Source organism: Achroia grisella, unplaced genomic scaffold (assembly GCF_030625045.1).
Source record: "Achroia grisella isolate CSIRO2021 unplaced genomic scaffold, CSIRO_AGI_Agris_v1 utg642, whole genome shotgun sequence".
Classification (NCBI taxonomy): Eukaryota; Metazoa; Arthropoda; class Insecta; order Lepidoptera; family Pyralidae; genus Achroia; species Achroia grisella.
The window spans coordinates 5,695,636-5,760,193 of NW_026712979.1; the positions used below are offsets into that span (position 1 = coordinate 5,695,636).

Here is a 64,558-nt window from a genome sequence, read left to right on the forward strand (position 1 = left end):
GTGGAATTAATATGTTGACGAATACATTGATTTAGTTTAATTACTTATAATATAAAATTTAACGAGCATGGTTTATTTGTGTCTTTCTTATATTACGATAATAGTCTCAATTTGTACATAAATCTGAGTTATATTGATTTATTTTCTTTAGTTAGGTTGAAAGGTTAGGAGTTTAATATTAAATGTGTATATTTCCTCGTTAGATGCTAATTAATTTAATTGTGTTCTTTAACAGTTAACTCTAATATTTTATATGAGAATTATATTAATAATAAATTTACTACGACTAAACTAAAAGTAAATTAAGGAAGTTATAGTAAAACCCTATTGTACTTATAATGATGGTTAATAATAGTTCAGTTACTTTTCAAAAATAAATATTTCATTCACTTATTTCAACTATTTATTACTTATTTCAAATATTTCATTACTCACACTAAATGTCTTGCTGTGTGGTGTTCCTTGTTTGGGATAGTAAATTACGTTTACTATTTCGAATATGTAGATATTGCATGGTTAATATTTAGTACATGTCTATATTACATTACACGGAAGATGTAGTGAGAGGAAGATCTTTGAGTCTTTTATATATATTTTTGCTGAAGGCTTTATTAGAAGGAGGCAAATGTTTGTATCGATGAATAAACTATTGAAGTAACATTTTCCAATAATTTATGATGATCAAATGTGAACCGTAAATCTCTATGGAGACTTTAGCAAGTAAGTGAAGTTATAATAAATAGGTTGTGGAAGTTTTTATCAGGAGGAGAGAGAGGCTCAGATCGATGAATCTATGATGAAGTCACATGTTCCATCATTTGAGGAGAGATGAGTCAAAGCTCGCAATGAAGGTTTTAGACCACGATCCCTGTGGAGATTTCTACAACCAGTAGGGACTTAACTTAGTTGATAACACTGTGGTTATCTAGGACACACACCCTAAGTTTTACCGTATGCATGTTGTATGGCTAGTGTATCAATATAGCGATATGTTGCTACTCTGGATATGCAGCATTGTGTGCGTAAAGTTTAGGACGCATTACATTTATTATATTACAACTTATTATACACTGCACAAATTAAATAGATAATTAATAGACGAATTAATTCATTCGAAGATTATATACATTCCACAAAAGATGTCGCTTGGGGGGTTCTGGTTACTGAAGGCTTCACTAGAAGGAGGAAAATACTTGTATCGATGATTGAACTATTGAAGTGACATTTTCCAATAGTTTTTGATGATATATTATGATCCGTAAATCTCTATGGAGGCTTTAGTAAGGAAATATAATTTCTGTAATAGTTGTGGAAGTTTTCATCAGGAGGAGAGAGAGGCTCAGATCTATGAATTTATGATGAAGTCACATGTTCCATCATTTGAGGAGAGATGGGTCAAAGCTCGCAATGAAGGTTTTAGACCACGATCCCTGTGGAGATTTCTACAACCAATAGGGACTTCTGTTTAGTTGATAACTGAGTGGTTATCTAGGACACACACCCTAAGTTTTACCGTATGCATGTTGTATGGCTGGTGTATCAATATAGAGATATGTTGCTACTCTGGATATGCAGCATTGTGTGGGTAAAGTTTAGGACGCATTACATTTATTATATTACAACTTATTACACACTGCACAAATTAAATAAGTAACTAATAGACGAATTAACTATTGAATATTGTTTATATGAACCAGCTGAAGCAGTAGCAATTCGGTTCAGTATAACTTCCTTATAGATATAGAGATGTATTTTGCATTCTATAAATAGTGGAACTATCAAATTAATACAGAATTATCATATTGAATTTATACGAATGTGACTATTAAACTACATCACATTGAAATTAGTAATGTTAAATGCATTTAACCTTTCTATTGAATATATTCTACATGAGTAATATAAATTAATAATTAGGGTTGTAATAAATTACGTTAACTATTAGGTGAAGATATGGATATTAAACAGATAAGTGAAAATATATGTAATTGTGAATATTGTAGGGATTGGGGGGTTTATTAGTTGGGAATGGGAGGTTACCAGAAGTAGTGAAGGTGAGTGTTAATGCATTCTAAAAGGTACCTTTAAACCTACACCCGTGTCACAAGTCTCGGGCGCTATTTGGGGTGCCCTCCCTGAACCATTTGTGACCGGCATCAGGACCTTTGTCGTCATCATAATCAGGAGTAATGATATAACTTTTGAAATTGTGATGAACCTTGCTTAACCTAACCTTCATAAATAGCTGCACTGTCAGATTATATTATAGATTTATGACATTGAAATTATGCGAATTAAAATTCCATTATATTGGAATTATTAATATTACAGGTATTTAATCTTTCCGATCTAGCATATTCTATGTAATCGTATAATCTAGTCGTTAGGTAAGGTAGTGAATAATAGGTGTAGAAATAGTATTACAAATAGTATTTTAGGAATCTACCTTTATTTTATTATCAACTCTCATTGGTCTTACGATCTCTATTAACGAATATATTTATTATAATCCACATTGCTACTTAATTAAAATAATCAACTATTTACCTTATATTACAATTATTATTTATACCGTATACTCTGTATAATAATTTGTATTATTTAAATTGTACTTAATTATGCAAATATTACTCCTTCATATACCAATAAAAGAATCTATAGTTACTACATACACAACGGGTCCACCGATACTAGACGATCACAATAATTTATTTATATGGCCAAATAATTAAAGATTAAGTGTTCCATCGTTATATGATCTATTATATTTAGATGATCCTCTGATATTTAGAGAGGGTAGTTTCGGTTATTTTATTAGGTAAGGGGGGGAACGTTACACACTGAATGTGTTCATTTATCTCACGCCACCTTTATGGAATTTAAGGCATTGGTAGATAGTATGTAGGCATAAAATACTTATTTACTGAAAACGATATACGTACTGTATTAATATTACAAATACAAAAATATCTGTCTCTATTGTCTGTTAGTTTGTTTTATATATAGAAATGGCAAACTAGCTGATGATCTACATTAATAAATACTAACCATTGTATATAGACATGAACAGTACCATGGACATCACGTTATCATGTGATATCCCTAATACAGCTCATGCGTTACCAATTTGAAAATTAATTTGGGTTTCGATGGACTACCAACGAATGTTTATAGTTCTTCAAAACTCAAATTGTCACACTACCTGTGTTCGTCTAGTCAGATTTTAAAATGTTATAACGATAATAACTATTGTGAACATGTTTGAAGATATCGCACAACATACGAATAAAAAAAAAAACAATAGAATCGACTACCTGATTTTCGATTGAATATTGACACAAAATTACGATGTGCCTACGACGTCAGAATGAAAACTCTCGCTTGGATCGAACAACTCAATATTAGATTCAGCCGACTATATTAGAAGCCATAAAATCAAGATGTCTACTTCGATATTGCAAAATACGTGAATATGTCTATTGTACTGAATATTGTGCGGTGTAGTATCCCCTTGATATTTCATTGTAGTATTTTCGAGAAAGATCGGTCATAAACAACACACTTTGTTTCAATTTATGTGCATAAGTTTCAATAAAAATGTGCACTTATATTTTTTATGATGACACAATGGTGATCGCGCTTGCGTTAATTATACTTAATCGCTGTCTTAAGATATACTTAATTAACGTAATAGGACGCAAAGTAATTGTTGTTGGATATTGTGTATTTGTCTTTCCATTTGAGCACTCTAATTTCAGAAATGGTTTACTAGAGGTAGAAAAAGTCGTTTGCGTCTACCTCAACTACCTCTCACCTATTTCACAATTCACACAGCGCCATCTTATCCCAAATTAAGTAGAGCTTATGTTATAAGTAACTGGACAACTTTTTTTGTAAATAAATACATAATATACATAGAAAACACCCAGACCTATACAAACAAGCCACCGACCGACAGCCACCTTTTACCACCGCACCGCTCGCCATCGACAGGGAATTCATCTCCACACGCTGGAACCTAAATGGTCCCGAACAGTGCGGTTTCAGAGGTGTTTCCTCCCGCGCACACTTAGATTGTGGAATGAACTTCCTGCCGAGGTTTTCCCACGAGACTACAGCATGGGGTTTTTCAAGAAGGGTATATTAAGGTTTCTTAAGGGTCGGCAACGCGCACATGATACCCCGGGTGTTTTAGGCGTTCTCATAGGCTACGGTAACCGTTTACCATCAGATGGGCCGTATGCTTGATTGCCACCATCATAGTATAAAAAAAGAAAACAATCATACTCATGAATACAAATATTTGTACCGTGCGAGGTATCAACCCCGCAACCATCGGAAGTAAAGCGGTGTGCTAAACCACTAGACCACCGATTTGTATTTTGGTTATAGGCTGCATATTAAAGGTGCGATGAAATTACAGGATATTGTGCCACAAATGTGACAATTTAACATAGTCCTTGTTACGGAAGGAAGGACTGTATAAGGACTGGTTAAAAATGAGACACGTTCTTAGGTGAGGTAAAATAGCTGTAATCAGCTCGCCAGCAAAAATATAAAGACCATATGGCATAAGAAAACAAATAGTATATATAAAAACAGAACGTCAAAATATAAAATTCAAATATATATAAAAAACATAAAAACTATCAAAAAGGTTGCCATCGGCAACATCCTCCCCAATTTAGCTGATGGGCAACCGCACCAGCTTCTTGGGAGCTCAACGCAGTGTTCCGTCAGTGGTTTGACATCGATGAGACTTGCCAGGGTGGACCGCCATCGTTGCCAGTGTGGACCGCCGAAACTCTGCCTTTAAGTCAGCTACCTCGAGGAAGGTTGCTCTCTAAAATTAGGACCAGTAACTCCGACGCATAAGAGACATTTCTATCAGTCCTTGATTTTAGTATCCATTTTAATGTTCTTTAAACCAGTGTGCACAAGGGAAGATCACGGACATAGACGTGAATTGGCTAAGACTTCTGCATCTACAATAATATTTGTCAGCATCCCATCAAAAAACTCGTAGTGTAAATGCAATGATGACTTCAGGGCGCACTTCACATTTCTGACAAGGCGTTTTCAAGTGCCACCCATAAACGGTGCTGCAGAAGAGATAAAGCGTAAACGAATGTTGTAATTGGCTGCGGTATCTAAAATACTCTAACCGTACAGCTTACTCAATGTCTCAGGAACTGTCATAGTACTCAGAAAGGCTGTGCAAGTTATCCCAGATAATTTTGTAGTAGTGTCCCTCTTCTCGAAACGACTCAATATTGCAACATCTATTTTAATACTTCGAGGTGTTGGCAGACCACAGTAGCTTATTGCTACTAGCTCTTCGATGCATGAAGATACCTGGCTCTGGCGTATGGTTCCGACAACCAGTCCGCTGTATCTCTTCAGTTGTTGAAGAAGGCAAACTTGTGAGGCTTCTTGAAGCTGCCGACCTCGTAGTTTGGCTACGGTTGCCCATCAGTTGTGCCAAATTTAATAAAATAGAAATCGCTCGCGTGTCTGCGGAAGAGGTAGACATTTTAGTACCTATTCCTGTCGGGTCTAACTTACAATTATTTTTATTTAATTTGTCTATTTCTAAAGTGTCAGAAGTTGTTAAATAATAATTTACATTAACTTCTGAATCCGTCCCTGGTACATTATTTGACGAATGTGAAAAACCACACAACAATGGCCGTAAAGCCTTAAGTTCATTGACAGTCTGACCAATAAATGAATGAGCAACCGTTTCTTTTTCATACTTTTCGGCTGTCATTATCGAAGGAAAAACTACGGAAATCAGGGAAATCTGTGCTCGAGGTTGGTCTTGCTTAGATATATCCTCTATAGTAAAATAATTATTACTGACGGAGGACCCCGACACACCCGACAAAAAATGTAAAAGTTTATGATGCATATATTTACACCCCGAATTATTATACCAATCACCTCTAGTACAAAACTTATATCTATGTAAATCTTTCTTAAGGCATCGGTTACAAACTTTTTCATTTTTACACCACTCAAACCTCTTTTGAGGTGTGAGAGAAATAAATTTTTTACACATATATATTACATGACACTGCTGACAATAAAGACATGTTAATGTCTTGTCATGCGTATTATCAACATTGTCACTCAAAAAAAATGTATGTAATGATGAATTTTTCATTTTAGAATTTATTTTAGAATAATTATCGAAAGAACTGCCAGGATGATTAATGATGATGCTAATTTGCAACTGGATATTTACCTCTCTAGTCAAAAAATCAGCTAAAAGTGACCAATTAAAAATAAACGAATCTAAATGCTTACCATCATAGGGAGGTAGGCGATCATCTATATGTTGAGAAGGACAGTTATTATTTGTTAAAGTTGTTATTGCCTTTGCTAATAAACGAATATCTGAATTACCTGTGAGCGTATTATTTTTACAACAAATATTACTTTCTGGGTACTGATTTGTAGTCACTGTTCCCTGAGGACACTGGCAACTACACTGTGCCGATGATTCAGCCAGCACCGCATTAATAGGACCTGAAGATTGAAGATATGTAGATTGGGGCTCTGAAAAAGTCAAATGTCTGTTAGTGAATTTATTAGAAACAGAGACGCGATCCACAAGGGCAGACGTACCGAGGCGCGAATAAGCGACCTCCGAAACAGGGGTACGACTGCGGGGATACGTTGTAGAAGGTAGGAAATCCACAAGAGCCGAACTACCGGTGGCTTGAATACCAACAGGGGCAGTACGACTGGGAATGACCACCTCCCTAGGCTCCGTTGCAACATCCACACATTTGTTGAGCCAACCCTGGACATATTTAATAGAGGAACGAACGCTACGTCGACTGTTACGTTCATCTTCAGCTTCAATCTCAGCTAGTTGAGCGGATAGCTCCAATTCGAGTACCTCACGTTCTCTGTGTTGTAATTGTCGTTCTCTCTCCGCTTCTTTTTGTTGGCGCTCCGCTTCTCTCGCAGCTGCGGCTCGTTCCAAATCCAAGAGCTTTTTTGCATGCTCGATTCGAGCGGCTACGGAACGGGCTCTGACAGTGGAAGATGAAGTTGTGGAACCTGAAATAAAAGAGCGTGCTGCGCCCGTTGTTTCGAGCGGCGCGCTGGATTCCTCACCAACTATATCCGCGGAGGATTCCGCTCTTGGCTGACTACTCTCACCCTTCGTTTGGGAACGTGTCTTCATGTCGGAGAAAAATTTAGAATTTTTTAATATATTATAATACTAAAGACGGCGAAAGATAGGACCACAATGTTACGGAAGGAAGGACTGTATAAGGACTGGTTAAAAATGAGACACGTTCTTAGGTGAGGTAAAATAGCTGTAATCAGCTCGCCAGCAAAAATATAAAGACCATATGGCATAAGAAAACAAATAGTATATATAAAAACAGAACGTCAAAATATAAAATTCAAATATATATAAAAAACATAAAAACTATCAAAAAGGTTGCCATCGGCAACAGTCCTGTTCATGTATATAGGTGATATTCAAAAGTTGAGTTCAAACTGGCTTGTCATCCCGTTCTTTTTATAACTGTTAAACTCTAAAAACTATACTCCTGTAAGATCAGCAAAATATATCAATAGTCCATTATATTTTAAAGCATATGTTGTTTTAGTTATTCAATAATATAATAGTTTAATAACGTACTCCAAGTATGCGATAATTTTGTAGTCATAAACAATAAATAATATTAATTATTTTCTATCATCTACACGTATGTCTATTTATCTATATTGCTTATTACTGTTTTTTATTAAAATGTCACGTCTATAATTCGTGAACTAATAATATTAAATAATGAATAGATATAAAATGCAATAAGATTTATAAGAGCAATTAACATTCAACTTAAACTAAGTACACTTTCTATGACGAACTTACAGTTCCATTTACAAAAGAAATTAAGTAAGTAAGGTCATTTTTTTATATATTTCATGTACTTTCAGCCGACTTTACATAAAAATATCAGTGAATAAATTTTGACTTTACTGATATCTATAGCTATAGCAATATATTTCTTTATTGAAGTCGTTTGCGTTGCTACCTCACATGTTTCACCTAGTTGTTTCACCAAATGCAGCCTCCAAGCAAATTACTTTATTTATTCAGATAACAGTTACTACTTACCATCAGGCAGGCCGTCAACCGCCTCAAGCCGTCATGACCGTTTGCCATTCCAGTAGAATATTAAAAGCCAAATCTTTAATCTAAATATAATTAAGATCCGTTCATACTTTGCTGGGCTGTTGCTGTTACAAACACACAGACTTGCGCATTTCGAATACTAGAATGGACATATGTATGCACTTACCCTAATACAAGTCGTGATCAAGGCAAATCGTAAAATTTAATGTTTAATATTTTTATTATTTAATGACTATTTATTACATTACTACCTTCAAATAGATCGCACTTTATAGAAATAATTCAGTCTTATCTGAAGAAGAAATCTAGTTTGTCGAAATGGCGTCAGTGACATTGCTTATACTTCTTTTTTCTTTCCCTATTGCTGTACTGTCACAAGGCTACCCTGGTAATTAAATTAATTATTTACACTACTATCTAAGTAGATAATATATGGTTGTTCTGCATTCCCTTCTACAGGGCATACAATTCATAATCTTATTACTCAAATGCTGATATTCCGTTATGTGTAAATTGCTAATAAAAACAGTTCTTGTTGCTTATGTTATTATTATATTCCTGCAGTGAAGAATTGTTTTCTTATTAATTATTATTTTTATTACCAATCTATGAATACATTAATTTTTAAACCATAATACATATGCTGTTGGCCGTAACTGATACCTTATAGCTTCATGAGATGAAAATAGAGGCGAGTGTAAAGCACTCGAATTCCGCGGAAGGACTTATAGAGCGACACAATAACTTTTATCTGATTGATACGACTATAATCTCAGGTCACCGCTGGAGGTTTGAACCTCGGCTTAACCCGTCGTAACTATCGTGATCCATTTAAATATTAAACAATCGCAGAATAAAACATCAATTGCCATTTTGTAATGATATAATTCGAAAGATTGTTATGAGCACGGCTCGAATATCAAATGTGAACAATAGATGAATAAATTATGACAGCAATATCACGTATATTGTTGTCATAATTTATTTGTTTACAATAATGTTTGGAGCACAGGAAAATATTTATTTAAATTATTTTTACAGATTTTTTCGGACTTGCAGGTCAGTAAATACATAATACATAGTATTTTTTTATTTTATTTTTATTATTAACAGTATTTTTTAAACGGTTGATAATGAAATAGTACACTCACCTGCATTAACAATTTACACTAATGGGGCACCAGTGAAGGATAATTATCTATAAGCATAAGAGCAGGTCAGATATGTAGCAAATTCACCAGAAATTTATCACGATAGTTTCCAAGAGAACCACGTTAACCTTCTATGGAGTTATTAGTCCACATTGCTAACAGATCCCTTCCCTCTACGACAGTATTTTTGTCTATACATTAACTGTTGAAATCACCACAACGTCGGCACGAATGTAAATACCCAAGCTTAATTAGAAATACTATAAATGTAAAAAATGTCGTCGAATTGAACATATCTCTTTTAGATTGGGGAGGTTCTAACAATTATTATCTAATTCTGTGTCTACAACGACAAAATCTAATAAATTTAGTAATCATTAGTTTTTATTTTAAGTCTGTCAAATTAACACAAAACCTACGTAGGTTCTGACCTCAGAACTCTTTTCTACGTGATGGATATGGATTTTTCTTTAATTATAAACTTATATACACCCAATTTTGTTGGAGGGTGGCTTAACACAGTGGCTGGTCCGAGTAGGTCGACAAAGAAAAAGATGGTCTGATGACATTAAAGAAGTGGTCGGGGAAAACTGGATGAGCGTGGCTGCGAATAGAGAACAATGGAACAAGTAGGAGAAAAACAAATTAGTCTTAAATTAAAATATTAATAATTAAATTATACGGATAATAAATAAATGGAAATAAATACACCCCAGCAAAAACATCTATATGTACCTGTAAGTATGTAAACCTACAGGTACCTATAGATGTTTTTGCTATCGCAATGAAGCCGACTGCGGTTTAATGAAAACGGACAGGAATCATAGTTTTAGTCAATTTTTAAATTTATTTGAGGTCATTTTATTTAAGTGAATTCAGTTTTTTTATATATATCAGTTTTAAATAACATTAATGTTACATACTTTTATTTTGATTTTTTTCGTATGATAATCAATTTCATCCTATAGTATGTCCTGTATAATAAATAAGTTTCGTTATTAAGCCAGGAAGTCGTAAGTTTGCTATAATCTTAATACATAATACATAATAATAAATAAATAATATACATGCTTTCCGCAGGCATAGCTCAAGGTAAGTGTCTAATAAATTAGAAAACTAAAAATATTACATACTTACATTACTTTTAAGTATATAGTAATTAGACGCCTGCAATATTCTGGAAATTCATTTTGCCATAATTATTTTACAGGCGCTTTTTTGATACAAGTATATTTTGTTTATAAAAAGCCTACTTACTACTAAGACAAATATAACGTATTTAAAATACATATGTTGTAGAAGCCAGAAATATTAGAATAAATAGTTTATAATTAACTAGGATATCACTTTCGTGAATTCCATATAAGTAAATATTTTTGTGCAACTCTCTATACATATTGTTCAGCACTATAAGCAGTTATTAGCAGAAAACTATACCAGTTACTGTATATACTACTACTACCCGAATCTGAATATAGGCAACTGTCACCATTTGCCATCAGATGGGCTGTCATTCAAATGACCTTGGGGTTTAGAGGTTTAACTCACCGCTTTACTTCTGAAGGTTGAGGGTTCGATTCCTCTCATAGTTAAAAAAATTGTATTCATGAGTATGATTGTTTGTATCGGTCTGGGTATAAGGTATAATATAAATATTATGTATGTATTTACAAAAAAAAAGTCTAAGTTAGCGATAGCTAACTGCTATCGCTAACTTAGACTTTTTTTTCGATATTAAAAATGAGTGTTTTTATCTATTTTGACTAGATTTCGACCTACTACTGCGTACGTGCAGTAACTATTTTTATGTAAAAATACTAATAATCTAATAAAATCCTCTACCTCTAACTTTTTACAGCACTGTCATCAGCTCAAGGTGAGCCAATAAATATCATATACTATAGATATGACCCTATATATGTACATATATATACATATATAAACGCTAAATTACCATCATATTATTGCCTGGTCCTAAAACTTATAGGCGCTTGTCCTGTTTATAACAATACGAATACACATTCTATGGTATCACAGATAAAATAATATCCACCTGACATTTCGAAATAGACCCAATAGGTATATCTATTTAAAAACACTTAACTTCTTATAACAGGCTTTAATAACATAATTATTATTTTCTTTATTTAAAGAAAATAATAATGTTGTTGAACATTTGATATATAACTCTATAACTGATATATAACTCTATAGCTCCTAATTAAAAAAAAATAAGTAAGCAATACTTCGCTGATATATTCTTATATCAGCGAAAAATAGTTAAATACAAAAAAAATGATAACTTACTGTGAGCTTTGTTAATTAGGATTTGTTAGTCCTCAGAAATGGAATGCCATTTGGGTAACACAAATAACCATGGATTATTCTTAAAACTATAGGCGATGTTTATTTGTCATTTTCCATAAAAGTATCATGTAGAAACTGAGGCTAATCTAAAGTGGATCTTTTTTCTAAATTATAATAATATTTTATTAATAGTAGAAATTCGCTGTTTACTTCAAAACTACGCAACGGAAATTGATGTGGTTTTCACTATATTTTCGAGAATTTCTTTCAAGTAGTTTATATAATACATATAAGTATCGAAATCGCGGTAGGTCACCGTTTTATTATAAAATACATCTCTTCAAGTTCACTAAAAAAATTGTCCTTAAGCACATCAAAAAGTAAAAGTTCAAGAATGGATAAAACATAGCTATAATGTTAATTAATTATTATTAATGTTATTAATATTATAATATATGCCATTCCAATTATACATAAAAAGTATACTTTCTTATTAGCAAAGTTTATTGTTTGTAATAATAAAAAGTATAAAATTTTATTGTTTTTTTTTTTTAATACACAGCATTTTCCGGAGGCGGCAATGGTGAGTCATTTATCTATTTATTTATTTCGATACATAAAAAACACATATCAAAATTGACTTCTTATTATTAGGACGACTAGTATATAAATGACATACATTTAATTTTCGTTACCTTTTTTACGTGTGTTAAACTAACATAGAGCCTGTACCTTAGAACTAATATCCAGGTGAAACGCATTTTATTTTATTTTTTTAATATATACTGATACCAACAGAGTGTTTTTGACAACTGCGGGCGAGCAGCTGCGGTTTAATGACATACGGGAAAATATCATACTTTTCGATCAATCTTTAAATTCATTAGAGTGTAATTATAATCATTAATCAACAAAAACTAATTCATAAAACAGAATTATTTTTGGCAGTCTTTAACAATCTTAATGTATCTACATATTTAATTTATTTCGTACTATAAACAATCTCAGCTTGTATAATATTATACATATCACCTGTTTTGTTATCTTAATGAAGTAGTAAGGCCTGACAAAATTTGCTATAATCTTAACACATAGTAATAAATAAACATATCCTTTCCACAGGGATAGCTCAAGGTAAGTGTCTAAAAAAGTAGAATCGATTAGTTGAATCCTATAAATTCGAAGAAAGTGTTCTTCCAAAATGGAGCCGAGACGACATTAAAGATTCAAAGTTAAAATTACAATGACAAAACCTATTTTGTTCATGGATATTGTCCATTTTACATTTTTTCACTGTAACAATGTTTCATTTTGCCTAGCTATTTCAATTTAGATGAAAAGTCAAGATATACAACTGGTACATATTTTAAATAATCTTTTAAAATCGTTTTTAGTATACCTTAGTACTATTTAGGCTTAGACCTTTAGACCTTGCTTAGGTCTCTTTCAATGTAATTTATTCGTAAACATGAGATAATAATAAAAAAAAGTATAATGTCCTCGCAATTTTCACAGAACCCTCGTTTTTTTACAGAACCTTTTCTGTTTATAAATGCAACACTAAACTCTGACTTTTTTTATGTAGTCAAATTGGTCAATGAATACCATGTCGATTATCATTCGTGGAAATAAAAAAAGTTACTCAGAGTCAGATCAAGTAAGGTGCGTGAGGTATTGAAAACAGTTTAGTTTAGTCTAATGTACACAACATTTCTTGTTACGTATCTCTTTTCTTTTATTTTAAGACCTTAGTTTTGCTTTGATATAAAATGTGACTATTTATGTTTATGCGTGTTTGTTAATTTTTTAGCTAGCGCATCTGCATTTGCCAGTAGTGGTAAGTGAAAATCATAATTGTTTCTTATGAAATATTACTGAAATTGCATTGACGTCGCCACAAACGGCCCACTTGAATTGTTTATATTTACAGTCGCCTGTAAACATAAACAATACGACAAGTATTACTAATTTGCACTAGTATCCCTCATGTGTTACCACTTGATACCTTAAGACCTTTCAATTTCATTAATCTTACTTATCTTGTAGATTTCTAAATTATGATCATTTAATATGTTGCAATTTTACAGGCGTCAGTGCGCCGACTGCGGGTATGTTCAACCAACCGCAATATTATATTATTTAATTTATAAATGTATCACTTAGTGTACATTAATAAGAGAATATTTTCGATTATTAATGAAACAACAATTAAATTATAAATTTACTGGCACTGAAAAAATACTGTTTATAGATTATAGTGCCAAATTCCAATATTTCTTTTTAAATTGTTTAATAAATTCTAAAGAAACATTATACCCACCACCACGTTATTGACACATATACGCATAATCTTTTGTTAATTTATTAAAATGTGTGATCAAATTGAGAAGAGATTAATATTCTTTGTCTTTAATATTGCATGTCTATAGTCTTACTAAACGTTAAATTACTATTGATATTGATTATATAAATACTCACTTAATTAATTTAAAAGATAACTAACTAACATTATTAACCTAAAATGCTAATAAGGTTAAAAAATATAATATAATAACTAAAATACTAAATTATTAAAGGCAAGGTTCCGAAGATACTGGCAGCGTTCCCCTTTGAATAGCTATACTATAGTAATTCTTTGTCCGAGGTATCTGCCAGCTCCTCGGTCTCCTAGATAAGCCTTATAGCGCTAGGACCCCAAGGACCAAAGATTTCAACACCGAATGGGACAAAATCATATTGGGAGCCTAGACTAGACTATTTGCCAGTTTCACAAGCCGAACCAGCTTTGTTGTTGTTTCCATGTCCATGGGAAAGGGCCAGCGTGTCTGAACAGGTTCTATCTCATACCAGCACCCGTTCCATCTTCCATGGAATCAAACTCATACCGTCCGGTCTCTTGCCATCGTCTCTTGCAATACCAGTCGGCTCAAGTAGACTTGGCACCTTAACGATGGCAAGGCCGTGACATCGGTAAGTGCGGCATGTCTTGACAAGCGACCTGCACTGCACAAGTATATAAATTACATTATCATGCTCAATTCTAATCAAAGTTTTTGTATTGCAGAGTCCCCTAAAAAGCCCGAAGGAGGTACGAGCATGTCCTTTAACTAATTACTAATAAAACTTACGTAAATTTCAAATCATTACAAGCACTAAACATATTCTAAATTCCAATTATGGCTTTCCATCGTTTACACGACTTGTTAGTCTCATCTGATTGAGTGTTAAATTAGACCAGTATAGTACTGTCCCAAGGAGAATAAAGGAGGTACAGTAACATAACATTATTAATAACATCAGCAAACAATAAATGGCACATTAGATAAATAAAAGATAGAACAATAAATAAGAGAACATTGAAATTTAATTTAAGAACCCTAAACATTTCAAGACACTATTAAAATTATAGTTGTAATATTTCAGAGTGTAATAACACCACTGAAGAAGATATAGCCACATAAATTTACAACTTTTAGATATATGACTGACAAATAAAACCGCGTCCGTTTTTTATTTATTTTAAATATGCATGTTATTTTTGACTCCCACTAAAACTTATGATCTAATATTTCAGAACCTCCAGAACAGACCGGAGAAGGTAAGACCACATAATGTAATTTCAATCAACTTTTCCAAAATATCAATCAACATATGCGACAGTATAACTCCATTTTCGTCTATTGAAATTCGTTGTTGATAATGAAAATATTTTAATTGACACCTACAACTAACAATCTATCATTGCAGGGGCTAATAACACATTCGGAGGATGTATGTTCACATAATGTGACATTAATACTCTTTTAATAATTTCATCTCAGATAAATGACTCATTCGACACGTGTTAATTACAAATTCATTACATGTAAATTTCGAATCACTGTTGAAAATATGATTGTAATATTTCAGAGTCTAATGGCACAACCGGACAAGGTATAATCACATAATTTAACATTAATAAACTATTTATAACATCCTCTTCGATATATGACTGACTAATAAAACCGCGTCCGTTTTTCTTTATTTTAAATATACACATTATTTTTGACTCCCACTAAAACTTATGTTCTAATATTTCAGAACCTCCACAAGAAACCGGAGAAGGTAAGACCACATAATTTAATTTCGATCAACTTTTCCAAAATATCAATCAACATATGCGACAGTATAACTCCATTTTCGTCTATTGAAATTCGTTGTTGATAATGAAAATATTTTAAATGCCACTTACAACTAATAATCTATCATTGAAAAGGCTAATAACACATTCAGAAGATGTATGTTCGCATAATATGACACTAATATACTTTTAATAATTTCATCTCAGATAAATGACTCATTCGACACGTGTTAATTTCAAATTCATTACATGTAAATTTCGAATCACTGTTGAAAATATGATTGTAATATTTCAGAGTCTAATGGCACAACCGGACAAGGTATAGTCACATAATTTAACATTAATAAACTATTTATAACATCCTCTTCGATATATGACTGACTAATAAAACCGCGTCCGTTTTTCTTTATTTTAAATATGCATGTTATTTTTGACTCCCACTAAAACTTATGATCTAATATTTCAGAACCTCCAGAACAGACCGGAGAAGGTAAGACCACTTAATTTAATTTCAATCAATTTTTCCAAAATATCAATCAACATATGCGACAGTATAACTCCATTTTCGACTATTGAAATTCGTTGTTGATAATGAAAATATTTTAATTGACACCTACAACTAACAATCTATCATTGAAGGGGCTAATAACACATTCAGAGATGTATGTTCGCATAATATGACACTAATATACTTTTAATAATTTCATCTCAGATAAATGACTCATTCGACACGTGTTAATTACAAATTCATTACATGTAAATTTCGAATCACTGTTGAAAATATGATTGTAATATTTCAGAGTCTAATGGCACAACCGGACAAGATATAATCACATAATTTAACATTAATAAACAAATTATAACATCCTCTTCGATATATGACTGACTAATAAAACCGCGTCCGTTTTTCTTTATTTTAAATATACACATTATTTTTGACTCCCACTAAAACTTATGTTCTAATATTTCAGAACCTCCACAAGAAACCGGAGAAGGTATGACCACATAATTTAATTTCAATCAACTTTTCCAAAATATCAAACAACATATGCGACAATATAACTCCATTTTCGTCTATTGAAATTCGTTGTTGATAATGAAAATATTTTAATTGCCACTTACAACTAACAATCTATCATTGAAAAGGCTAATAACACATTCAGAAGATGTATGTTCACATAATTTAATTTCAATCAATTTTTCCAAAATATCAATCAACATATGCGACAGTATAACTCCATTTTCGTCTATTGAAATTCGTTGTTGATAATGAAAATATTTTAATTGACACTTACAACTAACAATCTATCATTGAAGGGGCTAATAACACATTCAGAAGATGTATGTTCGCATAATATGACACTAATATACTTTTAATAATTTCATCTCAGATAAATGACTCATTCGACACGTGTTAATTTCAAATTCATTACATGTAAATTTCGAATCACTGTTGAAAATATGATTGTAATATTTCAGAGTCTAATGGCACAATCGGACAAGGTATAATCACATAATTTAACATTAATAAACTATTTATAACATCCTCTTCGATATATGACTGACTAATAAAACCGCGTCCGTTTTTCTTTATATTAAATATACACATTAGTTTTGACTCCCACTAAAACTTATGATCTAATATTTCAGAACCTCCAGAACAGACCGGAGAAGGTAAGACCACATAATTTAATTTCAATCAACTTTTCCAAAATATCAAACAACATATGCGACAGTATAACTCCATTTTCGTCTATTGAAATTCGTTGTTGATAATGAAAATATTTTAACTGACACCTACAACTAACAATCTATCATTGAAGGGGCTAATAACACATTCAGAAGATGTATGTTCGCATAATATGACATTAATATACTTTTAATAATTTCATCTCAGATAAATGACTCATTCGACACGTGTTAATTACAAATTCATTACATGTAAATTTCGAATCACTGTTGAAAATATGATTGTAATATTTCAGAGTCTAATGGCACAACCGGACAAGATATAATCACATAATTTAACATTAATAAACTATTTATAACATCCTCTTCGATATATGACTGAATAATAAAACCGCGTCCGTTTTTCTTTATTTTAAATATACACATTATTTTTGACTCCCACTAAAACTTATGTTCTAATATTTCAGAACCTCCACAAGAAACCGGAGAAGGTATGACCACATAATTTAATTTCAATCAACTTTTCCAAAATATCAAACAACATATGCGACAATATAACTCCATTTTCGTCTATTGAAATTCGTTGTTGATAATGAAAATATTTTAATTGCCACTTACAACTAACAATCTATCATTGAAAAGGCTAATAACACATTCAGAAGATGTATGTTCACATAATTTAATTTCAATCAATTTTTCCAAAATATCAATCAACATATGCGACAGTATAACTCCATTTTCGTCTATTGAAATTCGTTGTTGATAATGAAAATATTTTAATTGACACTTACAACTAACAATCTATCATTGAAGGGGCTAATAACATATTCAGAAGATGTATGTTCGCATAATATGACACTAATATACTTTTAATAATTTCATCTCAGATAAATGACTCATTCGACACGTGTTAATTTCAAATTCATTACATGTAAATTTCGAATCACTGTTGAAAATATGATTGTAATATTTCAGAGTCTAATGGCACAACCGGACAAGGTATGGTCACATAATTTAACATTAATAAACTATTTATAACATCCTCTTCGATATATGACTGACTAATAAAACCGCGTCCGTTTTTCTTTATTTTAAATATGCATGTTATTTTTGACTCCCACTAAAACTTATGATCTAATATTTCAGAACCTCCAGAACAGACCGGAGAAGGTAAGACCACATAATTTAATTTCAATCAATTTTTCCAAAATATCAATCAACATATGCGACAGTATAACTCCATTTTCGACTATTGAAATTCGTTGTTGATAATGAAAATATTTTAATTGACACCTACAACTAACAATCTATCATTGAAGGGGCTAATAACACATTCAGAGATGTATGTTCGCATAATATGACACTAATATACTTTTAATAATTTCATCTCAGATAAATGACTCATTCGACACGTGTTAATTTCAAATTCATTACATGTAAATTTCGAATCACTGTTGAAAATATGATTGTAATATTTCAGAGTCTAATGGCACAACCGGACAAGGTATAATCACATAATTTAACATTAATAAACTATTTATAACATCCTATTCGATATATGACTGAATAATAAAACCGCGTCCGTTTTTCTTTATTTTAAATATACACATTATTTTTGACTCCCACTAAAACTTATGTTCTAATATTTCAGAACCTCCACAAGAAACCGGAGAAGGTATGACCACATAATTTAATTTCAATCAACTTTTCCAAAATATCAAACAACATATGCGACAATATAACTCCATTTTCGTCTATTGAAATTCGTTGTTGATAATGAAAATATTTTAATTGCCACTTACAACTAACAATCTATCATTGAAAAGGCTAATAACACATTCAGAAGATGTATGTTCACATAATTTAATTTCAATCAATTTTTCCAAAATATCAATCAACATATGCGACTATAACTCCATTTTCGTCTATTGAAATTCGTTGTTGATAATGAAAATATTTTAATTGACACTTACAACTAACAATCTATCATTGAAGGGGCTAATAACACATTCAGAAGATGTATGTTCGCATAATATGACACTAATATACTTTTAATAATTTCATCTCAGATAAATGACTCATTCGACACGTGTTAATTTCAAATTCATTACATGTAAATTTCGAATCACTGTTGAAAATATGATTGTAATATTTCAGAGTCTAATGGCACAACCGGACAAGGTATAATCACATAATTTAACATTAATAAACTATTTATAACATCCTCTTCGATATATGACTGACTAATAAAACCGCGTCCGTTTTTCTTTATATTAAATATACACATTATTTTTGACTCCCACAAAAACTTATGTTCTAATATTTCAGAACCACCACAAGAAACCGGAGAAGGTAAGACCACATAATTTAATTTCAATCAACTTTTCCAAAATATCAATCAACATATGCGACAGTATAACTCCATTTTCGTCTATTGAAATTCGTTGTTGATAATGAAAATATTTTAATTGACACTTACAACTAACAATCTATCATTGAAAAGGCTAATAACATATTCAGAAGATGTATGTTCGCATAATATGACACTAATATACTTTTAATAATTTCATCTCAGATAAATGACTCATTCGACACGTGTTAATTTCAAATTCATTACATGTAAATTTCGAATCACTGTTGAAAATATGATTGTAATATTTCAGAGTCTAATGGCACAACCGGACAAGGTATAGTCACATAATTTAACATTAATAAACTATTTCTAACATCCTCTTCGATATATGACTGACAAATAAAACCGCGTCCGGTTTTCTTTATTTTAAATATGCATGTTATTTTTGACTCCCACTAAAACTTATGATCTAATATTTCAGAACCTCCAGAACAGACCGGAGAAGGTAAGACCACATAATTTAATTTCAATCAATTTTTCCAAAATATCAATCAACATATGCGACAGTATAACTCCATTTTCGTCTATTGAAATTCGTTGTTGATAATGAAAATATTTTAATTGACACCTACAACTAACAATCTATCATTGAAAAGGCTAATAACACATTCAGAAGATGTATGATGCGACAATATAACTCCATTTTCGTCTATTGAAATTCGTTGTTGATAATGAAAATATTTTAATTGCCACTTACAACTAACAATCTATCATTGAAAAGGCTAATAACACATTCAGAAGATGTATGTTCACATAATTTAATTTCAATCAATTTTTCCAAAATATCAATCAACATATGCGACAGTATAACTCCATTTTCGTCTATTGAAATTCGTTGTTGATAATGAAAATATTTTAACTGACACCTACAACTAACAATCTATCATTGAAGGGGCTAATAACACATTCAGAGATGTATGTTCGCATAATATGACACTAATATACTTTTAATAATTTCATCTCAGATAAATGACTCATTCGACACGTGTTAATTTCAAATTCATTACATGTAAATTTCGAATCACTGTTGAAAATATGATTGTAATATTTCAGAGTCTAATGGCACAACCGGACAAGGTATAATCACATAATTTAACATTAATAAACTATTTCTAACGTCCTCTTCGATATATGACTGACTAATAACACCGCGTCCGTTTTTCTTTATTTTAAATATACACATTATTTTTGACTCCCACTAAAACTTATGTTCTAATATTTCAGAACCTCCACAAGAAACCGGAGAAGGTATGACCACATAATTTAATTTCAATCAACTTTTCCAAAATATCAAACAACATATGCGACAATATAACTCCATTTTCGTCTATTGAAATTCGTTGTTGATAATGAAAATATTTTAATTGCCACTTACAACTAACAATCTATCATTGAAAAGGCTAATAACACATTCAGAAGATGTATGTTCACATAATTTAATTTCAATCAATTTTTCCAAAATATCAATCAACATATGCGACAGTATAACTCCATTTTCGTCTATTGAAATTCGTTGTTGATAATGAAAATATTTTAATTGACACTTACAACTAACAATCTATCATTGAAGGGGCTAATAACACATTCAGAAGATGTATGTTCGCATAATATGACATTAATATACTTTTAATAATTTCATCTCAGATAAATGACTCATTCGACACGTGTTAATTACAAATTCATTACATGTAAATTTCGAATCACTGTTGAAAATATGATTGTAATATTTCAGAGTCTAATGGCACAACCGGACAAGATATAATCACATAATTTAACATTAATAAACAAATTATAACATCCTCTTCGATATATGACTGAATAATAAAACCGCGTCCGTTTTTCTTTATTTTAAATATACACATTATTTTTGACTCCCACTAAAACTTATGTTCTAATATTTCAGAACCTCCACAAGAAACCGGAGAAGGTATGACCACATAATTTAATTTCAATCAACTTTTCCAAAATATCAAACAACATATGCGACAATATAACTCCATTTTCGTCTATTGAAATTCGTTGTTGATAATGAAAATATTTTAATTGCCACTTACAACTAACAATCTATCATTGAAAAGGCTAATAACATATTCAGAAGATGTATGTTCGCATAATATGACACTAATATACTTTTAATAATTTCATCTCAGATAAATGACTCATTCGACACGTGTTAATTTCAAATTCATTACATGTAAATTTCGAATCACTGTTGAAAATATGATTGTAATATTTCAGAGTCTAATGGCACAACCGGACAAGGTATGGTCACATAATTTAACATTAATAAACTATTTATAACATCCTCTTCGATATATGACTGACAAATAAAACCGCGTCCGGTTTTCTTTATTTTAAATATGCATGTTATTTTTGACTCCCACTAAAACTTATGATCTAATATTTCAGAACCTCCAGAACAGACCGGAGAAGGTAAGACCACATAATTTAATTTCAATCAACTTTTCCAAAATATCAATCAACATATGCGACAGTATAACTCCATTTTCGTCTATTGAAATTCGTTGTTGATAATGAAAATATTTTAACTGACACCTACAACTAACAATCTATCATTGAAGGGGCTAATAACACATTCAGAGATGTATGTTCGCATAATATGACACTAATATACTTTTAATAATTTCATCTCAGATAAATGACTCATTCGACACGTGTTAATTTCAAATTCATTACATGTAAATTTCGAATCACTGTTGAAAATATGATTGTAATATTTCAGAGTCTAATGGCACAACCGGACAAGGTATAATCACATAATTTAACATTAATAAACTATTTCTAACGTCCTCTTCGATATATGACTGACTAATAAAACCGCGTCCGTTTTTCTTTATTTTAAATATACACATTATTTTTGACTCCCACTAAAACTTATGTTCTAATATTTCAGAACCTCCACAAGAAACCGGAGAAGGTATGACCACATAATTTAATTTCAATCAACTTTTCCAAAATATCAAACAACATATGCGACAATATAACTCCATTTTCGTCTATTGAAATTCGTTGTTGATAATGAAAATATTTTAATTGCCACTTACAACTAACAATCTATCATTGAAAAGGCTAATAACACATTCAGAAGATGTATGTTCACATAATTTAATTTCAATCAATTTTTCCAAAATATCAATCAACATATGCGACAGTATAACTCCATTTTCGTCTATTGAAATTCGTTGTTGATAATGAAAATATTTTAATTGACACTTACAACTAACAATCTATCATTGAAGGGGCTAATAACACATTCAGAAGATGTATGTTCGCATAATATGACATTAATATACTTTTAATAATTTCATCTCAGATAAATGACTCATTCGACACGTGTTAATTACAAATTCATTACATGTAAATTTCGAATCACTGTTGAAAATATGATTGTAATATTTCAGAGTCTAATGGCACAACCGGACAAGGTATAATCACATAATTTAACATTAATAAACAAATTATAACATCCTCTTCGATATATGACTGAATAATAAAACCGCGTCCGTTTTTATTTATTTTAAATATACACATTATTTTTGACTCCCACTAAAACTTATGTTCTAATATTTCAGAACCTCCACAAGAAACCGGAGAAGGTATGACCACATAATTTAATTTCAATCAACTTTTCCAAAATATCAATCAACATATGCGACAATATAACTCCATTTTCGTCTATTGAAATTCGTTGTTGATAATGAAAATATTTTAATTGCCACTTACAACTAACAATCTATCATTGAAGGGGCTAATAACACATTCAGAAGATGTATGTTCGCATAATATGACACTAATATACTTTTAATAATTTCATCTCAGATAAATGACTCATTCGACACGTGTTAATTTCAAATTCATTACATGTAAATTTCGAATCACTGTTGAAAATATGATTGTAATATTTCAGAGTCTAATGGCACAACCGGACAAGGTATAATCACATAATTTAACATTAATAAACTATTTATAACATCCTCTTCGATATATGACTGACTAATAAAACCGCGTCCGTTTTTCTTTATTTTAAATATGCACATTATTTTTGACTCCCACTAAAACTTATGTTCTAATATTTCAGAACCTCCACAAGAAACCGGAGAAGGTAAGACCACATAATTTAATTTCAATCAATTTTTCCAAAATATCAATCAACATATGCGACAGTATAACTCCATTTTCGTCTATTGAAATTCGTTGTTGATAATGAAAATATTTTAATTGCCACTTACAACTAACAATCTATCATTGAAGAAGGGCTAATAACACATTCAGAAGATGTATGTTCGCATAATATGACACTAATATACTTTTAATAATTTCATCTCAGATAAATGACTCATTCGACACGTGTTAATTTCAAATTCATTACATGTAAATTTCGAATCACTGTTGAAAATATGATTGTAATATTTCAGAGTCTAATGGCACAACCGGACAAGGTATAATCACATAATTTAACATTAATAAACTATTTATAACATCCTCTTCGATATATGACTGACTAATAAAACCGCGTCCGTTTTTCTTTATTTTAAATATACACATTATTTTTGACTCCCACTAAAACTTATGTTCTAATATTTCAGAACCTCCACAAGAAACCGGAGAAGGTAAGACCACATAATTTAATTTCAATCAACTTTTCTAAAATATCAGCCTACATGTATGAAATATAACTCCATTTTCGTCTATTGAAATTCGTTGTTGATAATGAAAATATTTTAATTGACACTTACAACTAACAATCTATCATTGACACTTACAACTAACAATCTATCATTGAAGGGGCTAATAACACATTCAGAAGATGTATGTTCGCATAATATGACACTAATATACTTTTAATAATTTCATCTCAGATAAATGACTCATTCGACACGTGTTAATTTCAAATTCATTACATGTAAATTTCGAATCACTGTTGAAAATATGATTGTAATATTTCAGAGTCTAATGGCACAACCGGACAAGGTATAATCACATAATTTAACATTAATAAACTATTTATAACATCCTCTTCGATATATGACTGACTAATAAAACCGCGTCCGTTTTTCTTTATTTTAAATATTCAAGTTATTTTTGACTCCCACTAAAACTTATGTTCTAATATTTCAGAACCTCCACAAGAAACCGGAGAAGGTAAGACCACATAATTTAATTTCGATCAACTTTTCCAAAATATCAATCAACATATGCGACAGTATAACTCCATTTTCGTCTATTGAAATTCGTTGTTGATAATGAAAATATTTTAATTGACACTTACAACTAACAATCTATCATTGAAGGGGCTAATAACACATTCAGAAGATGTATGTTCGCATAATATGACACTAATATACTTTTAATAATTTCATCTCAGATAAATGACTCATTCGACACGTGTTAATTTCAAATTCATTACATGTAAATTTCGAATCACTGTTGAAAATATGATTGTAATATTTCAGAGTCTAATGGCACAACCGGACAAGGTATAATCACATAATTTAACATTAATAAACTATTTATAACATCCTATTCGATATATGACTGACTAATAAAACCGCGTCCGGTTTTCTTCATTTTAAATATGCATGTTATTTTTGACTCCCACTAAAACTTATGATCTAATATTTCAGAACCTCCAGAACAGACCGGAGAAGGTAAGACCACATAATTTAATTTCAATCAATTTTTCCAAAATATCAATCAACATATGCGACAGTATAACTCCATTTTCGTCTATTGAAATTCGTTGTTGATAATGAAAATATTTTAATTGACACCTACAACTAACAATCTATCATTGAAAAGGCTAATAACACATTCAGAAGATGTATGTTCACATAATTTAATTTCAATCAACTTTTCCAAAATATCAAACAACATATGCGACAATATAACTCCATTTTCGTCTATTGAAATTCGTTGTTGATAATGAAAATATTTTAATTGCCACTTACAACTAACAATCTATCATTGAAAAGGCTAATAACACATTCAGAAGATGTATGTTCACATAATTTAATTTCAATCAATTTTTCCAAAATATCAATCAACATATGCGACAGTATAACTCCATTTTCGTCTATTGAAATTCGTTGTTGATAATGAAAATATTTTAATTGACACTTACAACTAACAATCTATCATTGAAGGCGCTAATAACACATTCAGAAGATGTATGTTCGCATAATATGACACTAATATACTTTTAATAATTTCATCTCAGATAAATGACTCATTCGACACGTGTTAATTTCAAATTCATTACATGTAAATTTCGAATCACTGTTGAAAATATGATTGTAATATTTCAGAGTCTAATGGCACAACCGGACAAGGTATAATCACATAATTTAACATTAATAAACTATTTATAACATCCTATTCGATATATGACTGACTAATAAAACCGCGTCCGGTTTTCTTCATTTTAAATATGCATGTTATTTTTGACTCCCACTAAAACTTATGATCTAATATTTCAGAACCTCCAGAACAGACCGGAGAAGGTAAGACCACATAATTTAATTTCAATCAATTTTTCCAAAATATCAATCAACATATGCGACAGTATAACTCCATTTTCGTCTATTGAAATTCGTTGTTGATAATGAAAATATTTTAATTGACACTTACAACTAACAATCTATCATTGAAGGGGCTAATAACACATTCAGAAGATGTATGTTCGCATAATATGACACTAATATACTTTTAATAATTTCATCTCAGATAAATGACTCATTCGACACGTGTTAATTTCAAATTCATTACATGTAAATTTCGAATCACTGTTGAAAATATGATTGTAATATTTCAGAGTCTAATGGCACAACCGGACAAGGTATAATCACATAATTTAACATTAATAAACTATTTATAACATCCTCTTCGATATATGACTGACTAATAAAACCGCGTCCGTTTTTCTTTATTTTAAATATACACATTATTTTTGACTCCCACTAAAACTTATGTTCCAATATTTCAGAACCTCTAATATTTCAGAACTTTTCCAAAATATCAAACAACATAGACAATATAACCGGAAATTCGTTGTTGATAATGAAAATATTTTAATTGTAAGACAATCTATCATAATTTAATTTCATAATTTAATTTCAATCAATTTTTCCAAAATATCAATCAACATATGCGACAGTATAACTCCATTTTCGTCTATTGAAATTCGTTGTTGATAATGAAAATATTTTAATTGACACTTACAACTAACAATCTATCATTGAAGGGGCTAATAACACATTCAGAAGATGTATGTTCGCATAATATGACACTAATATACTTTTAATAATTTCATCTCAGATAAATGACTCATTCGACACGTGTTAATTTCAAATTCATTACATGTAAATTTCGAATCACTGTTGAAAATATGATTGTAATATTTCAGAGTCTAATGGCACAACCGGACAAGGTATAATCACATAATTTAACATTAATAAACTATTTATAACATCCTCTTCGATATATGACTGACTAATAAAACCGCGTCCGTTTTTCTTTATATTAAATATACATGTTATTTTTGACTCCCACTAAAACTTATGATCTAATATTTCAGAACCTCCACAAGAAACCGGAGAAGGTAAGACCACATAATTTAATTTCGATCAACTTTTCCAAAATATCAATCAACATATGCGACAGTATAACTCCATTTTCGTCTATTGAAATTCGTTGTTGATAATGAAAATATTTTAATTCACAATTACAAAAAACAATAGAACATTCAACGCGCTAATAACACATTCAGAAGATGTATGTTCGCATAATATGACACTAATATACTTTTAATAATTTCATCTCAGATAAATGACTCATTCGACACGTGTTAATTTCAAATTCATTACATGTAAATTTCGAATCACTGTTGAAAATATGATTGTAATATTTCAGAGTCTAATGGCACAACCGGACAAGGTATAATCACATAATTTAACATTAATAAACTATTTCTAACATCCTCTTCGATATATGACTGACTAATAAAACCGCGTCCGTTTTTCTTTATTTTAAATATACACATTATTTTTGACTCCCACTAAAACTTATGTTCTAATATTTCAGAACCTCCACAAGAAACCGGAGAAGGTATGACCACATAATTTAATTTCAATCAACTTTTCCAAAATATCAAACAACATATGCGACAATATAACTCCATTTTCGTCTATTGAAATTCGTTGTTGATAATGAAAATATTTTAATTGCCACTTACAACTAACAATCTATCATTGAAAAGGCTAATAACACATTCAGAAGATGTATGTTCATATAATTTAATTTCAATCAATTTTTCCAAAATATCAATCAACATATGCGACAGTATAACTCCATTTTCGTCTATTGAAATTCGTTGTTGATAATGAAAATATTTTAATTGACACTTACAACTAACAATCTATCATTGAAGGGGCTAATAACATATTCAGAAGATGTATGTTCGCATAATATGACACTAATATACTTTTAATAATTTCATCTCAGATAAATGACTCATTCGACACGTGTTAATTTCAAATTCATTACATGTAAATTTCGAATCACTGTTGAAAATATGATTGTAATATTTCAGAGTCTAATGGCACAATCGGACAAGGTATAATCACATAATTTAACATTAATAAACTATTTATAACATCCTCTTCGATATATGACTGACTAATAAAACCGCGTCCGTTTTTCTTTATATTAAATATACACATTAGTTTTGACTCCCACTAAAACTTATGTTCTAATATTTCAGAACCTCCACAAGAAACCGGAGAAGGTAAGACCACATAATTTAATTTCAATCAACTTTTCCAAAATATCAAACAACATATGCGACAGTATAACTCCATTTTCGTCTATTGAAATTCGTTGTTGATAATGAAAATATTTTAATTGCCACTTACAACTAACAATCTATCATTGAAAAGGCTAATAACACATTCAGAAGATGTATGTTCGCATAATATGACACTAATATACTTTTAATAATTTCATCACAGATAAATGACTCATTCGACACGTGTTAATTTCAAATTCATTACATGTAAATTTCGAATCACTGTTGAAAATATGATTGTAATATTTCAGAGTCTAATGGCACAACCGGACAAGGTATAATCACATAATTTAACATTAATAAACTATGAATAACAACCTCTTAGATATATGACTGACAAATAAAACCGCGTCCGTTTTTTATTTATTTTAAATATGCATGTTATTTTTGACTCCCACTAAAACTTATGATCTAATATTTCAGAACCTCCAGAACAGACCGGAGAAGGTAAGACCACATAATGTAATTTCAATCAACTTTTCCAAAATATCAATCAACATATGCGACAGTATAACTCCATTTTCGTCTATTGAAATTCGTTGTTGATAATGAAAATATTTTAATTGACACCTAAAACTAACAATCTATCATTGAAGGGGCTAATAACACATTCAGAGATGTATGTTCGCATAATATGACACTAATATACTTTTAATAATTTCACCTCAGATAAATGACTCATTCGACACGTGTTAATTTCAAATTCATTACATGTAAATTTCGAATCACTGTTGAAAATATGATTGTAATATTTCAGAGTCTAATGGCACAACCGGACAAGGTATAGTCACATAATTTAACATTAATAAACTATTTATAACATCCTCTTCGATATATGACTGACTAATAAAACCGCGTCCGGTTTTCTTCATTTTAAATATGCATGTTATTTTTGACTCCCACTAAAACTTATGATCTAATATTTCAGAACCTCCAGAACAGACCGGAGAAGGTAAGACCACTTAATTTAATTTCAATCAATTTTTCCAAAATATCAATCAACATATGCGACAGTATAACTCCATTTTCGACTATTGAAATTCGTTGTTGATAATGAAAATATTTTAATTGACACCTACAACTAACAATCTATCATTGAAGGGGCTAATAACACATTCAGAGATGTATGTTCGCATAATATGACACTAATATACTTTTAATAATTTCATCTCAGATAAATGACTCATTCGACACGTGTTAATTACAAATTCATTACATGTAAATTTCGAATCACTGTTGAAAATATGATTGTAATATTTCAGAGTCTAATGGCACAACCGGACAAGGTATAATCACATAATTTAACATTAATAAACAAATTATAACATCCTCTTCGATATATGACTGAATAATAAAACCGCGTCCGTTTTTCTTTATTTTAAATATACACATTATTTTTGACTCCCACTAAAACTTATGTTCTAATATTTCAGAACCTCCACAAGAAACCGGAGAAGGTATGACCACATAATTTAATTTCAATCAACTTTTCCAAAATATCAAACAACATATGCGACAATATAACTCCATTTTCGTCAATTTATATTCGTTGTTGATAATGAAAATATTTTAATTGCCACTTACAAGTAATGATCTATCATTGCAGAGGCTAATAACACAACCGGAGGATACAACCTCCGGTTCACATAATGTGACATTAATTTACTTTTAATAATTTTATCTTAGATAAATGACTAATTCAACACATGTTATTTTTAAGTTCATTACAAGTAAATGAAATATTTTAATTCTCTATTAAAATGATTGTTGTAACATTTCAGAATCTAATAGTACTACAAGAGAAGGTATTATAATTGACATTAATAATCTATTTATAACACCGTCCCAGATAAAATATGTAAAGTCTGATAGATAGACTATATATTTTTTCTAATATTAAGTACAAGTGGTTTAATTAATATTCCGATATCATATAACACATCCGGAGTTGCTTTCTTCACATAATTTAACATTAATTAACTTTTAATATTAATATAATAATTTACATTATATTATATATATAATATGATAGACTGATGATGGGCAGTACCATCATCGGTGCGAGAATCTGTATACTGCGACCGTCAACTCGCGTGCCTAATGTGGCGATTATGGGCATATACATTCCGTGAGAGGTCCTATACTATCATGTCCGTAGTTCCGGGCCAATCTATTATTGCTGGCCAAGGCAGCGATCATGGTAACGGCAGAGCAAGGGTCTAAAAACCCCTAATTAATAATCATGTTGAAATCTCCAGTGTGTCGAATAGGTTCTCGTATCTCATATTAACTGTGAGATGTAGCCTTAGATTTGCTATGGACCACATATTTTAGGTAGCAGTAGTCAGACGGGGCAAATGCTTATCAATTTTCTGGATAGAGTTTATATATTTATTTATTATGTATTTATTTAAAAAAGCGGAAGGTTTACTTTGATACCATTTTTCAAGAAATAGCCTCAACGAAACTGGACTTGGCAGCGATCTGACTGTTTGACAGGAAACGTAATCGATTTAATTTAATGGATAGTAAGCGCATATTCAGAGATGTCTCTGTGGTAACTGTGTTTACAACCGGAACGGATTAGTATGTGGTTCACTGAATATCTTAAGCTGGAAAGAATACGTCTGATGAAGTCGACACTCCTGCAAAATATGCTTCAAACCATTGATGTTTCTAAAGCATTCCAGTTTAAAGTGGAAAACTGATTTGCTTTTTTAGAAACCACAGGCAGTATTGATCACAAACTCGAGACAATAATAGATGTCCTCGAAGATGAAGGCACGAAATTTTGCGAGATGAGGCATACAAGTATTATAGAGAGAGAAACTTTACGGCATATTAAAGATAGACTGGATAAGCCCTCAAAAATGGAAAAACCTCAGATGAAAATGGGATAACCACTGAGCATCTAAAGGCTGGTGATATTCCTGTACTTGCAGTACTCCAGGAACTCTTCAACTCTGTTCTCGTCACTGAAAGAACTCCACAGGCATGGAGTAGGGCCATTATTAGTTTGTTCTTCAAAAATGGAGATAAAGCCCTACTGAAGAACTATCAACGTCTGATTGCTAATCCATATAGAGAAACTGTTTTCAAGAGTTATTACATTCAACAGCAGCAAGCAACAGCTTGTCTTGTTGTGAGAAAACAGAAAAGTATAACCAACCTCTGTGCTAGCTTTCTTCGACTAGGAGATAGCCATGATTTATTCGAGTCCTAGTCTGTTCTGGAGTCACTTCAACGATGCCAAACTCGCTATATCGACTGGCAACTGGCTGGCACTCGCTGTCATCGCTGCAACAATGACCGTCCAAGTATAAAACCAGCGCACTAAGCATATCCTCCTAGGTTGTGGCTTAAGACAAGGGGATGTTATATCCTCTAAGTTGTTGACATTATCCAGACTTGTGGAAAGTATCTGAAATCATAATGATACACAAACCTGGTGAACCGGCTCATGAGGTTGCTTCTTATAGACCAATTAGTTTACTGCCTGTCATGTCTAAGCTGTTTGAAATTTCAAGATTGGCTATCGATAGCAAACTTCTCATTTACAAGGCAATGTTTACGCCAATCTGGACATATGGGATACAACTATGGGGCTCTGCTGACTCCAACATAATGACAATACAACGAGTTCAAAACTATATATTGAAACAACTTTCGGATGCACCATGGTTTATAAAAACAATTGAGATCCACAAACTACTTGATATCCCCATGGTTAAGGATGTAATTAATGACCACAGCAACAAATACAAATCACGACTACACAGGCACCCAAATAAATTTACTGGGCAACTTACAATACCTGAAAACTTGCGCTGATTAAAGAAAAGGCGTGATATATTTGACCAAGATAGTCAGACAGGACTGACTTTTTAAGAGCGAGGAGCTGTTCTACTGAGAGCGACACTCTACCTGTTACAGACGGAACACCACATTTGCTTATAGTCCATGTGACTGATTGCAAGATCTAAAAGGAAAAAAAAAAAGTTGTTTACAACTGCGCTGGAGGATATGTTTAGAATGCTGAAGTGGAAAAAATACGGCATCAATAAAACACATTACATCTCTCACTTCCGATTTGCTAACGACATTGTCATCATGGCTGAATCGCTGCAGAATCTACAACAGATGCTAAATGGCCTGGCTAAGTCGTCCCAACGTATCGGTCTCCAGATGAATTTAGGCAAAACCAAGATCATGTTCAATGATCACATTCGTCTGAAACCGATTGCTATAAATGGATTTCCGAAGTTGTTCAGAAGTATATTTACATAGAGCAAACGCTAAATTAGTTAAATTTTGAGAGGATGCCAAGAGATGGATACAACTGGGCAGCTTCTGGGAAACTCCCTAAAGTCTTCTTGTCGTTTCTTTCACAAAGCCTTAAGGTGCTAATTCGTGCTATCCGTTATATCTTACGGAGCCGAAACATGAATACTATTGATACGACTGGTTCACCGCCTCAATGTCGTTCAACGAGCACATATGGAAAGAGCTATATTTCAAGTTTCTCTGAGGAAACAAATCCGAAACGAAGGAACTCACCAGAAAACTAAGGTTACCGACATAGCTTTTCGTATTTGTATGTTGAAGTAGGAGTGGGCTGCTTGTTGGAGTAGATATGTTCTAGAGAAAAAACCGCAAATTAGCGTAAAACGTAGCGTTGGACCCCTCGCAGCTAGGCGGAACGACGACATACGTAGGGTTGCAGATAACAACTGAATGAGAAGGAGTGAAGAATGTGCCCAAAGTCGTGGCTTGGAATACGCTTAAGTACAGCAGTGGACTGTAGTGGGCTGATGATAATGATGATGATGATGAAAGTTATAATAATATCACCATAGGTAAACGACAGACTAATTCACGATGCGTCAACTTTATTATTGAAAGTACTCCCATTATTTCAAATATCAATTAAAATTAACATTATAATATTTCAGAGTTTAATAGTACAATGCAAGGAGGTATGTTTATATAATTTGACATTAATAAACTTTTAATAATATCACCTTAGATAAATTATGAGTAATTTAAATTTATTAAAAAAATATTTATTATAAGTATAAAATATTTTAAATACCAATTAATTTTATTAATATTGTAACTTTTCAGTGTTTAATCTCACAACCACACAAGGTAAGTTCACACGATTAGACATTGATAGACTTTTAATAATGTCCTCTTAGATAAATTACTGGCTACATCAAAATGGTCACTGCTCGACTCCTAAAAGAAAAAGACTTATTAGTGAATACCCGGCCATAATCCGTTCATTGATATTTACGTATTTTGAGTATATATAACTTTTAATGTATATGCTACTGCTCAGATTAAAAGGAAAAGCCTGCTGATATGTATAGCTGCCTGAACACAAACGCTCTTTCACCATTGATCGACTTTCAGACAGTTAAGATGGTCAATATAAATGTAGACAAAAGGAACGAGAAACAACACGCACACCGTCCTGCACCTTAGGCATTCCCGCGTCCCTCAAATGTACCTACGTGCTTTGGAGAGTTTTTATAATAATTAATTATCATTACAAAATCTGTATGTATAATCTGTCTGTGGGGTTTTACCCCACAGACAGATTATACAATATTATACATAGTTATTAAAATTAAAATTATTGTTGTAACATTTCAGAGTCTAATAGCACAACTAGACAAGGTATAGTCACATAATTTAACATTGATAAACTGATTATAATACCATCTTAGATATATGACTGACTAATCAAACGTCCATTTTTTATTTATTGTAAGTATACATGTTATTTTACAATCGTCTCTTCAATTTCAAGCTCCCAGAATCTCGACAAAGTAGGTCCTAGACCTTAACCCAAATGGGACATGTACACACACCTCCTTAAATTGGTGACAGAATGTGACATCAATATACTTTTAATAATTTCATCTCAGATATATGACTAATTCAACACGTGTCAATATCAAATTCATTACAAGTAAATTGTTAAATTTTATTTATTATTTAATTTTTTTTAATTTTATTACAAGTAATTTATTTCGAATCACTATTGAAATTATTGTTGTAACATTTCAGAGTCTAATAGCACAACTGGAGGAGGTATAGTCACTTAATTTTACATTACATTAATAAACTGTATATAACAAGTCTCTTAGATATATGACTGACTAATGACTGACTAATCAAACCGTGTCCGTTTGTTATGTATTGTAAGTATCTCTGTTATTTTGCACTTCAACTAAAACTATTGCTCTAATATTCCAGAACCTCCACAACAACCCGGAGGAGGTAAGACCACATAATTTAATTTCAATCAACTTTTCTAAAATATCATCCAAGATATGCGACAGTATTACTCCATTTTCGTCTATTTATATTCGTTGTTGATAATGAAAATATTTTAATTGCCACTTACAAATAACGATCTAGCATAGCAGAAGCTAATAACACAGCCGCAGGATTTATGTTCACACAATATTACATTATTATTATTAATACACATTTAGTAATTTCATCTTAGATAAATGACTAATTTAATACGTGTTAATTTCAAGTTCATTACAATTAAATAAAATATTTAAACTCTCCATTAAAATTATTGTTGTAACATTTCAGAGTCTAATAGCACAACTGGAGGAGGTATAGTCACTTAATTTTACATTACATTAATAAACTGTTTATAACACCCTCTTAGATATATGACTGACTAAATGACTGACTAATCAAACCGTGTCTGTTTGTTATTTATTGTAAGTATCTATGTTATTTTACACTTCAACTAAAACTATTGCCCTAATATTCCAGAACCTCCACAACAAACCGTAGGAGGTAAGACCACATAATTTAATTTCAATCTAATAAAATATCAGCCCATATAAACAACAGAATAACTCGATTTGCGTCTATTTAAATTCGTTGTTGGTACTGAAAATATTTTAATTGCCACTTACAAATAACGATCTAGCATTGCAGAGGCTAACAAAACATCCACTGGATTTATGTTCACATAATATTACATTATTATTATTATTAATATACATTTAGTAATTTCATCTTAGATAAATGACTAATTCAATGCGTGTTAATTTCAAGTTCATTACAAGTAAATAAAATATTTCAATTCTCTATTAAAATGATTGTTGTAACATTTCAGAATCTAATAGCACTACAAGAGAAGGTATTATAATTGACATTAATAATCTGTATATAACACCCTCCCAGATAAAATAGGTAAAGACAGATAGATAAACGATATTTTTTTGTAATATTAAGTACAAGTGGTATAATTAATATTCCGATATAATATAACACATCCGGAGTAGCTTTCTTCAGATAATTTAACATTACTTAACCTTCAATTATGTATAATATAATAATTTACATTATACCAAATATTGTAGACTGATGACGGGTAGTAGCGTCATCGGTGCGAGAAACTATATATTGCAATCGCCAACTCGCGTGCCCAGTGTGACGATTATGTGCATATGCATTCCTTGAGAAGCCCTATACAATCATGGCCCCTAGTTCTGGATCACTCTACTATTGCTGGCCAAGGCGGCGATCATGGTAACGGCAGAGCAAGGGTCTATAAACCCCTAATAAATAATTATGTTGAAATCTCTAGTAAGTCGAATAGGTTCTCGTATCTCGTATTAACTGTGAGATATTGCCTTAGATTTGGTATGGGCCACATGGTTTTGGTAATCATACGGGCAAATGCTTGTCAACTTTCTGGAGAGAAAAGAGTTGATTTATTTATTTATTATATTATTATTTAAAAAAGCGGAGGGTTTACTTTGATACTATCTGCAAGAAACAGCCTCAACGAAACTGGACTTGGCAGCGATCTGACTGTTTGCCAGAAAACGTGATCGAATTCATTTTAACGGATAGTAAGCGCATATTCAGAGATATCTCTGTGATAACTGGGAACTTAAAACCGGAAGCGATCACAGATTATTACGTAGTTCGCTGAATATCTTATGTTGGAAAGAATACGTCTGATGAAGACGACACTCCTGCCAAATATGCTTCAAACCATTGTTGTTTCTAAAGCATTCTAATTTAAAGTGAAAAATCGATTTGCTGTTTTAGAAACTACAGGGGTATTGACCACAAACTCGAGATAATAATAGATGTCCTCGAGGATGAAGGCACAAAATTTTGTGAGATGAGGCGTACAAGGAAAAGTATTAGACTTTTGAGAGAGAAACTCGACGGCTTATTTAAGATCGACGCGTTAAGCCCTCAAAAATTATGTAACAGTGTTGGTGTAAACCTTGTTGGTGACCTAAATAAATAAAAAAAAAAAAATGGAAAATCCTCAGATGAAAATGGTATAACCAAACTCTCTATGTACACTGGCGATACATCGAAGTGCTGAGATGCCTTTATAACCCAGCTACAATAACCGTCCAAGGACAAAACCAGCGCACTAAGCATATCCACCTATGTTATGGCTTAAGACAAGGGGATGTTATATCCCCTAAGTTGTTTACAACTGCGCTGGAGAATATGTTTAGAATACTGAAGTGGAAAAAATACGGCATTAATAATAACGGTGAGAACATCTCTCACTTCCGATTTGCTAACGACATTGTTATCATGGCTGGCATTGTTATCACAGATGCTAAATGGCCTGGCTAGGTCGTCCCAACGTATCGGTCTCCAGATGAATTTAGGCAAAATCAAGATAATTTTTAATGATCGCATTCGTCCGAAACCGATTGCTATAAATGGACTTCCGCTCGAAATTGTTCAGAAGTATATTTATCTAGGGCAAACACTCCAACTAGGTAAATTTTGAGAGGGATGCCAAAAGATGGGTATGTGGGATGGATGGGTCGTCTCTTCCACAAAGCCTTAAGGTGCATTCGTGCTACCCGTTATATCTTACGGAGCCGAAACGTGAATATACGACAATTATACTGATGATACGACTGGTTCACCAACTCAATGTCGCTCAACGGGCATATGGAAACAGCTATATTTCGAGTTTTTCTGAGGAAAGAAATCTGAAACGGAGTAACTCGCCAGAAAACTAAAGTTACCGATATAGCTCTTCGTATTTGCAAGTGGAAGTAGAAGTGGGCTGGATATGGACATATCTTTCGCAGAACCGATGCTTGTTGGAGTAGATATATTCTAAAGTAAAGACCGCAAATTGGCAAACGTAGCGTTGGACACACCGCAGCTAGGTGGAACGACGACATACGTAGGGTTGCGGATAACAACTGGATGAGAAGGACTGAAGAACGTGCCCAACGTCGTGCCTTGGAAGAGGCTTAAGTACAGCAGTGGACTGCAGTGGGCTGATGATGATGATGAAAGTTTTAATAATATCACCATAGGTACACGGCAAACTAATTTAAAATACGTCAACTTTATTATTGAAAGTAGGTACCCATTATTTCAAATATCAATTAAAATTAACATTATAATATTTCAGAGTTTAATAGTACAATGCAAGGAGGTATGTTTATATAATTTGACATTAATAAACTTTTAATAATATCACCTTAGATAAATGATGAGTAATTTAAAACGTGTCGGTTTTTTGTTTATTAAAAAAATATTTATTATAAGTATAAAAATATTATTTAGTTACCAATTAATTTTATTAATATTGTAACTTTTCAGCGTTTAATCTCACAACCACACAAGGTAAGTTCACACGATAAGACATTGATAGACTTTTAATAATGTCCTCTTAGATAAATTACTGGCTACATCAAATTGGTTATTGCTCGACTCCTAAAAGAAAAAGACTTATTAGTGAATACCCGACCATAATACGTTCATTGATATTTACTTATGAGTGTATATGACTTTTAAATTATGTATCTGCTACTGCTCAGACTAAAAGGAAAAGCCTGCTGATATGTATAGCTGCATTTACACAAACGCTCTTTTACCATTTATCGGCTTTCAGACAGTTAAAATAGGCAATATAAATGTAGACCCAAAGAACGAGAAACAACACGCATGCCGTCCTGGACCTTAGGCATTCCCGCGCCCCTCAATTGTACCTACGTGCTTTGGACCGTTTTTATAATAATTAATTATCATTACAAAATCTGTACAATATTATACATAGTCATTAAAATTAAAATTATTGTTGTAACATTTCAGAGTCTAATAGCACAACTAGACAAGGTATAGTCATATAATTTAACATTGATAAACTGATTATAATACCCTCTTAGATATATGACTGACTAATCAAACGTCCGTTTTTTATTTATTGTAAGTATCCATATTATTTTACACTTCAACTGAAACTATTCTTCTTGTAGCAACATACTTCCATTCTGTCTGTCGTCTCTTCAATTTCAAGCTCCCAGAATCTCGACGAAGTAGGTCTTAGACCTAAACTCAAACGGGACATGTACACACACCTTCTTAAATTGGTGACATAATCTTACATCAATATACTTTTAATAATTACATCTCAGATATATGACTAATTCAATACGTGTCAATTTCAAATTCATTACAATTAAATTAAATATTTCGAATCACTATTGTAATTATTGTTGTCACATTTCAGAATCTAATAGCACAACTGGAGAAGGTATGGTCACATAATTTATATTGCGATAATTACGTATACCTATATTATGATATTAATATTTACGTATAAATTACTATAATTCATATTATTTATTGCAGATACCGCATAACCGATGCCCTACAAATCCAAGTTCAGGTCAGTTATCACACCATCAGTTAATTCTCTGATAACCTGACTTACTCACGTTAAAGTGCTTGAGGTCAATTGTGGCACACATTAAATTTTGCTTTTTTATGTAATTGACATGGGAAACAAGATACCTACCTACAAAAGAAAGAAGAATGCCTACCTTGCTGCATTAACAGCAATAGGGACATTTGTAGATTGCCATTCCTAAAGACTAAGATGTCAAGCGTCTTATCCTGTATTTTTGTTACCTAAATTCACGTTATTCCTGCTAAAAATAGCTTACAACAAGCTACTTGGCTGAAATAATAGAAACAAATGATTTTTACAACTTTGTTCTTACTCGTAAATCTGCCTCTGCTCTGTCTAGGAAAACTACTTTTGTGTGTCAAGTAAAATTTCTGATTAATTCTCCGGCGCTGAAAAATACTATTAATAAACCAAATTTACCCGATCAGCAGTGGTAGACTTGTCTTTTACGACTTTGAATTTAAAGGATCTCGACCCAATTTGAGCATCTCAAAATTCAATTGTTCAAATCAAATTTGTATATAAAATTACTAATTAAGTACTTTTACTTCCTTTTTGATTTAGAACACAAGACGAAGACAGTTTCTAACCTTAATATTATGGCGCCGAACCATGTATACAGATGTAATTTTTGTTCTGATCCAATTTTAATTTGTAACGTGTGCACGAATAATCTTTAATAAATGAGAGAAACTACAAAACTGTTTTATTTCTAAAACCATTCAAATCTATTGATTAAATATGTTGTATTATGTAAATAGTTGCTATTTATTAAGTGACTAACTAGAAAAATAAACCTTTTTCTTTTAACGCATAACACAAAATCTGTATCTTAATTATTATTTTTTATTATTATTATTTATTTACTTAATACAGAAAACGTGTGTACTAATTTACTGAAGAAACGATGATGTTCACAGAAGTATAAAAATTTATGTCATCTTAATGTCCCTTTCTTTTGATTGAACTTTTTATACGTATGAGATATATACAAAAAATAAATCTTAATTTTGTGTATTACCTAAATAACATACGAGAATGTATCAAATTATAAGTAAATTTGTCAGGAAATCGACTAACTATAACGTTGAGTAGTCGCAATGCAAAAATAGGATCCTGCTTGGCCACCTATATTTTTATCCATGGAACATCAAACAAATATTGTCCCCCATCTTTTACTTCATTATTATTATTTACCTAGCTATACGCGAATAAAGTCGCGGGTACAGCTATATATACTAAGTTGCAAATAAGAATTTATATTATTTGTCTCATTCTTATCTTTCAGCTTACAAAGCTGACAAAATTTAAATGAATGGAAATTCTTTAAGATTTATCTCTTCAAACTATGTCTACACATCCCGAGTTTGCTTGAAAATGAGGTGTTTATGTCACGGCGACGCAGGAGCTAAGTCACTATTAAACACAATGACTATATTATGAATACAAAGTAGGCGTATATAGGCTACATCTGAAACAGAATGAAATAGAAAAAATATAGACATCCCTTCCCTGAGCATGTATAGGATACGAATTTTTTTACATATAAGTTGCCATCAACAACTCATGGCGCACGGTAAGACAGTGAAGGAAATATGTCATTGTGTGACAAGTTGACCTACAATGACTACACACTTGTGTAGTGTTCTACATTTTGTTACGTCACATTTCTATAAATGAATGATAAATTAAGGTTACTCAAGTTCAGCAATCTAGAAATTAAAAATTAATTATATTGTACTTGTAAGTAATTAAGTATATGTAAGTATACACAATATGCACATATAAAATATTCGATTGCATACGATCTATTGACAGACACGTTCAAAAACAAAGCGGCGTATATTATACATTAATTGTATATAATATGATATGATATAATTGTCCCTACATTACCTAATATTTAAAATTTACAAAGTAGGTGTATATTGCAAGTAAATATATATATATATATATATTTAATCTTTAAGTAAATATATAATATATAATCTTTATTCAAATAAACTTAATATAAGCACTTGAAGTTTTTTTTATTCTACCTCTGATTCGGAATCCAGACTCATCTTCAGCTCTGCTTTTTCACAAAGAAAATATATTATAAGACATTGAGTACCTACAGACTTTTATCCTACATAATCAATATATGTACTTATAATAAAACAGTAGAAGTCGAATTTCTGTACATAGAGAAAGAAACGCCAAAAACTGAGTCAGAGGGATGTTAAAAGGGAAATAAATGTATTTTTTAAATTTATTGTTTCTCATTCTATTTGTCTATTTGTACAGGCTAATCTCCGAAATTACTGAACGGATTTAAACAAAATTTATTTCTGTGACAAAAATTTACATATTTTTAGTCCCGGAAAATTAAAGAGTTCCCATGGGATTGTTAAAATCCTATACAAACTTATTTATCTTAGTACCCAGAACCCATAAAGTCATTTTGACCTAAGGCTTGACCTTAAAGTGAGAACGACCCGTTATTTCTTCATTTTGGTCCAGAATTCCAAAATATTATTTGTTTGGGAATACTATACTATACAATACGTATATACTAAACTCACAAAACAATGAAAATTTTAACCCTACATTCTGGCTTTCCCAAGTAGGGTAAATAAAGGAGATACTATTATTGTTATAATAATTATAATAATAGTTTTAAATTCAGTATTATTTAGTTTAAACACGCTAACCCAATGCGTTAGGGACTCTAAAACTACATTCTTTAAAAATCAATAGATAAAAGTCCCTCTTTGATGAGTGACTTTTACATTATACACCAATAGTAAGGTACCTATACTCCATCAATACCAAATTATTATCGTCAAATAATACAGCCTCTTTACTGTACTAACCAACACGGTACTTTGTACAGACTTTGCTCCTAATATACATGAAGCAAAGTCGTTATGTGGTGTGTATTCATATACATTGTATATGAATTCACACATACACACCACAAAACAATTTTTTTTAATTATTGTACGTACATAAAAACCAACCTAACCAAAACCTAATGGATTTTTATGGGGTTTAAATTAATATATTGTCAAAGGGCGAAGACGAAGTCTATAAAAAATATATTTAAAAGACTTCTTCAATATGTATCCTCACGTCTTTCATCTAATGCGATAAGATGTGAGTTTTCTAGTTATTGTTAATCGTTGCTTAGTAGTATAAGAAATATGTTTACGAAAAATAGGTTATTCTAAATGTATGTTTTTAGTTAATACAGCGTTTATTATTAAGCGTGAATAATATGCCTACCTATACGCTCATAAACGAGCCAGCATAAACTAAGTATGACAAAGAATTTATTTTATTTATCTCATTCGTTCTTTTTAGCTGATACATATAAATGTTGTAAAATTTAAATGAAATACACTAGAATATCCGTAAGAGTTTTTTCTTCAAACTATGTTTACACGTTCCGGATTTGCATATCAAAGGAGATTTTGCGTTAAGATACATAATATTTTCTTTGAAATAAAATGAGGTGTTTATAGGATGGCGATGGCCGCCCTATTGAGTCACTATTGAACATAAATATTACGAATAGGCGGTGGGATTTTGAAACTTTTAATAATTTGGCATATTTCTTAATACAAAGGTAAAATTGAAAGTTCCATACGACTTAGTGATTTACACATATAATATTTCATATTGATATCAAAGGCAATTTAAGTTGCGTTCAAACTGACTTGTCATATCTTTCTATATGTATCTAATTGTTGACCTATAAAATTTGTAGTCTATTATATTTTAATGCATATTATGTTGTTTTAATTATTCAGCAATATAAAAATTCAATGTATTACTTTAATACCATAATTAATATTATTTTACAATATTTACACGATATATATATATACAAATCTATTTCACTTATTACTATATTTTCATTAACATGTCACGTCTGTAATTCGTGAATATAAAAAATATATAAAATGAGTCCTATAAAAGTAATTAATAATTTAACGTTACTTAAGCTGAGTGCATGTTGTATGCTTCAAATATTTACAGTTGCTCTGTATATATATACATATATACCTAAACGACAAACCTAAACGCAGTAAATATACCTATATATATTTACTGCGGTACATTTTGACCGCATTATAATTATACCAGTTAAAAAAATATGTCAAATTTATAATCTGAATATTTTGCTTCTGAATAGTTTACTGGGAAAATGACTTTTGCATTTTGAATACTAAAATGTTGTGCACTTACCCTAATACAAGTCGTGACCAAGACGATTTTGCTGAAATAGTCAATATTTCATAAATGTTAATGCGTAATTACTTTTTTTCAATTAATGGCCATTTATTACATACTCCTTCAAATAGGGCGCACTTTATAGAAATCATTCAGTCATTATATCTCAAGTCTTTTCCTTCCGTTGACATGGCGTTAATAACATTGGTTTTACTTATTTTTACAATTGCTGTATTATCACAAGCTGGTAACTAAACAAATCATATACTACTACGTTGATAAATAATGTATAGTATCTAATACATAATTATACATGAAGTGTTACCAAATTACTGCATTTCCTCCTATAGGGAATACAAAAAATATCCTTATATATATGTATACTTGTAAATTTCATAAAACAATTGTTGCTGCTTCTGTCACAGTACATTTTGTTATGCCCATAAGGCTTCTTGAACCACTCAAGTATCTAAATAAAGACTAGTTTTCTCGCAGTGAAGAAATTTTTTCTGATTTTTTTTAATATACCACCAAGACTTGAAATTACTTTATTATATTTTTCAACTTTTTTATGAAGGTGAACTCATAGCTGACGGATACAAGTTTAGCTGAGGACACCGCTAAGGTTTCGAACCTCGACTCAAGCGGTTATCGTTATATTTCTTTAACTTCTTTTTGTAAAAATTTGCAGATTAAAACTTTCATTCCAATTTTTATGATACTATATTCCGAAAGGTTGTTATATGCATGGCTCGAATATCAGATGTGGATAAATTATAGTGGCAGTATTGTATACAATAATTTTTGGTTAAATGTTTTTTCTTTATTTTTATAGGTATTTTTGGATTGCCTTTTCCAAGTCAGTAAATACATAGTACTATTTTCAACAGTATTTTTTTAATTGTTAATAGTGGAATGGTACTCGCGCCTGCGTTAACAGTTTACGCTGAAGGAATATTAGTAGAGAATTATGATCGATAAGATGAGCATAATGGCAGGTCTGATGGGCTATCGTACCTGCAATCATGGCGAATTCAGAAGGAAATGGAGGAATTTTACCCTGTTTTTATAGTTCTTCCTTGTCCTTAATCCCTATAGTTAGGGAGTGATGAAGGTGACAAGATTTTTTATGAGCATTTATGGAAGTTATCTTTTGAAATTTAAACTGTGTGTTATTTGTTGGGGTTAGTTTAGCAATATACCGAAACATGTATCTTTGTATTTTCTTTGTTTCCAAAATTTGGTATGTAAATTTTACATATAAAATATAATAACTGCCAATACTTTGCTCTAGAAATTAATAGCTATAAAAATATACAATATTTTATAGCTATTAATTTCTAAATAAAAAAAAAAGATATGTTACGGAAACAGATGTGTAAGTCCTCACAAAGTGGAATTCCATTTGGATAATACTAATTACCATGGATTGATGGATTGTTAACTCTGTAGGCAATGGTTATTTATCATTTTCCGTCAGCGTATGATGTAGAAACTTAGATCTAGACTATGCTTAGTTACACGAGGGTGCAACTTTTCATTTTATATATAGTACCTAATAGAAATATCCCTATGTGTATGGTAAATCGGAAAATGTTTTATTTTTTATTTATACAGATCTTTTAAGTGCGTTTTCTCCAGGTTAGTAAATACATAGTGGTACTTTAAATAGTATTTTTTTAATATTTAATAGCGAAATAGTACTCAGGCCTGCATTAACAGTTTACGCTGATGGTATGTTAGGAGAAAATAATGATCGATAGGATGAGCATAAGGGCAGGTCCGATGGGCAATCGAACCAGCTATCATGCCAAATTCACAAGGAAGGGTCTGCCCGATTAAGTATATGAAATCTGCACCGGAGTCTAGTGGAGGAATTTTACACTGTTTTTATAGTTCTTTCTTTAGAGCAACCATACGGTTAGTTTCATGTGCATAATCCTATATAGTTGGGAAGCAACGACGGTGACAAGTCCTAACACGATGTTTTTTCATAGCATCTATGGAAGATATTTTTTTGTAATTTAAATTTTATTCATTCTTGTTATAATTATTTTATAAAATATTTGCGATATTAAATATCGTAAAAAACGTAAAGTATATTTTTTGAGATTGGTTTTTAAAATAACGAAACATACATCTTTTTTATAGCATTAACTTTATTATTTTCTTTGTTTCAAGTAACTGGTAGGTATTCTTAAATATATAAATCCTATATTATATTTCTTTACATATACAAAATAGCAAATGCCAATACTTTGTTTATACATTTTTAAAAAAAAAAAAGAATCCTACTGGGAGCAGATAGGAGAGCAGGAGGATTATCACGGATTTTTGTTAAATCTATAGGGATGGTATTTATCATTTTCCAGTAGCGTATGATGTAGAAAATTTGGTTGAGTTAGCCTAAGCGACTCTAGCCTAAGCTCAGTTACACTAGGGTGCAATTTTTCTTTGTATATATTAATAGTTAATTCACACAGCGCCATCTAGTTCCAAACTAAGCAGAACTTGTAAACATAAATATATTTTTTATTCAATGCTTACGCAATACACATATACATAGAAAAAGCGCAGCCCAATACAAAATCATACTTATGAATACAAATGTTTGCATCGTAGAAGGAATCGAGCCTGTGGCCATCGAAAGAAAGAAGGTGTATAGAGAACCTCTACACCACTGAGGCCATCAATAGTATACCTAGTCCAGCCGTAAGTTCTGTTACAAAAGAAAATGCATTTTTTAATGAAGTAATGTAATATTATTAAAATTCATACCAAGGTATTCATTAACGTCTCAGCAAAAAAAAATATTCTATTCGAAATGGCCACCTGTGGCTTTTGGCCACGAATCTATGGATTTACATACTATTTCCAAGGAAATATTCACCACTGCTTGCTCCAAAATTTTTAAGAGACTCAATGTCGCCGTGCTTTTCCAACAGGCTATGTCCTCTAAATCTGATCATAATTTGAAGTCCAAAGGGTTGAGATCTGGGCTAGATGAGGACTAGTCTTCAGCTCTTATAAAGTCCGGAACGTTGGTTTCAAGCCAGGCTTGGGTGATTTGTCACCAGGTGCAGAGTCCTGCTGAAAAGTCCACGGTATATTTTTAAAAACTGTATTGCTGAATGGTTTCACAGGATGATCCAAGACTGTATCTTGATACACTTTGGCTGAAGTTTTCACTCCTTTTGCACAAAAATATAGTTTTGTGACTCCTTGATAAGACACGCCCCACTAAACTATCACTGACACAGCATGATGACCACGTTGTACCTTTCTGACCACTTGAGCAGCTTTTATAGAACTGCGAGCGTACACTTTATCATTTTAGTTATTGTAGTGTTCTTCATTCGTGAAATTTTTCGGTAAAGAGGACATTTCTTTGCCTTTTGGCTATCGCGTATCGCGACAGAAAACGTTTTTCATCGATTCACACTAGTTAATTGTAAAATTTGATTTACGGCATGTCCTGTCATCAACGATAAGTACCGAGCTTGAAGTCTTGTTTTATAATACGCGACAGAGTTCTAGCGGGACTCTTCATTTCTCGCGATAATGTTTTTCAACAAATTCTGGCTTTAATAGCATTAACAGCCTTTGTAGTTCTAATAGCATACGGCCACTCCGATATTTTCTCGTTTTCGATAGATGCAGTGTATCTGTTGATAGTACGATATATGAACTTATGGCTGATACCAAGCTTTTGAAGTGTCTGGAATATGACCGATGGCTCCATACCCACTTTGTGCAAGACGTTAACTGCAATCCTAATTTCATCCTGAAAACGAAAAAATATGTGAAATGGAACAAAATCGAAAGTTTAAAATAATATGTTCTAATTTTAAAATAATTAAAAAGTTGAGAAAAAGAAAAGTTTTCATATACAGTATTTACGGCCAGACTAGTTATATTGATGAAGCAAGTACAATGGTGATTTCATACAACGCCTACAGATTATATTGGTAGTACCAATATAATTTGTAGGCGCTATATGAAAACACACTTGTATATATGTAGAGATGCCCAAAATGTGAAGCAGAAGGAAAGTTGTAAGGAGATAATCCTACTGTTATTTGTCTATGTGTGTACCTTTGTCTCATCAATTTCTGCCACCAAGCACCTTACCAATTTAAAGATCAAATATAGCGGTGAAATTATAAAGTACGGAGACATGATGTTTAAACAAATTAACCCGGTGTCCGAGCATGAGAGATGGAGAAAACATAGCAATATCGTTAACGATGTACGAATATAATGAATAATGTTTGCCATTTCAATAGGTATACAAAAAACTAGTATATATAGCTATATTTATTGTTTGTAATAATAAAATTGATATTATATTTTATTGTTTTATTTTAATATAGCACTACTTAAAGGAATTTTTAATGGTGAGTCTATTTATTTATATTAGAATTCACTTCATGTTATTAGGAGATTGTAACGATACGTATCTAATGCTGTGGCATTAGATATTAGAATTCTAGTTAAAATATGACTCGGATTTTCGAAGTATCCATTTTTCACATCTATGGTGAATAAAGAAAACAACTAAACAACGAAAATTAAATCTTGCACATTTTGTTAGAAGGAAAATCTCATACACATTTTTTTGGAAACATGTGGTATTAATAAAAAAAATAATGAAACACCCCCGTATTTTACAATATTTTTAATTACTCTTCATTATACATTTCATTAAACATTGACCTATTTTATGTTATCAAATCGGTGTTCTTTTAATGTCACTTTTCATGCGTTGAATAAAAAAAAAGGTACATGATGCAATGGAACCGAACCATTGAGTGCCATAAATAATTAAAACAGTTTACACTAAATGTGTTAGTTTGTTACCTAGATTATGTATGCCTTTTCTTTTATTTTAAGAAGTTATTTATCGATTTGAAGTAAAATGTAATAATTTATATTTATCCGTATTTGTTAATTCCGTAGCTACCAGTAAGTAAGAAATTAAAGTTTTTCACTAATCAGTATGTGAAAAGCTCTAATTTCATTGTTATTTCTTATTAAATATAACGAATGGCAATGACGCTGACGACCTATTTACCATCAGATGATGGTAAGTAGTGATCACCGCCTATAAACACAAGCAGTACGACAAGCATCACTACCTACTTCACTAATTTGCACATGTACGAGTGAGTGCTTTTATCCGTTTTAATTTCACTAATCTCATTATTCAAACTACAAAACCGCCTGCTAATGGTTACCTCGGTGGTCTAGATGTTTAGCACACCGCTTTACTTCTAATGGTCTCGGGTTCGATTCCTCGCACGGTAACACACTAACATGGAATCAGTTTAGATAAGGTATTTTACCAAAAGCAAATTGTAAAAGTATTATTATACATACATATCATACATACAACTTACATAAGTTAACTAGAGAAGTATCTTCAAGTCATGTAAAGAATCATCTGAAAGCATTTTACTTTTTTATGGCTCTACAAGCGACTTTGTATGCGTGGAATTTAACTTTTTTTTCTAAAATATAGGTAGCCTAAGTTCTCCTTATTACATCAGCTACCTGCCAATAAAAGTCCCATCAAAATCGGTCCAGCCATTTCAGAGATGGAGCCGGAACAAACAGACAGACAGACAGAAATTGTAAAAAATGTTATTATGGAGTAGATACCGTATTTATATTCATATGCATGTAGTAAAAAACGGTTATTTCAATAATATTACAAATAGACGCTCCCATTTTATTTATTTTATATGTATAGATTTCTAAATTATGTTCATTAAATATATTGTATTTTTTATAGGACGCATTCTTCCGACTGGAGGTATGTTAAACCAATTTTAAAGAAATTTTATAATATATTATTATTTATAAGTTTAATACAACAATTAGTATGAGTGAAAACTTTTAGAATATTAATTGAACAATGACTATATTACAAACGTACGAGCATATGAACAACGAAAATATAACTTTTAATAATATGCTCTTAGCTGAATGAAGGACTAATTCAAATTGTGTCGGTTATTTTATTCATTGAAAATACAAAAACTATTTTAAATTTAAATTGCAATTAATGTCGAAACATTGCAAGGTTTAAGGAGATGAAAGATTGTATGGAGGTATCGTCATTTTTAAAGGGTTATAGGGGGTTGAAACGGGAGATAAAAGATTATATGAAAATATATTTTAAAGTTTGCAGCTTAAAACCTATTTTTTAAGCTGTTGTTAAAAATATAAATAAATTTGAGATTCAAAGTTTGTATAAATATTAACTACTATTTATATATATATTAATTACTAAGGAGGTAAAATAAAATAAAGTATGAAAGAAACTGGAAGCTTTATAAATGACGAATTTTCACACCTTCACCTACCTTGAACTTTCACACCACAATTAAACATTTTTCTTTGGCTTTTTGGGTTTTTAATTTATTTGGACAGGATCATTCTACGCAGGCGAAGATATATATTTATATATATTATTTATTCATTAATTTGTCAATAGATTATAAATTAATAATGTACGCAATTATAATTTTAGAAAACTTTTAGTTACAGCATAGCATGTACATTAATAAGTTAATTATAGGCAGAATGTTATGTATGTACATTGTAATAGAAACTCTTCTGAGGTAAGACAATCACGCTTTACTTCCCATGGTCAATGGTCCGATTTCTTGTACGGTGCGAAGATTTTCATTCATGAATTGTTTGTCGGTCGGTCAGGGTATTTTCTATACATAGGTATTTACAAAAAACATAAGTATTTCTATCAGTTGTCTTGTACAAGCATAACACAAACTCTGTTTAGCTTGGGACTAGATGGCACAGTGTGTATTGTCCTGGGATATTATTAGTATTAATGTATACACATATTTGCAGGTGACGAATAATGATACCCTAGAATATCAGGTTCAGGTTAGTTATCATAACATCAGTTAGTTCTCTAATACTTATTGATGACTTACAGACTAGTATATATATTAATGGTTAACTAGATTTTGGCCCACCTGATGGTAAGATGCATTAACAGCATTACGAATATTACATAACCATGTATCGCCCGTTATATCACTTAATGTTGGCATTCCTGAGGACCAGGATATCGTACTTCTTATCCTGTAATTTCGGGATTCAGATTACAAAGCAAACTTGACGCCTGATGTAACCAAAACCGATAACTTTTCACAAAGGCTACCACAGTATACTATCTTTGTGTGTGGACTTAAAGTTTTGACTAATTCTACGGCGATAAGAAATCACCAGGAACAAACCAACTTAACCTAAGAAGCAGCCGGCAGTAGACTAGTCTTTTATCACTTCGGATTTAAATGATCTCAACTCAACGTGAGCATGTCAAGATTCACCACAACTACGATTGTTGGCAATGTCTGAATATTTTGTCTGAAAATATAGTCGTAACAATATATGTGTTGTATATATGTATAAGTAGTTCATGGGGGGAGGGCAATTGGCAACCGAAACGAGGACGGCGAAACTTTATTGGAAACTGCTTCCGCATTTGACCTAGCTATAATAAACACTTTGTTTAAGAAGAAAGAGGAACACCTTATCACCTATAAAAGTGGCCAGTATGCGACACAAATAGACTTTTTCCTGACGAGAAGAAACAAGTTATGGACTGTGAAAGACTGTAAAGTGCTGCCGGGGGAAGATCTAGTTACACAACACAGACTATTACTAATAGAAATAAAAATTAAAGTACAGATAAATAAAAATAGGAAATGCCCCCCACCTAGAACTAAATGGCGAATGATAGAAAAAAACGAGTATGCAAGCAGATTCAAGAAAGAAGTTGTAGATAAAATGATTAGTATGAAAGACATGAAAGGAAAAACAGTAAATGAATGTTGGGATGAAATAGCACATTGTATAAGAATGGTAGCAAAGCAGGTCTTTGGAGAAAGTAAGGGAAAGTGTATAATAGATAAGGATACATGGTGGTGGAGTGAAGAAGTACAAAAAATATTAAAAGAAAAGAAGAATGCTTTCAAAGATTGGCAAAAGGTACCTACAGAGAATGAACGGCTGAAAGAAGAGAAAAAGATAATGTATAAAAAATTTAAAAAGGAAGCAAAAAAAGTAGTTGCAATAGCCAGAACAAGAGCCCTAGATAAAATATATAGGTCACTTGATGACCCTAGTGGCCAAAAAGAACTATACCGGATAACCAAAATGAGAGAAGAAAGAGCGAAAGATATGAAGCATGTAAAATGTATAAAAGATGATACAGGACAAATTTTGTTGAAAGATGATGACATAAAAGCACGTTGGAAGGGATATTTCAATAAACTTATGAATGAAGAAAATGTGTGGGATGATGCTCTAAAAGATGTCTCAGTAAACATTGGTGTAGTGAATGAGATTAGTATGGATGAAGTAAGAAAAGCAGTGAAAAGTATGAAGAATGGGAAAGCAGTCGGGCCAGATGGTATACCAGTAGAAGTATGGAAATTATTAGGAGATGATGGCTGCAGGTGGCTGGCTTTATTCTTTAATAAATTATTGCAAGAAGTGGCGATCCCTGAGGAATGGTGCAATAGCTCACTAGTGCCCATTTTTAAGAATAAGGGTGATGTACAGGATTGCAATAATTATCGGGGAATAAAGCTAATGTCGCACAGTATGAAAGTATGGGAGAAAGTGATAGAAAAGCGATTGCGTGAAGAGACGGATATCACCCAAAACCAGTTTGGATTTATGCCAGGCCGAAGTACCACAGATGCCATATTTTCACTGCGTCAGCTGTGTGAAAAATACAGACGTGCTCACAAGAACTTGCACATGGTGTTTGTCGACCTGGAAAAGGCGTACGATAAAGTAGGTTTTGTGGTGGGCCTTGAAAGATAGAGGAGTGCCAGTGAAGTATGTGGAGTTAATTCGTGCTATGTACAGTCAACCTCGTACATATGTGCGGTCGGCCGCTGGAAACACCAGCGAGTTCAGTGTGGCTGTAGGCTTGCATCAGGGATCGGCTTTAAGCCCGTACCTCTTTTTGTTGATAATGGATGCCTTGACGTCGGAGATACAAGAAGAGGCACCCTGGTGCATGCTATTTGCAGATGACATTGTGCTCGTTGGTGAGGAGGGGGCTGGGATACAGAGTAGATTGGCGATGTGGCAGCAAAAGCTGGAAAGCGGGGGCTTAAAAATTTGTGTTTCCAAAACGGAATACATGTTTTGTGATTTTGGCGGTCTTTCCGGCTCTGCAGCCATATCACTAAATGGTGCTCCATTACCGATTTGCTCCGATTTCCGGTATCTAGGTTCTCTCCTCCAAAGCAATGGTGAATTAGACAGGGCCATAAAGCATAGAATTAACGCAGGATGGATGAAGTGGCGGCAGGTTACGGCAACGACGTGTGACTCGCGTGTTCCTCTTAAGCTTAAGGGGAAAATTTACAAGACCATGATCCGGCCTGCTGTCTTGTATGGATCAGAGTGCTGGCCCGTAAAGGCGACGGATGAAAGACGACTGCATGCAACTGAAATGAGAATGTTGAGGTGGATGTGTGGTGTGACAAGAATGGATAAGATAAAGAATGAATACATTAGAGGAAGTATGAAAGTGGCACCGGTGTCAGAGAGGTTGAAGAGTAATCGTCTATCATGGTATGGACATGTAATGCGTAGGAACGAGGATAATATTTTAAGAAAGATGTTACAAATGAATGTGGATGGTTATAAGGGCAGAGGAAGGCCAAAAAAGAGATGGATGGACTGTGTGAAAGATGATATGGTAAGAAAGGAAGTAAATAACGCGATGACTGCGAACAGGGATGAATGGAAACGAAAAACATATTACGCCGACCCCCAATTAAATGGGATAAGTATGAAGCAGATGATGATATATGTATAAGTATAATATAATATATAGCCTTAGCTACATTTTGTGGTAATGAATTAATGCTCAATTAAACAACAAATTGTTTTCCTAATACCTACCAAACATTTATATTTTATAACATTAATCTTCAAATACTTCCCTTAACTTTGTACGCGTATATATTGTTATCTGATTGATAAATTAATTATTTTTAACCCAATTGTAACAATAAATTATATGAAAATTTTATTGGAATTCCTCCAGCTTTCATTACTTGAAACATTAACATACAAAGAGACACAGAGATACAGTTTTGGCTCATGACTATACGATTATAATAGTTACTTATATCACAGATAACATACTATTACATGTAAAGATAAAGATAATAGATATTACTGGGATTTAGAAACAAGTTCGCCTATTTGTTTCGTGTGTTGTTTTTTTATTTGATCTACACATAAAAAATTTTAAATTAAAAATAAATTTCTTATGTACATATAGTTACTATAGTATGTAAAACTACTAAATAAATACTTGTATTACTTTCATAGGGTTACAAAACGAAGACTAAGTACGAAGTACTTTACCTGATTATTATGGCACCAAAGATGTTTACATTTTATCTAACCCTGTTTCAATTTGTAACGTAAAAATATAAAGTCTGTAGTAAACAATATAGGAAAACCAAACTTTTAAAAAAGAGGAATCTAAACTAAATTAAAACCTGTTTTATTTCTTGATCCGTTAAAATCTACTAATATAATCTACATACGAGTATTCATTAATTTATAAATTACAACATTATTTTTAGAAAAAATACTATTTTGTTTTTACGCATAACACAAAATTTAATCGTGTATTTTAATTCCGGTGCAAAGGATTTCCCTAACAATTGAACGTGGAAATGCTGCGAGCGTTATGTGAACCTTTAAACCAGATACGATACGATACGGGACAGTCTTAAACATTTAACTTTCATGTATTTTTTTTTTATTGTATATTATGAATTTACCATGTAATTATTAATGTAATTAATTATAAGTTTTGTGTTTTAATTCCCGTATGTCCCTCTTTGTTGATTAAACTTTACTTTTTATTACATACCTTAGAGTAAGATATACACCATCAATATAAACTTTATTGTCATGAGATAATACAGCACCTTTACTGTACTAGAATTTACAAGGTACTTTGTACATTAAATGGCACAACACAATTTTTTACATTTTTATCGGGCGACTTTACTCTATGTACTATATGAATACATACCACAAAAAGATTATTTTTAATAATTGTATGTACATAAAAATTAGCTAATGGATTTTATGGGGTTTACATTAATATATTGCTTAAGGGCGAAAGAAGTCTATAAAAATGTTTTAAAAAAACTTCTTCGATATGTATCCTCACGCCTTTCATTTACCCCTCCGATCGATTCCCCGTCCAATTCTAACAGGGATCGATATTACGACGGCCTGAGCCGAGGTTCAAACCCCTAGTGATGCCCTCAGACTAAAGTCGAATCCGTCAGGCAGGAGTTGGCCTTCAGCCGCTCCATAAGTCCTTCCGCGGGTTTGGAGTGCCATCTGCACTCGCCCCCTAACGTCCGGTGAAGCTGTAAAGGCCAGCTGCGGCCAACAACATTAGAGTAGTCCAAAAAAAAAGCCTTTCATTTAACGCGAGAAGATGTGAGTTTTCTAGTCATTGTTAATCATTGCTTACATTGTAATAAATATAAGAAATATATTTACGAAAAATAGGTTATTATGAATTTTTGTTTTGGAATTAAATGCTCATGAACGAGCCAGCATAAACTAAGTATGATATAAGAATTTATTTTATTTGTCTCATTCGTTATTTTTAGCTTATGAAACTGATACATACGATGTTGTAAAATTTAAATAAAATACACTTGAAATTCTTTAAGAGTTTTTTCTTCAAAATATGTTTACACATTCCGAGTTTGCATATCAAAGGAAATTTTTCGTTAAGATACATAATATTTTCTTTGAAATAAAATGAGGTGTTTATAGGATGCCGATGCAGGGACTCAGTCACTATTGAACATAATGGCTATATTACGAATATAAAGCAGGCGAATATAGGCTACATGTGAAACAGAATCAAATTTAAAAATAAATATCCCTCCGCTTATACAGGATACGAAAATATTTTTATAATATAAGGCCATAAATTGCGTCACACGGTAAGGTAGTGAGGGGGGAGGAGTTAGTCGATAAATGTGACATTGTGTGACAAGGAGAAAGATAAACTACATACCTCCTTGTCACACATTGTGTTTGTGTAGTGTTTTATATTTGAAACGTCACATTCCAAAATCCAATATATCTAACTATTAAAACTATGAAGTAATTACTCGATTACTTCTATGAAGTAATTTATCGATGGTCCCAAACTACAATACAGCATCTAAATGGCGAGTATCGTCGACCGACATAAAAAAAATTGTTTATGTAAACATGTACATTACTGTTACTTGTGATGATAACACCGATAACAAACCAACAAAAGTAGAAGAGATAGCTGTGTGCTCGCTGCTACGTTTAGTTCAGATATATGCAGCAAATTGTGGGCAAGTCAAGTGTTGCGTTGCTCTGTACCTCTGACTACATACCATATACATCGTGTATGTGACATGCCAATTATTGCAAAAAATATTCTTAGCTATATCAATAAAGCAATAGAACAAACTCCAAAATGGAGTAAAACTGTAGATAGGGTAAAAAGTTGGTAATAAGTACAGGACTTATACAAAAATATAATATTGGACATGTCCTATTGAAATTTATAATTATATCAAATAAAGTAATATATATCTTATTATTAATATAATAAATGCGAAAGTTTGTGATTATTGATGGATGTTTGTTACTCTTTCACGCAAAAACTACTGAATTAATTTTTATGAAATTTAACAATGATATAGCTTAGACATCAGAATAACATATAGGCTATAAATTAAACGCGGGTAAAACCGCGGGCACACCTAGTATATTTATATATTCCAACAATACTTTTTTTATATACTAATAATAATGATGTTTTATGTAACGTCCATATGTTTCTATCGTACTATTCCCACTTGGACAGAAAGAATTTCGTTTAGGCGACGAAATGGCGCATGTAACATGATGAAAGTAGCTGCACTACATCTGTATACGCAAATCTCATTTACCTTTACTACTTTCGAATAACCTTTTGATGGAGCAAAATGAGAAGAATGGAATATCAAATATTTTTACAATATTATAGATACATGTCTACGAAACAATGCTACAATAAAGGAAGCAGATAAATTGTACCTACATATATACACTATCTGTAATATATTAAAATAGTAAGTTCTTGTAGCACGTTAGACATTCAAGCTAATCTAGCTGTTGCCAACGTCTTTGCCTGACAGATAGATAGAAACACAGTTTCACATTTATGTTATTTATAATATTAGTGTTATTAATATTTTAGATATAATGGTACAATAATCCGATAGAAAATAGGCCAGATTTTAACATTTTTATTATCTCAAGCAGTAATTTAGCCTAAAACTGGAACATCTCGTCTCTTTCAATTCTATGAATGAACGATGAACTTAGCTTACTCAGGTTTAGCAATCTGGAAATTATAAATCATTAAATTATGTATTTTATTTAATATTATATTTACTACATACATTCCCATTCCATCATTGTACACAACATACATAAATTATTTGATTACATACAATCTATTGACAGACAAGTTCGAAAACAGAGCGGCATATATTATACATTATTTTTTCAACTTGACTGTACCTACTTTATCACAGTTTTAAAATTTACAATGTAGGTGTTGTGAATATACTAACTTTACATTATTGCACGTAGAAATATATATATTTTTTATACAAAAATATAAATTATTTAAAATGACATGATATGAATCTGAATATTCACAATGGTTATGTTCGTTAAATTATTTGTACATTTTTATAATTTAATTGTAACGCATTGTCTAGTTGTTTTTTATCTTCTGAGGAAGAAGCCTTGGTACAAATATCTGGGCAGCGCACGACCTGAAAAAATAATACATAATACATTTAAAAGTATGAAAATAGATATACTTTAAATAGTGGATTATCGTCCAGAAATCAACTTGATGTTTCATGCAATATATATTTTTTATTTATTCATTTAAACGTGAATCGCGAAATCCATATCATGTTAGTAAGCAAGTTATAAATAAGGAATAATATTCCCATGAGGTTAATTTTTTATAATAACATAACGCAATCAAAACTGTATATTTGTAATTTGTTTACAAATATAACTATAATTTAAATATACGAGTATATAGTAGATACAAATATAAGAAATAAAGCGGAAAATATAATATCTATATATATTATCTATTTGTGAGTTAATCTATATGTATGGGAAGTCATAATAATTCACAAGAAAAGCATCAAATTGTTTTTTCTTTCTCCGCTCAGTAGAATAGTTTTCAGTACCATGTCCGGTATAGTAAACTCTTAATCATATTAATTATATTATACTAATTTTGATGTGGTTATCATGCTATGACTCATAAAATATAATTATAAATTTTAATTACGGGGATGCAAAATAAAACAAATATTAAGTTGCGCGGAAAATGAAAGCATGATTTTTAACAATGTAATATTATAAACATTTTCAATATGAATTAGGATAATAACCAGTCAAGTTTAGTTGTATCAGAGAGCATTCAAAGTTAGCTGAGCGACAATAGGATTTACTGTCACTATTTTAAAGTAACAAATTGTTCGTACACCATGCGCGTCGGATTTCACGCTCGTCGGTTCGGAAATGCACAAAGTTTCCTTTTGTGGCGTTTCTCATAACTTGATTTGTGACGGCGCAACCCTTCAGCCGAGTTCCGGCATGGCACGGCGCCGCAGTGGCGAGACGCGTCACTTCCTACGAAAGCTATGGACACAGTACCTGGAGTTTTCATAAGCGTCGCGCAGTAAGATATGATAATAAAGAGTTATTTCAAAAGAGTGCGTAGTGACCTACTGGTTAAGTAGCCCCAGTACTCCAATCCTAACATCTTTTGGGATAACAGTCGTGACAGCAAGTTGTTAAAAAATTACAACAAATCAATTATACTTTACTCAATGAAATCATTCGTAAATAGACTTTATAAAATATATATCTACATATTTCATTATATTAGACCTTCAGTTTTATAATCGAATTATACGACATTCCAGTAATTTCACATGCAAAATAATAAATAAAAAGCAATATCTCGGCGGTAACCAACTTGACATTGCCTGACTGATTGTTATTGCAAATTACAAATGAAATAATGCATTTTATCGGTAAAATAGTAATACTTAAAAATCCTTGTTTGTTTAATCCTTGATTAAAAGTAACCAAATTGGTTACTTTTATCGAATATCTTCCGAACACTTATAGCCTCATTTTAGGTTTCATTAAACCAACGCTTTCGCTTAACAGCATAGTCACTGCTTTACTACGAAATAACATCACTGAGCAAGTATTACAGAATTTACAGATGTGCAAAACGTCAACCAAACCAAACGAAAAGCCTTGTTCATTATTATTTAAACTACTTATTCATTGCGACAATCAAGATATATTATATGAACTTTAAACCAAAACTTATACCGAAGACTCCTTTATATAAAACTAGCGAACCGTAATTTATATAAATTTACTGAAAACTTTAACCAATTACACGTGAACCTTCCGCAGGAATTACTCTATTGATAGATAAAAATCGTATGAAAATTCGTTTAGTAGTTTGTGAGATTATCGCGTACTCATAGACAAACATCAAGGGTATATTTAGTCTTATAATAATATACAGATGCGTAGACAACGATGTTTCAAACATGCGTACTGAAGAGTTGGTTATGACGTTTAATGACCAGTAATCAATGATGATAATATATTGGTGACCATTCTATATTGATTACTGATCTTTTATGCGATCTTTTACGGAGTACATCTCTAGTACACTCCATAAAAGTCTTGAGAGATTTCATACTACTTTTACGCACTCTACGCTACTCTTTTAAAAATTACACAGAAAGAACTATGTTTAGTACTCCAAATTCCCCCTATACACTAATATAATAAAGAGAAAACATTTGTTTTTGTATATTTGTAACGAATAAAACCAAAAACGACAGCCGACGACGACTTCTTCGAAACAACGCCTTTAAATTTTTTTTTCATTATTAATTCATTGTCCCTGAATCCATTTAAATAATTAGGGAACAACAATGTGACTCAGTGGTAATAATGTCCAGCAGTACGGTGCCGAGAACAAATATATTTAAGAACTCGTGTCCCGCACGAGTTTTTAAATATATGTTCATCCAGTACTCAAAAACAAATAAATAACTATAAAATTATTTGTATTTTAGATCAATATAGGTACTATACAAAACGAAACAATTGTTTTAACAGAGGGTGGAAAAACGGATATGTCTCGAAAAGTTTCCCCGGAGTTTCCAACTTAAGACAGTTTCATAAGCTTTTTTGCTGTGACAGCCAAGACATGTATTTTCTCTTATAAAGAATTGTTTGTTCTGTCTCGGACATAGTTCAGCAATGAATTGTTCCAGAGTCCACATATTCTATTTAATTATATGTCAGTACTCTCTCCCCACGAGGTAGGAACCTTAGATAAAAGCACGTCAGTCTGTACATAGATATACAACTGTCTGCGGTAGATACGGTCTTATTCATTAACTACCTACGTCTCGTTCCTTGGCTTGCACAAAATTATATAGATCCAGTTTTAATCTTGTTAGTGTTTTTTTTTATTTGCATGTGAATTTATATTATCAGGTCTAGAAGTTCCAGTTATATATTGATTATAGAGAATATATCTGTTTAAAGCAAATTTTTTAATAATTAATTTTCCTATTCATTTAACTTGACTTTGTTAGCAGAAGGCCTTAGATTAGAAGCCTTTAGACTTAATTAGGTTTATTGCAGAATTATTTGATATCTGCCAAATGATCCAAATAAGATAATATTATAATTGCGAAAGTCTATCTACCTGTTTGCTATCATTTTACAGTAAGACGGCTGAACAGATTTTAATAAAATTTAACATAACGATGTATTAGAGTACATATGCTATTGAGCTCAATAGCATATGTCCATCAAACATCTTCAACATCATCATATCAGACTAGCCAAACTAGCTAGTTTGATTTGACGGACAATTTCTATTGATTCACTAATAATGCAGCAACAAAATTTGAAAGGAGTAATCTTTCACGCAGAGGGGAGATGACTTATAATTAAATATATTCTAGTAAAGAAACAGAATACTTTTACAGATAAACCTATCTAAAGCATCCTACCCGTTATATATTTTGATAGTTAGATCTGTCTATCTGTTTATTTGCCTTTTCAGGATTAAACGGCTTAATGAATCTCTGTTAAATTTAACATGAAGCTAGGTTGTATCACCAGAAAGGATATAGACTATCTTTAATTAAAACAAACACATAACACACACGCGGCGAACAACTAGTATTCAATCTAATTTTAAATACCAAGAAATATTACCTATTATTTTAATTTAATAGTTGAAAGTAGCATCATACCAAACTAAAAATGTTTTACATTTATACCTACATTTAAAGGATGGAAAATGGACCCCGTTTTGTAATGTGAATTAATTTAACAAATACACATGACAGAGAGCCCTTCGTTTTTGAGCGAGCAAACATATAAATATGCATTGAATAAACATCACAAAAGCCGGACTAGAAATGGTACCGGCGGGTGTGGAGTTGCAATTAATTTCATAAGTATAAACTCTTTTATTAAATCATAAAATGCCCGCACCGCTGCACATTGAACCCGTCCAGACCCAGGATAGGGACGTATCCAGGGTCTGTTATCTAACAGAACCCCCGCACAATATCCGTATAAATCATTATTGATATAGGTTGTCGCGTCACCACCACCCCACTATGGCAAAACTATTCGATATGTCGAGAGAGGTAAATTGTTAGCGACTGACCTAAATTAAATTCATATTTATAGAATTGTTTTATGTCTGGTTTTTTTATATTATTTTCATTGTTTTTATATATTTATAGCTGTTATAATATAATATAAAATATATGTTATATCTATACATCTATCTATTATCACTTAAAAGTGAACTGATTTATTAGATAAAGCTATGTTATCATTCGCGTTAAAACTCAGCTAACTATATCTGCATATTATTTTCTTAATTTAATTAATTGTTTTGTAGATACAGCGGAATGAAGACATAATAATCGCTTGATAAACGAAGTACCTTCCGAATATATTTAATCTTATTTTAAATTACAAAATAAAATAATATATTTTCCATATACCATACTGAATACGGTCCTGTAATGCTGGCCTTGCGATATGTCAATTTCATAATTAAAATGCGTTTGACCGTGTTCCGAAGGGCCCAAGAGATTAAGAGAGAACGAAAATTGAATATTTTCCAGGTCGGGTTAACATGTTCCCCAAAAATGTGCCTAAATGAAGTTATCAAGGAATTTCCCTGAAAGTAATTAAAAAGCTCATTGATAAATGATTGAAATATTTAAATTTTTGTATACTATATACTAGCTGACCCGCCCAACCTCGTTTACCATTATATTTCGCTCAATTTACGTAACTTCTTTTTAAATTATAGCCTATGTGTTATTCTGATGTATAAGCTATTTTACTGAAAATTTATATCAAATTCCGTTTAGTAGTTTTTGAGAGCAAGAGTCGTTTATAATATTAGTAAAAAATATTACTAGCTGTTACACATGATATTTTTTTTAAATAAAAGGTACTTAAATGTAGGTAACCGGTATCTGTCCTCATATTATACTATCTGTTTGTACGTCATATTAGGACTCTAGTCGATTAATCGCGTTAAGGTAACAAACAAACATATTTTCGCATTTCTAATAACTATTGTATAATCAAAAACTTTAGTTATTATATAATATACTCTATATCCATCCGGATATATAGTATATTTTATAAAAAATATATATTTTACTAGGAGGATTCCTAGTAAAATCTATCTTACATTTTATTATGATTCATTCAGTCGTTTACTAGTAAAAAGATAAACAGACAGAGAGAAACACGTTTTCCCACATATACATTATAAATTAATAACAGTTTTATCAAAAATACTAAATATATTTTATTAAACTGTAAATAACAAAAATAACATATTAATATGTAGTTTTTTTAAATTATATGATGTCCTAATCATAACGCAGTAAATATTCCGTCAAATTAGTTTGTAACTTACAATCAAAAAATATTAATGAAACTCAAACAGATCTGATAAAAATATAGACAGCTACAAGACATCCAAGACATTGTTACAAAAGGCCGATCAAATATAAGAATCTAAAGATTAGACCTTGAATTATTTATTAAAGCATGTCGCACAATCATTTATAGCATTTCCGTTACACGGGTGCTGATTGATTACTATTAGAGATGTAAAATAAAATATCTATTGTAAACATATGGATTGTTATTATAAAAAAAATATATTAATCGACTTTCAAGTTCGAATAAATCATTGGAACAACGGGCGTAAAATCAATTACTTTTTAATCTATTAATATCCTAACCAAAATCTTTTACTATATTGTATATTGGTTTTATGAGGATTTATCCTAGCCCTAATGGCCATTCCCTAATATCATAACAGATAGCATAAATCAATTATTTCTTCTTCTGGAACATACTTGGGTGTCGATATATTTATATGTCCTTAATTATCCGCGTCTCAGTATTGTCCATACCCAATATTAACTTTATACTTATATATAACGTATAACTAAAATGCAATTTTGTATCTATTAATATATTATGCTTCACCTATATCATTTATATTTTTAAAGTTTTACATGTTAGTAAAGTTACTTAATTTCCACATTTATGAGCAAAATTTTGGAATTATTGTTTATTTTATTTTTATTCCTTGATAATGAGATAGTTGTAGCTCATTTATTTATTGCAATTAATTTTTTTAAACATTTACTTCAAATGTAGTAAATATTTCAAATATGATACAAAAAATAGTAATAAACCTTTGTATTGTATTTTCAATTACTTTTAAATTACGTGGTATTAATTTTTTATGTAACTTAAATGACAAGTAAGATGTCCAATCACCTAAGTAAGTGCCAACCGTTGCTTTCCTTGCTTTTACATGAAGGCCGTGTCATAAGATCACAGTACCCCTCATGCTTATTTATATCGGCATTTGACAACCTCTGATTATTATTTGTCGTACTATCTAAAATACTTTAAATATATATCTAAAACATACAAGTAGTGAATGATTTGACCTTCATACCGCCAAATTGAGCTCTCGTTTCCCCCTATCTCATTTAGATAATAAATAATTTTCTTTTGTAGGCAATTGTTATATCAATCACGATTCGGTCTATTTGATTTTGTGAGTGGTTGCTGCACGATTTTAGCATTTATAATTATAGAGAATGAAACGAATAATTAGCATATTGCTATGTAATGACGTATTAACAGTTGCTAAGGAGCGGTTCGATGTCTTCCGTATTCGTTTTAGGATATGGTTTGTAATAATTATAATATAGAGATGAGGTTTATTTGCCATTATCTAAACAAGGTTTTCAAGGTCATTTTATATTTATTTCTTGATCGTTATAATCTATTATTCTACCATTACCCATAAATGGAACAAAAACGATATTTCTTTTAAATACTTATTTCAACGTTTTTCATTTTTGAAGGTGAAGGAGTTTCATTTTATAAAAAATTTTGATAAATTATATCAAAATATTCCTTGATCTTTATCTCTTATCTATTCTGAGACATCATAGAAAAAGAGTTTTGTGTAAAACCTATTGCCTTTTACCTCCATTCTTTCACACCAAGCAAGAAGTATTTACACATATCTGCAAGCACTGTTTCAATATACCATGTACAGACATTAACCGATATTGAGTACTCGATAAAGATACTAAGGTAGAAGTT

The 64,558-nt window shown here is 31.4% G+C and overlaps 1 protein-coding gene and 1 pseudogene across 1 annotated transcript; both read left to right on the forward strand.

Moving 5' to 3' along the window:
- The first annotated feature begins 10,382 nt into the window (after positions 1-10,382).
- LOC131849542 (uncharacterized) lies at positions 10,383-37,356 on the forward strand (annotated as a pseudogene).
- Positions 37,357-52,559: 15,203 nt separating this feature from the next.
- On the forward strand, positions 52,560-53,018 carry LOC131849543 (uncharacterized; the record flags this gene model as incomplete). The annotated part of the gene is made up of 1 exon (XM_059199629.1): positions 52,560-53,018. A coding segment is annotated over exon 1 (459 nt), but the record flags the coding sequence as incomplete, so codon positions are not given.
- Positions 53,019-64,558: the final 11,540 nt, after the last annotated feature.